Source organism: Brassica napus, chromosome C7, assembly GCF_020379485.1.
Source record: "Brassica napus cultivar Da-Ae chromosome C7, Da-Ae, whole genome shotgun sequence".
Classification (NCBI taxonomy): domain Eukaryota; kingdom Viridiplantae; phylum Streptophyta; class Magnoliopsida; order Brassicales; family Brassicaceae; genus Brassica; species Brassica napus.
The window spans coordinates 12,702,230-12,774,318 of record NC_063450.1 but is presented as its reverse complement, the minus strand read 5'-3'; the positions used below and the strand labels follow the sequence as shown (position 1 = coordinate 12,774,318).

At 33.9% G+C, this 72,089-nt stretch overlaps 3 protein-coding genes and 1 long non-coding RNA gene across 6 annotated transcripts; 2 read left to right on the top strand and 2 right to left on the bottom strand.

Moving 5' to 3' along the window:
* Positions 1–2,719: 2,719 nt before the first annotated feature.
* Positions 2,720–5,360, bottom strand: LOC106410018. Its single transcript, XR_002660064.2, has 4 exons — positions 3,691–5,360; positions 3,506–3,618; positions 3,235–3,288; positions 2,720–3,005 (listed from the first exon to the last, which is right to left on the bottom strand). It is a non-coding gene; the product is annotated as an uncharacterized LOC106410018 (long non-coding RNA).
* Positions 5,361–22,199: 16,839 nt separating this feature from the next.
* LOC106411042 (serine/threonine-protein kinase RIPK-like) lies at positions 22,200–24,191 on the bottom strand. Its single transcript, XM_013851714.3, has 4 exons — positions 23,643–24,191; positions 23,413–23,548; positions 23,180–23,316; positions 22,200–23,061 (listed from the first exon to the last, which is right to left on the bottom strand). The coding sequence occupies exons 1-4, from the start codon at positions 24,048–24,050 to the stop codon at positions 22,369–22,371; spliced, it is 1,374 nt and encodes a 457-aa protein (XP_013707168.2). The 5' UTR covers positions 24,051–24,191; the 3' UTR covers positions 22,200–22,368.
* A 17,074-nt stretch (positions 24,192–41,265) lies between these two features.
* On the top strand, positions 41,266–42,373 carry LOC106407642. The gene is made up of 4 exons (XM_048763489.1): positions 41,266–41,411; positions 41,486–41,600; positions 41,671–41,820; positions 41,930–42,373. The coding sequence occupies exons 2-4, from the start codon at positions 41,493–41,495 to the stop codon at positions 42,182–42,184; spliced, it is 513 nt and encodes a 170-aa protein (XP_048619446.1). The 5' UTR covers positions 41,266–41,411; positions 41,486–41,492; the 3' UTR covers positions 42,185–42,373.
* A 14,920-nt stretch (positions 42,374–57,293) lies between these two features.
* LOC106411242 (enoyl-[acyl-carrier-protein] reductase [NADH], chloroplastic) lies at positions 57,294–60,172 on the top strand. Of its 3 annotated transcripts, NM_001316251.1 has the most exons (12): positions 57,500–57,534; positions 57,952–58,248; positions 58,332–58,441; positions 58,519–58,574; positions 58,665–58,749; positions 58,824–58,871; positions 59,015–59,089; positions 59,169–59,280; positions 59,366–59,417; positions 59,499–59,608; positions 59,687–59,785; positions 59,881–60,134. In NM_001316251.1, exons 2-12 carry the CDS (start codon positions 57,975–57,977, stop codon positions 60,015–60,017), a joined length of 1,158 nt encoding a protein of 385 aa, NP_001303180.1. In that variant the 5' UTR covers positions 57,500–57,534; positions 57,952–57,974; the 3' UTR covers positions 60,018–60,134. The 3 variants fall into 3 exon arrangements, with proteins under 3 accessions (XP_048617800.1, XP_048617799.1, NP_001303180.1); XM_048761843.1 differs by having other exon boundaries at positions 57,294–57,534; positions 58,665–58,737; positions 59,499–59,785; positions 59,881–60,172; XM_048761842.1 differs by having other exon boundaries at positions 57,295–57,534; positions 59,499–59,785; positions 59,881–60,172.
* Positions 60,173–72,089: the final 11,917 nt, after the last annotated feature.

Genomic DNA, 72,089 nt, shown 5'->3' with positions numbered 1-72,089 from the left:
GCCCTCAAGTCAATCTTAGAATAAACCATTGATCCTCCCAGCTCATCCATTAGACCTTCAGTGAATGGTATTGGAAATCTATCCTTAATAGTCAACTCATTAAGACCTCTATAGTCCACACACAACCTCCAAGAACCATCTTTCTTCTTTACTAAGACTACCGGAGAAGCATAAGGGCTACAGCTCGGTTGTATTGTACCACTCTTCAACATCTCTTGAACCATTTTATCAATCTCATTCTTTTGATAAAGAGCATAGCGATATGGCCTCTGATTCACCGGATTTTCACCTTCAAGCAAGGGAATTTTGTGATTGTGGTTCACCCTGAATAGAGGAAGTTTTGTTGGTTCCACAAAGATATCCGCAAACTTTGTTAAGAGTTGTTGAATTGCCGGTTCCATTACCTTCTTATCACTTCCCATCTCCAACAGACAAAGCTCAGCCTTTTCTTCAAGAGGTACTTCATAAGCATATATCATCGACAGTTGAGGCTCAGACTCTTTGATCTTGTTAATTTTCGATGCCTTAGCTTCTCGTATTGAGCCTGGTGTAATACCATTCAACGTTACTCTCTTCTGTCCAAACATAAACTTCATCACCAATTTGTCAAAATCCCATGTAATAGGACCCAACGTTCTCAGCCATTGAACTCCCAATACCATATCACAGTTTCCCAAAGCAATCACCATGCACTATAGGAAATGTGGGTATTAATAGCATTGTAGCATAGCGTTTTTGGCATTTCTGCTATTGTATACCAACACTTACTTTTTTTTATAGCTTTTGTCAATTTAAAACGCTATATTTGTTATCAGCGGGAAAATAAAAAATTTTGGCCGCCTAAAATCCTTTTTTCTTCATTTTTCTCACAAAATCCCAATAGTTCTTTGGAATTAAGTTTCAATAAGGTTATCTTCATTGTCTACTTTCAGTAATTTTTCGTAATGTGAACCAGTGTTGCTAACGTGATTTGGGTTCTTCTCATATTGAGATTGAAGAGTATTAGTGGAGGAGGAGGAGGAGACGAAGCTGCAGTGACGGTAACGCCGTCGCTCGTCACCACCACTACCATCGTAATCTCTCCAATCCACCATCGCTCGTCACCACCTCCACCACCATCGCTTTTCACATCCGTCTTCGCCGGTCTCCGTCTTCACCGGAGTCGCGACCACCACTATCTGAAGCCCTATTCCGATCCAACAACATCGGAAAATGAAGCTCGCTCACACTGACACTAACTCATTTCCATCCTTTGTCACTTCCTGATTCATCTCCCCTCAAATTAGTCGTCATCCGTAGCAGGTGTTACATCAGTCTCTATCTCTAACAACATATTCTCGATTTGAAAGTTGAAATCTTTATCATCTCAATTTGCAGAGCTTTTACTCAGAAGAAGCTCAAAGATCTTTACAGGAATTAAACAAATATATCTCTAGATTGCTGAAGTTTTGCTTTGTAATATATCTAATTTACCATCCTTGTGTGAAACCTTTTCTTATGAATTTTGTCTCTGTGTTTGCAAAAAAAAAGGTGTTTTTTATTTGTCTATGAAGACTATAGATAGAGCCCACATGCCTAAGAACTTGTGGGAGAGGGTGAAGCTGCCTAGAAACTACGAGAAAGCCCTTGAAACCATTGACAATAACTTGGTAAGTGAGTTCACCGTGTACATATATTGATGCAACAAGAGTGGAGGTCTTATTATGTTTCTTTTGGTTGTGGGTGTGTGGTAGTTGTATTTGCCTAAGTTATTACAACACAAGATCAAACAAAGACTGACTAAAATGACTCAGATGCGTTGAAAACTTGCTCTTAAGACAAGGTTGGTCTTCTTTCGGAGCTGTTTGGTACTAGTTACTATTATTCTGTTGGGTCTGAATGTTTGGTGGTCTTGGTTTTGTTCACAGGGAGATGATAAATACACCTAGGAGGGACATCAAGAGAGAATCAAGAAGAGAGGAGAAGGTTGTTAAAGCCGCGGTCTTGGATAAGGTCACACCATGAGTCCATGAGTCCATGAGTCGGAGATGCAGCGGCATTGATACAGGTACATGACGGAGTTAGAAGCAGAACACGAGGCAGAGGAGCTCGTAAAAATTTAAATGGTGAAGCTCATTATTGAGGATGATGGTCCTTATGAGTGATCTGAGTTTTAATGTTGAAGAAGATGATAAGCTTGGTTGGAGAAAATGACATGAGAGCAGAGATTAGAGTTTGAGATTGAATGTTAACGTATACAGCTCTTAAGAAGTTGAATGTAGAGTTAGCCATCAAAAAATGTACTTAGAAATATTGTCATACTAGTTATCTCAAATCCTTGTTTGTTTTGGACCTTTAATGAAAAACATATGGTATTTTATTATTTATTTCTGTTTTATTAGAGTGTAAACTCCAAACCTCAAAGACTAAAAGTCTAATCTTTTAAAATTTTATCCTCAAATTTCATTATAAATCTCTAGGGGTGTCAAAATGGGTAAACCAACCCAAACCAATCCATACCCAAATGGATTGAGTAGTTTATGGATCATGAGTTTATCCAACCCATTAACTAAATTGATTGGGTTAAACCATAACCCATATAAATTAATGAGTTATTGGTTTTAATGGGTTGACCCATCAATAATACTTTTAATAAGCATTATTTAAAAATATTTATTATATTACAATAAAACTATTATTGACTTACAAATATTTAAAAACAAAAAATGCTACTCAGAAATTAACAAATTATATAATATAACTCATCAAAATATTGAACAAAATATATTTAATACAATAATTCAAACTCCAAAAATCAAAACTCTTAGTTTATTAATAATACTGCAACATAATCCAAAACTCTTTAAATGAAAGGTTCTACGAAACAACAAGTTTTGAAATAAGCACAAACATATGACCATAATGAAATAAGCACAAACGAACGGTCCTTAGCAAAGTTCAGACACTTGCGGGATTGTGATGTCCACTGGCTCAGTTGGTTTGTCTGTACTCGCAAAGACTGATTGCTGAAAGAAGCCAAATACAAAGACGAGGTCAATCTTTATTAATCACAAAATGCTAGCGTCAAGGGAGAAACTGATAAGAAAGAGCCACACAAAATAATCATTCTTTTCCTAGACTTTTAACATAGCCATTGGGTTAAATGAATAGAGACAAAGTGGTCATAAAGAACAACATGAAAGGAAAAGAAAAGAAAATCAAAACAGAGCTAGATGCATATCAGGAATGGTGTACCTTAGAGTAGAGTGCTTAAGCTAATTCTTTACCATTGGGGAGCTCGAGGTAAACCTGAAACAACAATATGAATTCAAAGCCTATTAATATCCCATAGAGGGACAATTACAAACAGGAACTTAACCAGGTCACAAGAACGGTTCTTGCAGTCATCATAGTAATCAAGGCTAAGAATCTATTTCTCACACTCATCAACAAAAATACTAAGCTAAAGGAACCAAAACCAAGAACTTATCTAATCTATTGAGAATTTACTAAACAGAAAGGCAACCTGTTAGAGATCAAGAACAATAAATGAGACTTATTCTGGTGGATGCGTGATCACGTCTTCAACATCAGTTGGCCTCGATCTAATTACAACAGTCTCACCTTCGCCATTATCATCTACAATTTCACAAGACAATAGTCTAACACTTTTATACACAAGATCAGTTTATAAGACAAAAGAATGTATACCTTCATCATCAAGCATATAACCATATATCCAAGACCGAGTACACAATAGATCTTGGACATTACTAGGCAACAGTCGGATACTAAACATGAATAGCTTCAATCATTACTCAAGAAGGACAAAGGTCACTTTCAAACCCAGAAAAATTCACTTCAAAATCGATCCCAAATCAGCAAAATCAGTGACCCACAAGATCAAATTGAAGAAAAATAGAGTTTGATTCACCCAAAATCAGTGAACCATAAGGTCAAATCGGAAGATGAGTTGATGTGTTGTGATCGATAACCCAAAAGCAATGACCCAAAAGGATTGATCGATGTCGTGATCGATGATGGTCTCGTGAGATCGAGAAAGAGAGATCAAGTCTCGTGAGAGAAGAAAAAAGAGAGAAAGACGAAGAGGAGAGATACTAAAAAATTATGTGAGAAAAAGTGGGTTGGATTGGATAATCCATAAACCCATTTTGATCTAAACCAACATTAATCCAACTCACTAAACTCATTAACCCATAAAAACCATTTATCCATTAACATCCAAATCGTTAACCCATTAGAACCATGGATTGGTTTGGTTTGGGTCAACCCATTAATTTCAACCCATTTTGACACCCCTATAAATCTCAAACCCTAAAAGAATGATATATATATATATATATATATATACACACAATTATAGGGTTTAAACCCGTAAACATAAATTTTAAAAACTTTAATCTTAAACTTAAACACAAAATTTAATAATCTATAAATTTAATCTCAAATTTCTATTTTAAACCTCAAACACTAAATTTTAAATCTATACCCTAAATCTAATACTTTAAACCCCAAACTTAAACCCTACATACTAAGTCATAAATCTAATCTTTTCAAACTTATAATATAATTTTTAAACTTAAACTCCAAGTCTATTCTAAAACTCAAACCATATACACAACTCTAAATCTAAACCCAAAACACTATGTTCCAAACCCTAAACTCACTTAATTTTATTATTCTTACATCATTACTTTTACTTAATTTAAAATTTATCTACAAAGTGAAAGCTAATAATGTTATTAATCTTATATCATTATTTTTATAAATTTAAATGTATAACTTAATTTCTTAATGAAATAAAAGTTTTAGTTAATCTTCTAGATATTGAACCATTCAACATTTTAAACCATTTATCTTTAAACTTAAATCTTAATTTTAACACTATTCATCTTAACCCCGAATACTATTTTCAAACATTTAATATCATATATACATAAATTTTCCACATACATAATATAAATTTCAAACTTTCAATAATTTTATAATAATTATACATACACAAAAGACAATTTTATTCTGTTTTTCGTTTGAGCCATTCATTGATTCAGAATCAAAGGCCCAAAATCAATCTTTTATCTATCCTCACCTTTTTTTTCTATTGGTTTGGCATGGATCATCATTTTGCACCCTTGGATGATAATGAATCAACGACTGATATTAATTTTTCATTAATTTTTTTAAAATTATTTTCCGAGATTTGAGCATATCTCGTGTTTGAGAGAGAGAGAGAGAAAGTAAGCGATGCATATCGACTCCTTCCCGAAAGTAAAGATCTCGTCTTCTCTATGACACTACAAGAAAACATATTTTTTACTAGGGCAGTATTCGTTGTAAATTCGTCGTAAACGGGGTGTTACGACGAATTAACGTCGAAAGACGTTTCGTTGTTAAACGTCCGTCGTAACGGAGGTTTCGTCGTAAACGACTCGTTACATTTACGACGAAATATATTCCTCGTAAAGCGCAAGGAAAGGATTCGTCGTAAACGCCACGTAAGACTTCGTCGTAAAGCCCACGTAACTGTTTCGATGTAAAGCACACGTAAATACTTTCGTTGTAAATCACTCGTAAACATTTCGATGTAAAATCCTCGTAAATATTTCGATGTTAATCACTCGTAAACATTCGATGTAAACTCCATGTAATGTTTACGAGGAGTTTACATAGTTTCTTATTATATTATTATTAATTAATATATAATAGATTTTAATTTATATTTAATATTCAGAATTTAAAATAATTTAAATTTTAAAACAAAATATGAAATTGGAAAACATATTTTTAAAAAGTCATACAATAATATTTAAATTCATAATACAAACAGAAAAAAAAAACTACATATTGTCGAAGTAGTTGGTGGGGTTGCTCGGCTGTTGACGGGTTGGATCGGACTCTTGGGGATCTCGTGGTGGCATTCCAAGAGCGGCTCGTCTCTCACTCAACATTCTCTGCATAACCGGGTTTCCCACGGCCATCACGTCTAGTAAATCCTCAAGAGAGTCTAAACGAACCTGCTGGCTATCCATTTGAGCCTTCCGGCTATCCATTTGAGCCTTCATCTGAGCAGTCTCTTCATCCCGTCTCGAAGTGTATGACGAAGTTGCCCTTGCAACTTCGTTAACAGAGCCTATACCGACTATCCGTCCCTTCTTTTTAGGAGCCACCTATAAAATCAAAACATATATTAATATAGTTAATTATGTTAAAATATTTAAAATAATGTAAACTAAAATTTTAAGTTACCTCTTCGAAGATTCTGTCGACCTCTTGGGTGGACAATGTGACTGGTAATCCATCGGGAGACTCCTGGGTTAGTTGCGTCTCCCGTTCTTCAATCCGACCAGCCACTGTTCGGAAGAGTTTCTCAGATGCAGGATCCACAAAAACTCCGTCGGATGTGGCGTGAGTCATCTTGAATTGGTCAGACAGAGAAGGTAGGACTCCCGTCTTCTCGAACTACAAAAAAAATTAAATTAAATATTATAAATTATATTAATTGAATATTTTAAAATATATATTTAAAACAAAACTTACAGCTTCTAGACGGACTCCTGCATGAGGTTTTTGTCCGGTTCTGTGAAGCATGGGCAAATGACCATCTTTATCCTTCGTCCTTCGAGAAGCCGAGCACGAATTGGCCTTTCTGATCGAAGAGGGGTGCTCCCAATAGGCGATGAGGCCATCCCACACATCCGTCGTGAGCTCAGTGGGCTTTCCCTCATACCCGTAGATCTCCCACTTGTCCTTCCAATCAGAGACTGTGTTGCAGAGGCGTATCTTTGCCTTTGCAACAAATTCCGCCTTCGCAACAAATTCCGCCTTCACCCTCTCGGTGATTCCCAAAGACCAATGCCACTTTTGCTGAAACATAAAAATTTTGAAAAAATTACAATTAATAATAAATATTAAAAATATATATATATATTTAAAAGTGAAAATTTAATTAAATTTAAAAATCTTACCGCAAAACATTTAAACCACGTGATCTTAACGTGATTTGGTGTCTTGCTCCAGTTCGGGTATGCCCCGTCGTAGTAACCCTTAATCGTCGCCGAAACGCTCCGGCTAACACGGTTGTTAGCCCCAAACCTGAAAAAAAAACAATTTAACCGTTACAAAATAAAAATTAATTAAATTTTAAAGTAATAAAAATTAATAACTTACCAATAAGTTCCTCGGGGTCTATCGGGGTCTAGAACATCCAAACCCTCCCGTCCAGGCTGGGCAAGCAAATCCTCCACCGTATATCTCGCGAAGGGAGCATATGAAGGCACACGCAAATCCGGATGAACTGCACCTTCTGGGACAGGCTCAGGTGCAGCCGCTGGAGGAGGAGGTGGAGGCATCTGCGGTGGAAGAGGAGGACTCGAAAAAACTCTCTGAGAAGTCTGAGAGTCTGGAACTGCATCGGAAGACGATGGACCGGAAGAAGATGTACCGGAGCCATCGCCAAACAACTGGGCATAAGTAGGTGCTGCTGGTTTCCGTCTAGGAGCCATCTAAAAAAAATTTAAATAAATTTAATCAATTATGACGACATAATTAAAAAATTATTCCGTTACCTAACTAATCACCTAAACTATAGGATTCCGTCATCTAACTAATCACCTAAACTAATTATCTAAATAATCACCTAAACTAATTACCTAACTAATTAATAACCTAAACTAACTTAAAAAAAAAAAAAAAAAAGGGAAGAGAATGTACCTTAGGGAGAGGAGAGGAGTTTAGGAGGAATGGACGAGGCAGCCTCGTCTCGGCGTCCCAATATATAAAAAAATTTTCGTCGTAAACGCGACGTAACATTACGACGAAGTTACCAGGCCCGCGTTTTCTCATTTACGACGAAGTTACCAGGCCCGCGTTTTTCGATTTACGACGAAATTACGTCGAAACATCGGTTTACGACGAATTTACAAGGCCCACGTTTACGACGAAGTTACCAGGCCCGCGTTTTTCCATTTACGACGAAATTACGTGGAAACATCGGTTTACGACGATTTTACAACGCTTAACCCTAAACACCGAGAATGAAATCCCTAAACCCCAAAGTCTCTTCTTCTCTACTACTTTGTGCTCTTTCTCCAACTTAAACTCTAAAACCCTAAAACTCCAAATAATTTTTTTAAAATTAACACAAATACATATTATATAAAACAACATTTGTTACACATACATTAGGATGGTAAAAAACAATATTTCTTTAAACATACGTTACAATAGAGAAATACAACATCAGAGACATATATTACATCACTCTAAATCGTTTTCGTTCTCATCAATATTACATCACTCTAAATCGTTTTCGTTCTCATCACTATCATTACAATCATCATCGTCGCTTCTCTCGAACTCGTCTTCACGTGCTTCATCTGTCGCATCTTCGGGAATATCTTCATATTGAAAGTTTTGCGGGTCGATCAAAAGGATTTCATCAGTTGGTTGTTCTGGTACCTCAACTTCATTGATAGCGTCTTCTTCTTGCAAGGGCGGTTCTTCTCCAGCGACAATGCGTCCACGAGGTGTAATTTTGATAGCAGCTAACCAGTTTATCCCGGAAGTTCGAAGCCGAGGATAAGGAAGGAAGCTTACTTGCTCGGCTTGTGAAGCTAAAATGAAAGGCTCAAATTTGTTGTATCTTCTCCCAAAATTGACATCCACAACACCAAATTTGTTATACCGAATCCCTCGGTTCACAACAGGATCGAACCATTCACATTTGAAGAGGACGCATTTTAGCTTCAATAACCCCGGAAATTCCACTTCAATAATCTCCTGCAAGATCCCGTAAAAGTCCGTTTCACCTTTCACACATATTCCGTAGTTACTCGTTGCCCGATGTCTCCCATACTCGTATGTGTGAAAGGTAAATCCTCGTGTGAAATACATAGGTGATGTGGTGACCTTTGCAACTGGACCTTGAACCAATTCGTGAAACCATACGGGATAATAAGGATCGTCATAATCAACCTGCCAAAAGCAGTTATTCTTAATTAATATTGAAGTATCAAAACACTTACTTAATTAATCAATGTATGAGATATATTACGTACCTGTGATTTTAACCACTTGACAAAGTGCTTATCTTTACGTGTGTCCACATCAGTTGCAGATATTCCTGGTATTGCTTCTTCAACTTGAGATACAAACATGCTGCAAATTAAACAAATAATCAAGTCATACATAATTAACTGCAATTCATATAATTAACATTCACAAAAATATTTACCTTTCAAAGTAACGGGTCACTGCATCCTCGCAGTTGAGCAGAATATAAGTGTGGGCACTATGTTTATCCTCTTCACATGACCACCATACTTCTTTCGTTTTACCACCAAACCGTGCAATTTCGCAGAAAATGTCAGGAACACCATCAATTGGATATGATGTCGGTACTCCACCATCATCATATCTTCTAGGAACTCTTTTCCTCGTACGAACAGTTGGAGCAAAGTAGTATGATGTGAAGTTAGATGTTTCGGCTGTCAAACTTCCCGCAACTATTGAACCTTCCACCTTTGCAAGATTTCTTGCTTTCCCCTTCAAATGTTTCATCTGTCGCTCATACGGATACATCCATCCGTTGTGAACAGGTCCACGAAGCAATGCTTCATACGGTAGGTGGACAACTAGATGCTCCATGACGTCAAAAAATGAAGGAGGAAATATCTTCTCCAGGTTGCACAATATGATCGGAATGTTATGATGAAGTTGTTCGATGACTTCTTCCTTGAACGTACGTGTGCTGAGATCTCTGAAAAAAGCGCCGATGGCTGTATATTGCAAAAGTAATCAAATTTATAACATTTCATAACATATGTATATATATTAACGTTTTATAATTACCTGCAAGTGCTTCATGGACATTTTCTGGAAGGAGCTCGGCAAAAGCAAATGGAAGTAGTCGTTGCATAAACACATGACAATCATGACTCTTCATTCCGGAGAACTTTTGACCTCGTTCAACACATCTTGACAGATTTGAAACATAACCATCAGGAAACTTAACTTCTGATGCAACCCAGTCAAACAAGGTTGTTTTGGCTTCTGATGACAACCGGAAGATGGGAACAGGAACGTTTCCATTGCTCTTGATATGTAACTCACTTCTTGAGCAAATATCAGGTAAGTCCATCCTTGACTTTTTGTTATCTTTTGTCTTCCCAGGGACGTTAAGTAATGTATTCATGATGTTCTCAAAAAAGTTCTTCTCAATATGCATGACATCCAGATTGTGGCGTAAGAGAAGATCCTTCCAATAGGGTAGCTCCCAAAATATACTCTTCTTATGCCAATTGTGAGACACACCATATCCATCAGGCATATTTCCAGGAACATGCCAATTTCCTCCAACTTTAACTGTTTCCTGAGCTCCGTAATAATCAATGTCTGCTTCGATCTGCTGGCCGGTGAGATATGGAGGAGGACCGTCTCTGACAATTTTTTTGTGCCGAAACAATGTCTTATTTCTTCTGTACGGATGGGCAAGTGGAAGAAAGCGACGATGACAGTCAAACCAACAACTCTTCCTACCATTCTTCAGTTGAAAAGCATCTGTCGATCCAAGACAATATGGACAAGATAATCTTCCATGTGTTGTCCAGCCAGACAACATCCCATAAGCAGGGAAATCACTTATCGTCCACAGCAGAACTGCTCGCATCGTAAAATTGTTTTTCAAGGAACAATCGTACGTCCTCACCCCTTCTGACCACAATTGCTTTAGCTCTTCTATCAACGGTTGAAGAAAAACATCAAGAGACCGTTTTGGATGCTTCGGCCCAAGGATTAATATGGTCAAAAATAGAAATTCTTGTTCCATGCACATATCCGGCGGTAAATTGTACGGCGTAAGAATGACTGGCCACAAAGAATATTGTCTACCAGACATTCCAAATGGACTAAATCCATCGGTGCATAACCCAAGATAGACATTCCGAATATTTGTAGCAAAATCTGCGTGTACCTTGTTGAAATGTTTCCACGCTCTTGCGTCTGATGGATGTGCAACCTCACCATCTCTCTGGACATGTTCCGCATGCCACCTCATCGATGCAGCAGTCCTCTCAGATTGATATAATCTTTTCAATCTGTCTGTAATTGGTAGGTACCACATCCTTTGGTACGGTACCCTATTCCTCCCACGGCCTTGCGGTTTGAATCGTGGTTTTTTGCAGAATCGACACTCTTCTAACTTGTCATCTTCTTTCCAGTAGATCATGCAGTTGTCGATGCAAACATCAATCATCTCCGAAGGCAACCCAAGACTATAAACCAATTTCTGAATCTCATAATAAGATTCAGCAGACACGTTGTCTTCTGGCAAATACTCTTTAAACAACTCCGCCCATGCATCCATGCAATTCTCAGGTAAATTATGATCCGTTTTAATATTCATCATCCTAGCTGCTAGAGACAATTTAGAGAGACCTTCTCTACAACCAGTGTAGATTGGTTGATTTGCAGCATCTAGCATTTCATAAAACCTTTTTGCATCCAAATTAGGTTCTTCTACATTTCCAGTTCCATCAGCTATTGTTGTAGTTGTTTCTAAAAATGCATCACTAATCATATCTTGAACCCTATCATGATCTACCATCTGCTCATGATCTTGATGATAATTATATTCATTATGCAAATGATTCGGTTCTTCACTATGATGACCATCCTCAAAATTATTATTACTACTACTAGCTTCATTTCCCCCATAACCCTCTCCATGTTGATACCAAATGTAGTACTGTGGTGTAAATCCTCTGTTTACTAAATGCTTCCATACAGTTTCACTACGTGCAAATTTTGAATTCTTGCATTTCCGACAGAGGCAGAACATCTTACCGCTTTCCTGTGTGATCGGTGTACAGCCCGCCTGGTGCATGAATGTCTCTAGCCCGCTCAGAAATGCGTTCGTCACCCTCCCGTCGGAATCTTTGTGCAAATACATCCAACTCCGTAACTCGTAAATACTACCGCCACCGGCCATTTTTTCTTAGATTTTTTTTTGAAATCTTTTTTTTCTGATTTTTTTTTTGGATTTTTTTTTCTCCCGTTTGTGTGTTGTGAGGAAGAGAGTTGTGGGAAATGACATATATATAGAGAAATTTTCGAGTTGGGTAGTTGAAATATAACAACGATTTTACAAGGAATATTTTACATGGATTTTACATGGTTTTAACATATTATTTACAACGACTTTACGACGAAATTAGGTAAGTTAAAGCCCATTGAATACACATTTTCACCTAAATATAACGGTAACATGCTTCGTTGTAACGAAACGCCTCTATAGCTACTCATTTCCCTACAGAGGAGGTTGACTATAGAATCGAAGAAGCAGTATTTGTATTCAACGGGGACGAATGTTAGGTTGGACAATAAAGAGATTCCCACCTTTCGCATGAGAAGTAGAGAGCTATGGAACAACAACAGTATAATCTTTAGTTTTAGGGTTGACTACAGATCCATCAATAGTAGTGGTGTATGTTTTAATAGGTGGTATATCATCTTTAGCCAAGCATGAGGGACATGGGAGAAATAAATCAACCATTTTAGTATCAAAAGTTTCTTTAACCATCAAGAAAGTAGTATCTTGAGCAACAGTAAATCAAGTAGAGGGAGAACCGGTTGCAACAGTTAATAAGGAAGGAAGTTATGAAGCTCCGGGATGGATCAGAAGAGTCCAGCAGCGGAGGTGGAGGGTGGAGCAGATTTCTAGTAGTGGTGGTTGATGGCGCAGAGAGGGAACCATCCTCTAGAAACCGCTTATTATTTTTCATTAGGAATTGCGGCAGAAAATTTTTTATTTTCGATGTGGTTCTTTGTTTTCGGTGTTGTGATAGTCGTTTTTCATTTTATACTATTTGTTTCTATGTAATTTCTCTCAAACAAAAAATCGTATAAAATTTAACATTTTACTCCAAAAAAAAAAATCCACGAGTTTTTGTAGTAAAAGCATAGTTGTATCATAAAAAGTAGAAGATACGACAACAGCTGCTGGTAATTGTAAACAGTGGAAAAAGATGTTTACAGAGAACCGCCACGGTGATATTACTCGCCGCCTTATGCAATTCAATTTTCAACACAGAAAAAAATTGTTCTACTGTATAACACTATTGATCACTTCCACCTCGCCGCGGTGAGTTCAGAGTATCTGATAAATGTTTGTTCGTCTATATATTCAGCTACGCGGGAGGGTTTTAGAATAAAAGAACTATCTAATCTAATTCGGATCCCCAGGCTACTTAATTAAAATTCTTCATTTGTACACATTTATACAATTTTTACATTTTTTTCTTACTTTAGCTGTATTTCTACAAAAAAAAAGGAAACAAAAAAAGCTGTATTTCTACGATTTTGCACATTATTATCGTAATTTTAAATTAGCAAGTGGATATAGTGGGAGATTAGTAGGTGCTTTGCAGGAAGTTAAGAGTTTTGACATTTAAAATCATTAGGTTATCTGTCATTTGACTCTTACAAACAATGAAGATCAATTTGGTCTCAGATATTTGTCGATCGGCCAATTTATATATATATATATATATATATATATATATATATAATATACAACTAGATTTTTCACCCGCACGGATGTGCGGGTAGATTTTCATTTTATAAATATATAATACCATCGTAAAACTTTAAAAGATATTTACATTTTAGTGTTATATATTGTGTAAATCTATAATGTTATTGGTTATATTTCTTATTCGATATTATTAAAGTATAATGATTTGTTTTATATATTTTACTTTATTATTAGTTTTTATTATATATTAATATATTTTCGAGTTTGGTAAAATAAATTCATAGTATGAAATAAAAAAATTGAGAATCTCCTTCATTTTTTCTAATTTTTACAGACTGAATACAATACATTTATAATTTTATTTAGTTATACCATAAAACTGATATTTTCTTAGCATAATTTATATTTATATGTTATTTATTTTAGTATATTATGGGATTTTATAAGTAAATACATTATCATAATACTATATTATTAATTATGAAATCAATCGCTGCATTAATTTAAAAATATTTTAAAATTTTATTAAGATTTTTTTAGGTTTTTTCAACATATTTTGTTATAAGTAAAAATAAAATTTAAATTTACAGTTAAAATTTATTTATTAATACCTATATAATTTATAAGATTTTTTAGAAATGTTATATATTAAATAGATTAACTTAAATAGTCAAATAGATGTAATTGATGAAATAAACCTAGTATGAATTTTTATGGTATTTATTTTAATAAAAAAGATATAGAATATAATTATAAAATTTGAAAAATAGCATACATTTTTATTTTATTTTGTTTTATAATAAAATTTTATTTAAATTAAAGTATAATAGTATATATTATTAATTACGAAATTAATCAATGGTATTAATTTAAATAAAATATTTTAAAATTTTAGAAAGATTTTGTTAGATTTTTTCTCAATATTTTGTTATAACTAAAAAGAAAATTTAAATTTACAGTTAAAATTGATTTATTATTAATATCTTTATATATTGAATAGATTAATATAAATAATTAAATAAATGTAATTAATGAAATGGACCTAATAAAGCTAGTATGACTTTTTTATGGTAGATAAAAATAGTACTTCTGTTTTAATAGAGAAGATTACTCATACATGCACGCCTAATTTAGATAGAAGAAAACCAAACGCGCAAGCTGTATCTAAATGATTCAAACTAGGTGACTATATTATATAACCCTAATCATCAATATTAGTATTGCGTATATACGTACACGTCATTCGAGCAAAACGCAAATTAAACATGCTTTGTGAAGACCAAAATATTATGGCCGAGTATATATAAAAATCCATGTAAATTCATGCCACTAAGCTTGATCCTAAATGGTTTGGGGTTTTTTCACGTCCACGGCAGATAATTAGTCGTCTTCATGATCTATAAAACAAGTCAGCTATGATGCAAAAGTTGGATTAAACTTTTCTTTTGTTTTTTTTAAGTTGGAGAAAACTTAATATCCACCACAGGTATGTTCGAATATTTAAGACGTTATGTACACATATCCCTTATATATTAATTGAGGAACATTTGAAAAGATGTAACCTCAATTTTGTATTAATTAAAAGAGGCCCCAATGCATAGGTGGCACTCAATTAGGTAGTCAATTACATTCAATTGAAAAATAAGTAGGTCCACATTCGATTTTTATATGTTGTTAGATACATAAGTTGGTCAAACTATATGATATAATGATATGATATGATATTTTCTTTCCTTAAATAAAACCTACGGAATTACCATAAATGACTAATATATATATGACAATTAATGAGTTTAATAATAAAGATTTGATAACAATGTATATCTCCTCCATCATTTTTTGTTTAATTTTATATTATTAAAATAAATTAAACAATCAAATTAGCTATAAAAATAAAATTTAGATTTTTTCGTATATGTTATATTTTGAATTTTTAAAAACGACAATAAATGACTAAAACTATTAAAATTATTATGTTAAAAATTAATGATCAATGGTTTAACATTTTTATTATAAGAAGATACACATGATTTTAAAACCATATGAGTAAAAAATATCATTTAATAATAAAATAAATAAATATATATATATATATATATATTAAACACTATATACCATAAGATTACATAAATATTTTAATATTAAAACTTTCAATGAATTTTCAAGAACATTTATAAATTATAAATTTATTAAAGATTTCAGATTGAAAATTTTGTTATCGATGATTTAAATATTTTGTTATAAAACGATATGAACGATCATAGAACCGTATGATTATAAATTCTTATTTAATAAATAACTATACAAAATATACTATTCCTAGAAAAATAGGTTGGTTCATCTTAACTTATATTACACTTTTTATTAAACTAACTATCGAATTGATAAATAACGTACCAAAAAATATTTTGCACTTTCCTTAAATAAAAGCTACGAAATTACCTAATATGATTAACGTATATGTGAAAATTAATTATAATGAATAATAAATATTTGATAACAATTTTTGTATCTTAGTTCTTTTTTAATTTTATATTATTAAAATATATTTAAAAATCACATTAAATATATAATAAAAACATTTATAATTTTTCTTATATGTTATATTATGAATTTTTCAAAACGTCTATAAATTATTAGAAATTTGAATATCCCCACTCTGAAAATTTTGTGATCAATAGATTATTTTTTTTGTCATAATAAGTTACAAATGATCATAAAATTGTATTAATATGAACTTTTATTTAATATTATAAGAAGATACACATTATTTTAAAACCATATGAGTAAAAAATATCATTTAATAATAAAACATATATATTTATATATATATATATAGATTATACTATATACCATAAGATTACATAAATATTTTAATATTAAAACTTTCAATGAATTTTCAAAAACATTTATAAATTATAAACTTATTAAAGATTTCACATTGAAATTTTGTTATCGATTATTTAAATATTCAGTTATAAAATGATATGAATGATCATAGAACTGTATGATTATAAATTCTCATTTAATAAATGACTATATAAAATATACTATTCTTAGAAAAATAGGTTGGTCCATCTTGACTTACATTATATTTTTTATTAAACTAACTATCTAATTGATAAATAATCTACCAAAATTTTTTTTGCACTTTCCTTAATTAGAAGCTACGAAATTACCTAATATGATTAACGTATATATGAAAATTAATTATTATGAATAATAAATATTTGATAACAATTTTGTGTCTTAGTTCTTTTTTTAATTTTATATTATTGAAAGATATTAAAAAATCACATTAAATATATAATAAAAACATTTATATTTTTTCTTATATGTTATATTTGAATTTTTCAAAATGTCTATATATTATTAGAAATTTGAATATTCCCACTCTGAAAATTTTGTGATCAATAGATTATTTTTTTGTTATAATAAGTTACAAATGATCATAAAATATAACGCATATGAATTTTTATTTAATAAATATTCAAACTAAATAATATATATATATAAACACTAATGATTTAAAGCAACAAGATTGGCTGATCAATTTAGTCGTCCAGTTGAAATCTTTCAAAAGTATGTGAAAGACTAAAGTCAAAGTAAATATTGATTTAGAATAGTAGTTATATTTTACTAACCAAATACCGAAAAAAACCGAACCGAACCGAAACTAACCCGATATCCGGGTTGAACACCCGTAATCCAAATGAAGCCAAAGTATTGTTTCATTCTCCAAAATATAATAAAAATAATAACTTAATCCCGCGCAAGGCGCGGGTCTTATCCTAGTTATATATATGAGATTGATCAAACTTAGTGGTAAGAATAGAAGACACAAAACTTTTAATTTTTCCCTAACAAAACTTTGAATACTAAGAAAGAAGAACTTCCACTGATTTTTTTCTGTCGGAAGTTTACAGTTGCTTCCACTGATGCCTTAATTAGTTTCAACGAGTCGAACTGAATCATATATCCATTTATCGTTTTATATCCACATTTTATAATTAAGAAATGACGAAATGAAAAATATTTGTATTGTATTTGTTTTGATCATGATGTGTCTTCGTGGTAGTTATAAATTTTCAAAGAAAAAAATAGTATAATTATGATAGTTTTTTGGGAAAATTGTCTAAACGAAACAAAAATTTAGGATGATTGTCTCTTTGGTATAAAACTTTTTTTGTCTATTTTGTCTCCATTTTACCTTTTATATTTCTAAAAATTAAAGAAATAAATAGTTTTATAAATCAAAAAATGATTAAAAATATAAAAAATTAATAAAACACCCATATACAAAAACACATATTTTTTTGGTTGAAAAAATTTGATAAATAATTTTTTTAAATTATATTCTACTAAACGTAGAATTCGACTTCTACGAAAAATGAGTTAGTAGAAAACGAATTCCATTATAAACAAGTCAATCTACTTTTTTTAGAACGAAAAATTTACTTTTAATTAAAACTAGAGTTTTTACCCGCGCACTTGTGCATATTATTTTTTGTTAGAGCTATATTTTATATTGACATGAAAAGAAGTATGATGTTGTGTTACATATTGCAAATGCAAAATAGTTTAATTTATTTTGGTGCTTATAAACATTATGGAGCTACAAAAATAGTTATTAATAAAGAAATTAAAATTGTATACTGTAGTATTTATGACTGAGGGAATTATATAAATAGTGTTGATATCAATGTTGGTGTAAATTATATATTTCAGAAACAATGTATATAATATACGTAAATCTTGTTAGGAGATTGTAATTTTTATGTTTGTTACTGATTTTTAGGAACTAAAATAATTAATAGATTTATTTTGTCAAAATTATATAAACGTTAATATCATAGTAATTGGTTGATATCTACTATAAATTTATTTTATTATACTACTAATATAATGGTCCTATTATGACTTCTCAATAGTAGATAAAATTAGGACTCGAAATTAATAAGATAGATTATAAATATGGAGAATGTGAATTCTACTAAATGTAAAGATAGGTACTTTTCTCTCGAATGCAGTTTCTACTTTTACGAAGTATTCTAAAATTTCGGGAATGCGGAATCTAAACACAACAAGAACGTCTACATGAGGTATAAATTGCATTCAAGATTTTTGTCATGGTTCTACACATTATAGAATGTGCATTTTTACGGATAATAAAACATGTTTCTTCGAAAATTAAGGAAGTTTCAGTTAAGAAAATATTCTAACTTCCAAAAACGTGTTTTGGTCGATTTGCTTTGTCAAAATATCAAAAAAAAAAAAATTTGTCTTTTCTTCTTCATCAATCTATGATTTCTCTATAGTTTGTCTTGTGATTTTTACAAATTTTTTCTATGATGCATATCTATCTATACAACATGTGGTGTTTGAAAATTTGGTGCAAGAGGACGGACGAAGAGGTTACACCAAAAGGGAAGCTCGATTTAACCGGAAAAGACACAAAATCCCTTGTTCCTCTATCGACAAAGAGAGAGAGGCGGAGAAACCAAAAGAAATTAGGGTTACAAGATATTTTGTGTCTTTTGTTCTCTTTTTGTTTTATTTTTTTTTAATTTTTTACATTTCTTTTGCCTTTCTAAAACCTTTTATTTTTACTTTTTTCATTAAACTTTTAAAAATTAATTTTAATTTGTGTTTAAATTGATTAATGAAGGGTTAGTTTTGGGATTATAAAAGTATTATACTAAAAGGACAACTTAGTGATGGTATTATATTAAGGGGACAACCATCCTAAATTTTTGTTCCGTTTTGGCAATTTTCCCTAGTTTTTTTGGGTATAATTCTGATAGTTTTTCAAAGAAAATGTACCAAAAGCTATTAAATTGTTTTAATACTATAAAATGAGGGTTTGTTGGTAATCTTTGTCGTTGCGGTGAAGTTTTATCATTCATGTTGTTGTCAACCAATAAAATGGTAAACCGAAATCAGAACGAGAACAAAACAGAGTATAAAACGATGCTTTGTTTTTAGGGAAAATTACCCAATTATTTATTAGGCCAAAAAATTGATAACATTGTCCCTTTAGTCTAATTTTATATCGTTTATGTCTCATTAGACTAATTATTTCTAAAATGGCAATAATGTTCTTATATTTTTAATTTTTATTTCATAATTAAAAATTAATAAATCATCATAATGTATATATATATTTTTAATATTATAATAATTTAAAAAACATAAAACAAAAAAAGAAGTTCCCAATCATTATAATGTAATTCCAAATATTCTCTTCCCATATTTTCGGAACTGATCATCCTTATTCGTAGAATTCAGTAAATTTATAGAATTCGGTTTCTATAGATGTTTAGATTTATAGTAATGTGTATATTTCGATTTATACAGGTTTTAGATTTATAGTAACATGTAGATTCCGATTTCTACATATTTTAGCGCTATAGGTTAAATATTTTTAGAGTACTATTATTTTTGTAGATTACTTTTTATGAACATAGCAGATTCAATAGAAAACAAAGATTTCATTTTCTAATGCGTAGAATGTCAATTCTACTTTCTGTATAACCAAATCTGAAATTGTTATTTAAACATTTTTAGAACTGGAAAAAATATCACTAAGTTGATATAGGTATTTCATTAGTAGTTACTATTTTTCATATTTTTTTTGTTTGTAAAACTATTTATTTAATTTATTTTCAAAAATATTAAAGAACATTAAAAGCAAAAATGGTATAAAATAGAAATTAGTCTAAAGGAAGTAGGGAACAATGTAATCATTTTTGGCATAAAAACAATTTTCCCTTGTTTTATACTGACACTGTCATTAGGGCTGAGCACAATTATTCCTTACTTGGCACGTACTCGCTACTTGATCGATACTTGACTCGTAAAGTCGAGTACTCGGTTTGACCAAATTGAGTATCAAGTAATCTCTTTAAATTACTCGCAAGTACAAGACAAGTATCAAGTATTCAAATCAAAGTAACTACTTGGCGTTGTTTGGCTTGTTACTCGTTTTTGTTGGTGAACAAATATACATTTTTAAATCATAGTAAAATAACTTGTTTATATTTCTATTTCCATAAGTTAATCAAACATATGTGATATATTTTGACGTTTTTTTCTTTCTTAGATATTATATTTTTCGAATTGACTAAAATATAGAAAAACAATGAAATATTTTGTATGCATAATAGATTTACTTAGTTTTGAATTTCGACGAATTAGCAAAAAAAAAATACAAATAATTATTAAAAACTTGCAATTAAAATACCACAATTAAAATTTTAAGTTATTCTTTATCCATACTTATCAGATTTAATTAATTAACAAATCATTTATTTTGTTCCAAATATATGATTATTCTCTAATCGGATTATTATCTAACCAAATTAAAACTAAAATACCTTTTAAAATAATATTTCTTTCATTCTAATAATTACAATTTATATTACTATATTAATCACTATTAATAATTTAACCAGAAATAAATTGTTAGATTATTCTCTATCCATACATATCAAATTTTATTAATTAACAAATCATTATTTGTTAGATCCCTCTCTAACAAACATACCAAATATACAATAATTCTCTAATCTAATAGGTTTTGAAAACCAGACCGCCCGGTCGGACCGTGACTTGGTTCTAATCGGTTTCGGTTGTAAAAAATCAGATTTGAGTTAAACCGGTAAACCCGGTCAAAAACCACTAAACCCGGGGACCAAGTTTTCTCAAATTCAAGTTAAAAACATTAAAAACTGCAAATTAAAAAAAAAAGATTTCATAAAAATCATATTGAAAAAAATATCTGTCTATATAAATTATTTTCATTACATTTATATTATTTTAAACATTTCCATTTTATTTTCATATTATTTGTAGATTCTAACAATGATATAAAATTTTGTAAAACAGAATTTTATAATTATACATATATATATAGTTACTTAATCTAAAATTAAATTAAAATTTAAAACCCGGTTGAACCGGTTGGATCGGTCCGACCATTGATTTAAAATGTGACTATAAAATTCACACATATATATTTGAATTATAAGAATACAAAAAAAAATTATAATTTAATATTTTCTCAAAAATAAACAGAATTCGTTTGGCATATAAAAAACTTAGAAACATATATATCTATTATATTAAAACAAAAATATATATTTAATTTTGAAAATATAGATTTATTAATATACATAAACATAATAATTAGTGTATAAATTTATAAATAAATACATCAAAAATGGTTACTATAGTTAAAAAATATTAATTGACAAATATATTATATAAAATATTATTTCGATTGCTTTTGTATCTAACCACAATATGAGAAATCAACAAATTACACACGATTAAAAATCGTCAATCTATCATAAATCCTATATATTATAAATCGAACCATTGTCCATATAAATGCAGATTTGTGCAATCTATATATTTTTCTACTGAGAAAAGTTTAATATTCCTATTTTATTAAGACAAACATGAGTGTGAATGCACAGATGAAGCTCTAGTTTTCCTTAAAATCAGTGTATTGTCCTTTTAAGGAGGAAGTGCATAAAAGGTGGCCAAAGACGAAAGAAAAGAAGACGCAAAACGATGAATAACGCGTATTCTCTATAGACGAGATGGTCATAAAGAATATCACCATGTTGGACCGCTCTGCTTACTTTGATTTGATCAAACAAAAGAAACGACAAAAATATCTAAATCAAATTGATCCCCAAAGAAAAGACCATCTAACATTTTTCACAAAAAGATATATAAATTTTTCAGAGATGAAAAAACAACAAACTATTTAATTATTTACATTAGATTTTTTATAATAATAATTTGAAGAGTAGGTGAGACCAGAAAACTTAGTACCGTTCGCCACCAGCCTCATTTCTCATAGGCGAGTTCAATCCATTTCGCAAAGTTGTCCGGTGGTTTCCTCCGCCGGGCGACTTAGCTGTTGGAGACTTAGTCCTCGGAGAGTTAGCCGTTGGCGATGATCGATGATGATGACTCTTACGAGCCTTATTACTTTCCCTAACACGACCTTCGTCTTCTCTATTATCGGAAACTGACTTCTCGGGAGTATTCGGCACCGTGTAAGTGAAAGTCCCCATGGGAATATCATTATAGTCCTTAAGATCGTCGAGGATAGAGACGACTGTGCTCATACAAGGCCGGTTCTTGGGTCGATGGCTTAAGCATAGGTAAGCCAAAGCTGCTGCTTTCTTTGCTCCAGTCTCTGAGTATTGACCTTCAAGCCTAGGGTCCATGATCCTATCAAGTTTACGAGCGTCCTTGAGCATTGGACGAGCCCAATCCACGAGATTTTGTTCCCTTGAAGATCTTTTCTTGTCTACCGATCTCCTACCGGTCAAAAGCTCGAGTAGAACAACTCCGAAGCTGTACACGTCACTCCTCGCTGTTAGATGACCGGTCATGATGTATTCAGGTGCTGCGTAGCCTTGCGTGCCCATCACGCGCGTTGAAACGTGCGTGTCGTCTCCTTCTGGTCCGTCTTTGGCTAATCCAAAGTCAGAGAGTTTAGCTGTGTAATCCTGAAAATAAAACAATTTGAGATTAGTTTGACCAAAAAAAAAAAAAAAACAATTTGAGATTAGAACTTTTAAAGAGAGATTGAAACTCAGAAGTTATAAAATGAAACTTATTGCTTACCGAATCTAACAAGATATTGGAAGCTTTGAAATCCCGATATATTACAGGATTTTCTGCTTCGTGAAGAAACTGAAGACCCGTTGCAGCTCCATGAGCGATCTTCATCCTCGTTGACCATGGAAGCGACGCTGAATATCCTGTAAATTTGGATTTAAAAAAATCATCTCAATTTAGAAACTTTCTTGTCTGAATTTGGTCGTCAATAAACAAGAAACATAGAGAAAGAAACTCACTTCTGAAAAGTTGATTCTCTAAGCTTCCACGAGGCATAAACTCGTAAACAAGAGTCCTATGTTCTTCCTCGCAGCAATAGCCAATCAGTTTCACAAGATTTTTGTGTTTTAGTTGTCCGAGAAACATGACTTCTGTCTGAAAACCATAAAAAAAAAGAAGAAGATTTAGAGCCAGAACGATTAAGAAGATTAATTAATAGGGGAAACTGAAATAGAATGAAATTACGAACCAGCCATTCACGGTGACCTTGAAGACCTTCAAGGTCGAGCAATTTAACAGCGACAGGCTGAGCTTTAAGACCAGGACGAAGCTTATCATCGACGAATCCTTTATGAACAGGACCAAACCCTCCTTCACCGAGGAAGTTGGTTGAGGAAAAACATTGTGTAATGATTTTAAGCTCGCCGAGCGTGAATTTGTGAAGATCTGATCCAGCGAGAGAAATCGATAGGTCTTCTGATAAAGTGTTGGAACTCGGGTTGCTCAAATCAAGAACCGATAGTCTCTGAAACGAGCTCTGTTTCTTGATGACGTCATCTTTTCTCTTGGGTTTCTGAGGAGGAGCCATTATGATATCTGGATCTCCTAAACAGCTAGCGACTAGTGATCTCCATGAGATTTTCTTCTTCACCACCATTGTTGATTGTTTTGTTTTTCTTTTCGTGTTGTCTTGTCTGTCTTGTTTTGGGTGTGGAATATTGGAGGAGGTTTTTAAAGGTCACGAGGAGAGAGAAAAAGAAAGACTTTAGGTTAATTATTAGATTAAAATGTTCGATTCAAATCCATCAACAACTACTACTACTCTTTTTCAATTTTTAGGGGTCGCTTTATATTTTACTAACCGCGGTTTGACATTGTAAATGTATATCATACGCTGTCAAAACCAAAAGTTCATTGCTTACGCGCAAGTGTTCCTTTTATAATTGGGAAAATTGCCAAAATATAATAAAAAAACACACTCTTTGTCCTATTAATATAATACCAACCTTAGTTTGTCCCTTTGGTATAAGTTTTTTCATAATTCCAAAATTAGCATGTGATTAATCAAATAAAATATGATTTAAACTACTTTAAATATTAAAAAACGTAGTAAAAAATAAAAGAAAATAATAATTAAAAAAGCTCATTTCTTCGTAACCCTAGATCTAATTGTTTTCTCAGTCTCTCTCTCGATAAACTGAGACGGCTACAGATGTGGATCCCTTCGAGAAGAAGTAGATCGTTCGGAGAAGAGAAGACGGAGAGACGATGGCTGTAAACGACGCTCTCAAGCCTGTTGTTGCTACCAAGGAAGTGAAACCTAATTCTGTAGAGCATCTAATTGGACCAGGTGACGATGCGGTAGAAAGAGAGATCGTAGACGGAGATGTTGACGAATCGGGCAAATCCACAGTTCATGAATCGCATCCCTTGGAGCATTTGTGGACTTTCCACAGTTCCTCTTTTCATTCGTTGATTTTCTAACGAAAAGATGACTTGGGGAAGCTCCTTAGATCCGCGTTCACGTTCTACACTGTCGAGGAGTTCTGGAGGTTGGTGCTTTAAAACAATCTTTTCGTTCTTACAATAATTCTACAATCTGGGTTTTGGTTTGGATTTCGATTTCTCGAGGAAAGTTATGTTCTTTGTTGATGGGTTAGATCATATGAAGTCATCGTTCTTATCTGTTTCTGAAGAATTGCTTGTTTGATGTTTGAATTTGTAGCTACAAGCTTATATGTTAAGTTTTTGAAAAGATAGCTAAGATATTATGTTCGATGTAAATCAATGTTTTACACCTTAGTATTTTTGTTGGTAAGAGAAGATGAACAAAGAGTTATTTGGTTAGTGTTGGATGCTATTGTATTTATGTGCACTCGGGTGTACATATACTTTCTTGTATTCTCCTTTCTTGAGAACCTTTCTCTCAATGAGAATAATGAACTTGTGGTTCGTTCTATTGGGAGACAATAGAAGGAGTTCCTGAATTACAACAGCTGCATTGGTTTCATCATCCATGTGGGAGAGAGTGATTGTCTTGATGCTAATTCAAAAGGCTTTTCTTTTGCATTTCTCAATGTTTGTTTTTTGTCTGTATTGGTTTGTTTTCCATTCGGGAGGATGCGAAGAAGATGAACAGGTACAACCATACTATTATCGATCAACAATTTGAGTTTTAAGGCTGACGGGCTGACCAGATTCAATGCTTCAGATCCGACACTGAGCGCATGCCTGTTCGATATCACATTTTCACTTTGGTATATTTGTTACAAACTTAGTTATTTTCCATGTCAATATCAAGTTAGGCTTGTTCCTATACTCAAGCTTGATTTCTTTTCCATGTTTAAAGTTGTATTATATTGTACCAGATGCAAATTGAATGTCTTGGTGTAGTTTAAAGACAGTTATTATAGAAACGTTCCTTCCAATTTTTCAAACTCACATCTCAAATTTAACCAATTCAACACTGCACGCACCCATCTAGTGATATTTGACCCGTATCCTTGTTTATGACCAAAGATAAGTTTCTCCTAAATGAGACCCTAAACAAACCTAAATGAGACCCTAAACAAACCCTGAACGATACCCTATATAAATCACAACTGTAGTGGTAAACTAAAACTTTAGAATACACAACAAATAGACCCTAAGACAGTGCTACTAATTCCTTAATTAGAATCGTCCCAAAAGTAGTCTAGAGACAAAGTTATCAAAACAATTTGCGTAATTCTCTTCCACGAGTTCATATCATGACTGAAATACAACACTCTTGACTATGTTTCTCATAAACCCGACATTAGGATCCAGCTCAGTCATAAAACCCGACCCGACTGAGATCCACAATTAACCTATTACCCAACATATGTAAGAACAAAAACTCAAACTTTTCTCATTTTTTGTTAGGTGAACCATCGTTGTATATTAACAGATTTACTATGAAAGCAACTGTACTGCTCATCCTAGTGGTTTGGCATATTGGTCATTATAGTAAAGGTCGGGTGTTCGAGGTGAAACTGTATTATTATAATTTTTAATCCAAAACACGAACAAAAAAAATTCAAATTTGACGTTCGAGCTCGGGTCCGTTAACCCCTAAAAGTCTTTCCTTCACCAACTGAGCCAGCTACATATACAGTACCTTTGATGCAAATAGATCATCTAATTAAATCTCCTACTACAAATATACGCGGAAGTTAGAATATTATAAATGGATAGGGGCAGGGATGTAGTCGATCGATCAGTAACCACACGTCAATGAACGTGGAGATCAAGTGAACTCGTGATCAAACCGAGAGAGGTCGACGATGAACAGATCGGCTTTGATGCCGTGGGAAATACTCCAGATAAGAGCGATCGAGAGAATATTATAAATATTCTTAGAATATTTTTTAACTGAAACTTCCATAAATGCCAAAATCAGGTTTTTTTATCCGTAGAAGTTACTTTCTACACTGGGTAGAACCAAGACAAAAATCCTATAAGCAGATTCTACCTCATGTAGACGTTTGAGTATTGTCTAGATTTCGCATTCCGAAAATTTTAGAATACCTCATAAAAATAGAAACTGCATTCTGAGAAAAAGTAGCTAACTTTACAATTAGTAGAATTCACATTCCATATATTTAGAAGTTTAATTAAAAGTAGATTGTTCGTTCTAAAAAAAGTAGATGAACTTGTTTAATCTGGAATTTAATTTCTACTAACCTATTTCCCGTAGAAGACGAAATCTATTTTTTGTAGAACGTAAATTAAAAATTTTATTTATCAAGTTTTTCAACAAAAAAATATATCAGTTTGTATATATGGGTATTTTATCAATTGTTTCTATTTTTTATAATTTTTTGATTCATAAAACTATTTATTTCATTAAGTTTTAGAAATGGAAAGGGTAAAAAAGAGAAAAAATGGACAAAAAATGTTTTATACCAAAGGGACAACTATGCTGTTTTTTTGTTCCGTTTTGGCAATTTTCCCTTTATAATTTCCTGTTTTGTAAATCAATGAAAAACAATTTTCTTTTCTGATGGTTGATGTCTGAGTTTAATAACCTTGAATACTTACTTTCAAACCCCACTAAGCCACAATATTGCCATCTAAGAAAAAAATTACATACAAATCATTTTTTCAATACTGTATAATTATGATATTTGAAAAATATTTAAAGACCACGTTGAAAATTCTAAATAAAAATCAAGTTATTTTTATTAATAAAATTAATACAATTAAAGACTATTACTGAAAATTTGTAGGTTACAATAATAATTTCTTTATAAAACTCCCCAACGTTATTCAACTTTAGAACATTCGTTCCCTATGGTTTTTATTGCATGGCGCTCCGGTTCGCACAATAAAACCTTACATGCATCACAACATGAAGCATGATCATACAAAAAATTCTTAGTGTGGATGCTTAAAACCGTCCATATGCAACCTGACAACCAATGCATTCGAATTTACACATTATAGCAATCCGTTAGGGGCCTAGGGTAAGAAAAAAAGTTATTTGTGAGAAAATGCTAGGAAGTTCAGAGTCTTTGAATACTTGAGATCAGGGCCGGCTCAACATATATTATTAGCACAAACCAGGTATATTATATATTCTATTTGAATTTATACTCTAAATATCTTAGATATTCTAGCGAAAAACATATATCATTTAATGTAACATCTCAAAATCCAAATCCAAACTCTCCTTTTATTTTAAAGGGAATCTTTCTAGGTAAAAGACCCGTTAGGATTAAACATAGAGTACGTTGTCCTTTTTTTATGAAAAATATCTTCTCTTCACTATTTTCTTATCAGAAAAAATCTAACGAAACCTTGTAGATATCTTGAGGTGTCAAGCACCCGAGCCCGAGCCATAACTACTGATCGCCCCTGTGGCCCTGTCCCATATCCGCCACCGACGCCTTGCCTCCGCTGTTGTTGTTGCTCACCAACCAGCAACTGTTGCTCCTTTCGTCTCGTTCATTGTCGTAGTTTCCCGACGCTGATACCGACTGGTCGTTGTTCGTTGTCCGTCGTTTGTCGTCTCGTTCTTCATATGTGTTCTATAGATATTCATGTCCTGCTGATCTACATCTCGTTCATCTTTGATCCAGGTGGGGATGTTCTCTTCTCTTGCTTTTCTATATTTTTTATGTTGGATCATATGATTGGTTAGCTTTGTTGATTGATGTTAGGTAGTTAGATCAATATTGAGTGGTGCATAAGAACACTTGTATTGTTAAAACAATAAAATGAGTTATTGTGTTAATGTGATTGATTTTTTGATGATACTGAATTGTGATTATGAACAAACTAGGATTGATAAATGAATGGTATAAACTTAATAACGATAATGAATGTTGTTAAGCATGAAACTATGTGTTGTATCTGATTGGTGAGGTCCGAAGATTAATATGAGATGCAGAATCAGGACATATGTGACTATGGACAGTAGGGTAATGCCAGATGAGCCAAATGGCCACGAACGGGTGGTCATGTAGGAAACTGAATGGTGGTCATTGTTGGTTGGGCAGTAGGGCCGTAGGGCCATTAGCAAAATGTTTAGAGAGACGTAGTTATACACATGTTTGGTGATAATGTGTAATGAAATGAGGATGTCACGGAATGATGATTCATTATTTAACTGTTGTATGTAGATAGTTAGGTATCATTCTGCATTGAGTCGTATAATGGCTCATGTAGGAATATAGTTTAAACTATCTCATTTGATAATCTAATTACTTACCTCCTCTTTTCTATTGTTTTTTTTACTTGACTATATTGTAGAGTTGGTAAATTTAAAAAATACACACGTCCAAAATTCTTCGAACTAATGAAAGACATAATGGTTTACCTTCGAAAGTAGACATGTGTTCTAACACGCTGTTTCCCAGCTTGACAGAGAAGCTGATGTTACCCTTAATTAACTTACCCATGAATCATCTGTCAAGGTATACAAATAAATAAAGTTATAACCTCCCAACTGTCCATGGCTAATGGACTCTCACTCCTGCTATGTGGTTTCCATTATGTGTGATGGACGGTGTGTTAATTTTTTTGGAGGCTTGAAAGTCTTGTTTAGTGACCCTGCAACCACCACATGAATTTTTCTGTGTTTTGGCCTCACTCACACGAAACTGCCAGTGACTTCTCGGTAGGTCACCCATCTTTCCATTATACCTTCTCAAGCACGCTTAATCCTGAAGTTCTAAACGGATATGTGACCAAAAAGGTAAGTGCATTTTGGTGATATAGGTAGTCAAATCAATTCTTTTAAGCCCTTCCACATATACCACAAACCGGGATGTCACAATTCACCCACTCTCAAAGAAAGTAACGTTTTCAATGTGCCCAAGATCGATACCCATGTTAGTGTGAGTCCACATAAGGGCTCCACACTCGTCTTGGTTCGGCTCTGACACCACATATAACACCTGACCGTCAGCGGCTAATGGGCCTTCCACGCCCACTCACTCGGCCCGTGAGCTTCATTTCGTGCAACGGGCAGGGCATTAATTTTTTGGAGGCTCAGAAGTCTTGTTTACTGACCCTGTAATCACCATATGATATTTTTCTATGTTTTGGCCTCACTTATATGATATCGCGAATGACTTTTCGGTAGGTCACACATCCTTCCACTATTCTAGTTCAAACACACTTAACTTTAAAGTTATAAACGGATGTGTGACTAAAAAAGTAAGTATACTTTGGCGATATACAAAGTCAAATCAATTTTTTTTTTCATATATTATAACCGGGATGTCACAAAAGTGTTTGAAAATGCTACTGCTTTTTAATTAACTTTCAATTTTCGGAGGTTGATGTATATATTTTTTTCTTTGGGCAAAGGTTGCTGTATATTTCTAACCCAACTTTGACATTGTAAATGTTAATTACACATGCACGCGTTCACCGCGTGTGTACTTACTTTGTTTAGTTTTAATTTATGTTTTCTAAATAATTCAGCAACAAGTTGATCAGTCAGTAGTGGGTGCTACCAATTCTAGTCTTCTAGATGATGATAGGTTTTTCCCTTTTCTCTAACTAAATTACAGATACGTGTTATCATAACTTCTTCCATTGGACCCCGACAGCTTTAAAACATGTGATTCACAAAATACGACGGCAAAAAAATGCCAGAAGCAATGATAATTCGGAATATTGTAGATATTTTGGAAGATTGAGCATAAATTCGAAACACCGAAATAAAGCTACTGTAACTTGTTTCTGTTATCGCTAGCAATGTTATGGGAGTTTTTCACCACAAAATTGTGTACTGCCGGGTTTGTATTCTAAAGTTGTATCTCTCCTATGTATCCCACCAAGTATGAAAAAAAAATTATTTCTTTCTCATCATTTCTAGTAGCTACAAGCTGGATAGAGTGGTCTACTCGGGTAAAATTTAAATTACTAGTTTGGTAATAACCAATATCGTTTCAGTAAAGTTTTAAGAAAAAAATTGTGTAAATGAGAAATATTGAAAATTTAATTGTTCCAATAGACATTTAGAGACACTTGTTATAATTTAACTAAGTTATTTTATCTAAATCTCAACAAAGAAAAGCATTCAAATGTAAAAGAAATCAAAATATAATATTATTACCCGATTCAATCCTAACTTTTGCTATATCATCTACTTTGGTAAGAGTATGTGTTTACACCTTTTGCTATAAATTTTAGACACTTAGCTTCTATCCTAACTTTTTCTATATCATCTACTTTGGTAAGAGTATGTGTTTTGCATTGTTCTAGACCGTTCATATATGATCTATCTAGTTTACATTGATGTTTTCACTTATTTATATTTTTCTACCGCTTTTCAAAATGTATGTTTGCCTGTGTTTTCAGTTATTATTTTCCCAAAAAATCTGAAAATCTAAGAGTTACAATCATAACACAGATGAATATTCTCGGATCTAATTTCAATCTATTATATTTCATTTTCTCTTTCTTTGTTTCTTTCTTTTTTTTTCCTCTTCTTTGCACTATTATTTTAGTGTATATACCTAAAATCAATTGAAATTACCATTAATATACTGTTATGAATATTAATGTGGATGTCCATCTAAAGTTAGACATGTTAGCTTCGATTTCCAAGTGATTTGAAGTCATTTTGTCCTATGGTCACCAAGATATCCAAGTTTCAGTGAGGAATATCAGATCAATCAAGAGAAGTGAACCGGTCCAAGCCCAAGACAAAAGAGTTAATTCATCACACTGGATTGTCTCCTATCAAATATCTCAAGTTATGTTCTCATCAGGGGGAGTAGATGTGCGCTGCACTCTTTTTCCCTTAACCATGGTTTTTCTCACTGAGTTTTTCTGGTAAAGTTTTTAACGAGGCAATATCATACGTGCTTTAAGACTTATTTTGTATAATGGACATCCAAGGGGGAGTGTTATGAATATTAATGTGGATGTCCATCATAGGCCCATAAGCCTATATTATAGAAGGTTCTAAACCCTAACTTTGTATTCCTATATAAGTTACCGTCGTCTACGAACTAATAATAAGAATAACCGATTTCTTCTTTCTCTCTATTCACAACATATACCAAATACAAATATCATCACTTAGCCAGTCTAGGTTTTGGTTTCGATCCAAATGGTTTACATGGTGGATCGTAACAGATGATCAGTTCACCCCCTGTAGTTAGTTAGAAGGTATTCCAAACTTGGATCAGACAGTGTGATAGTCAGTCCACTCTGTAGCACTGAGTGTATTCCTCCCGGGACAGACCGGATCAGCCGATAGTGTTTATCAAAAAAATATATCAAATACAATATTTTGATGAGAGCTATCAAAATATGGTATTAACGTCCAAAAATTTGTTTAGAAAATCTTGAAACAGTCTAAGTTTAGCGGTTCAAAACTGAAATCAATCCAATAAAAAAATTAAATCGCTTACTCAAATTAATCAACTTAATTATGCGGTCTCAGAATATCAAGAACCAGCCTAGCTAAAACATCATCAATCTAATAAAAATTCTTACAGTTGAAAACTTACATATGAAATTTTTGTTGATTCCAGCGAATAAAAATATGAACGATCAAAAGCGTTGAATGAATGAGAGAAGAGGAGATTCTAAAGAATTATATGTTTTACTGTAACTTTGCCTATAACAAAAACATTTATTGACAAACTCAAGTTTTCTTCAATGAAAGAACAACTTCAAATAATCGATTATTTGGAAAAAAATGAATTTACATAAAATGCAAATCTTAATTCCCCAATTTAATAAACAAAGGTTTAGTAGAACAATTGAGTTATCAATTTTTATATTTTAACCAAATGTCTCAAAATTTAATATATTTGTCAAAAACACTATACATCTTTTAGTTTATTTGTCTTTGATCGTTCAAAGTAAATGAGTATATAATTTTTTTAATAATTTTACAAAATAAAATTTTGAGTATAGAAGGAGTGACTGAAAGTTATTCTCTTCTGTCAAACTGTTATTAGAATTACATATAGTTTCTCAAATTTTTTTGGTTTCACTTTATAATCATTTTTCGAAGTATGAAAGTTATTTAATAGTACTTTCTGAAAATCCATTTTATTTTTACGTTTTTTTAATAATAGTTCATGTTTAGTTATAAAATTTCTTTCTAAACTAACCTTTAAAATAGCCGTTTGATTTAAGAGACTACTAGATTTTCACCCGCGCTAAAGCACAGAATAATTTTTTGGTAATTTTTTTTATATAATCGCATTTTCTCTTCATTTAAAGTAGACATGTGCATAAAATTCGTAACTCAAAGTCCATACCTAAGTCAAACCAAAAAACCTGATCCGTGTCCATTCCGAAATATAAGAAATTTCAAAATAAGTCTAGTGTGGTACACCACATATCCGAACTCGAAGTGTTATTAGCCGAACCCGAACGGGCAACTCGAAAAACCAAAAAAATCCCCAAGAAATCCAAAAAACTAATCCAAAAATCCAAATTAATCGCAAATACAAATTATTTGAAACATAAATATGTACTTAAAATATTCAATTCTATATTTATTTTGAAACTATATATTAAAATAAGTATTTAAATCTTCAATAAGTACTTTAAATATCCAATCCTATACAAAAAAGTTTATTTCTTATGTTTTTCTTTTCAATTTTGGATTTAATTTCGGATATATCTTAACCGAACCCATATAACCTGAATCATAACAATATATGGTTACTTTATGGATTTTAGATGTGATATAAATTAGAAACAAAACCGAAGTGTTATATCTGAACCCGATCCGTACTTACAAATTTATCAGAATAAGACTTAGGATGTGATATAAATTAAAACTGAAATTCCAAATATGCAACCTGTATCGCAACAGGTACCTGAATGCTCAAGCCTAACTTAAAATATATGTTATGTTTTGTTCAATGAGCTTTATATTTGATAAATATTTTATATGTGTTGGAATAACATATATTCATTAAAAAAATATCAATAATAATAACATGTTCAAGCATATCATTAAATATTAATGACTATTATTATTTATTTTATCATATATATGTATCTCTAGTTTTAATACTTTATCTATAAGATATATTATTATGTATTTGGTGAAGATTTTAAAGAATTTGTTTCTTACATTTGAATTAAAGTACAGTTGTATATATGAATTAGTAGGTATATATATTTTTTATATTAATAAATAAAATATAATTGATTATTTACGTAAAATTAGTGTTAATATAAATTGAACTCATAATTTAAAATAAGAGATTAGTTATTTAGTTACTTAATTTTAAGTTATGATATATATTTAATAATAACTAAGTTAGGTATAAGTAGAAATAATATGAAAGTGAGTTAAATGTAATGGTTCAACTTAGACTATTTATAAGTAGATAAAAAATAGGATTTTTTAATTAAATAGATTAGATTTGTTTGTTTGTTTTAGTGTTTCTTCTCAGTTTTTAAAGTAGGCATGACTATAGTGTTCTCATATATGGCTTTAATTTTTAATGAAGTCATAATCAGTGGTTAAATACAATTTCATCAAATCACTCGAAAATTGAGTTACAAACAAATAACAAAACATTTTTCCATCTCTATTCTATGAGGTCAAGCCAACTGATCCCATCTTTATGAATAATATTCATTTTGACTTTTATTTTTATGATAAATTAATTAAAAAAATTTACCAGAACTAGCCTTATTTAGGTTATGACTGGTAAAAACCAGAGTAAATAAGCAGAAATAAAGTTGTCTAATTGAGTGAAAAAGTTGGAAAGGAAAAGTTACATTAAAAATAAATAAAAAGTTGAACTCAGCGCAACCACGTTTCTCTTGACAAATTTTGATGAACAAAAAGTCCAATAAAGTAAACAGTAATGGAGTAAAAGAATAAAAAACTATTAAATTATTTTTCGCTTGATTGGTGAATTTGCTGGCTGAAACCAGAGTATTGAAATGTGGTTGAAATATTATCGCTAATGGTTCCATCCAGTCGCACTTTTAGTAAATAGATGTTGCGATAAAAGAAATAATTTCTAGAAAGATGCGATCATTTATGAACTTATGAGCAAATTCAACATTTTAGAGAAAAAGCACTTCCTCCATTCCACTAAAATTGTAGTTTTAGAGATTTCACACACTTTAAAAATAAAGTTGCAATATCAACGATAATCCTAGTTTAATACATAATAGTTTATAATAAAAATATTGCATGTAGTAATTGTCTTAAATAGTGTGGACAAAATGGATAAAAACTATATAAAGTTACGTTGAAACCCCAAAATTATTATCTTTGTGAAACAAATAAAATCTAAAAACTACAATCTTCGTGACACAAGTAGGAAGACCTTAATATCAATAAGTTGACTAATGATTTGGTCAAAATTACCAAATGGTTTGGTAATTTAAAACGATTCTAGAAGGATAACACTCTCTCTTGTCCTTCTTTTCCAAGCATTACCAACATAGTCAACAAATAGTTTGGTCAAAATTACCAAAACAAATGAGAAATGTAGAAACTACATTTCAACAAACACTCAAAAAGAAAGATTAAAAAGAGTTGGTTATCAAAAAAAGGAACGATGATAAAGAGAGTTTGGTAGAAATGCAATATATTATAGATAATAGAGGTTATACAAATGCGTCAAGCTTCTAGAACACATCTTATTTAGATTCCAAAAATAATCAGACGAAGAAAAATTAATGAGAACAAGCTGAAGAAGATCTGAACCGCGTTGTCTGAAGACGGCGACTTATTCGTCATTGAACTTTTTTTTTTTTTGATCAATTTCGTCATTGAACTAAAATTATATATTTTGAGAGATTCGCTTTGTTTCTGTTTGAGTTGACATTTACTTGGTCCATAGAGTGGGTCCCGCCTAATCATCTTTGAATTACTCGATTTAATTTTTTAATGTTATATCATTTTCAGTTTATTTCGAAGCAACGATTCTTCTGTGTTTTCGCCATCGACAAGAAGACAAACATATATACAGCCTCCTTTTTTTTGTTAAATGTATTAAGAAATTAGCGTATATGTAGATTCTTCCCGACCAATTTTTCTTTCTTTAGGAGATTTCTATATTTTATTTTTGTTTAATGGTGATTGGAACGACACAATTCAATAACAAACCACATTTAATACACCAAGAATTGATAATTTTACAAAAAATTCCTTTCTCAAAAAAAAATTACATAAATTTCTTTCATTTGTTAAAAGGAATTGTAAGAGAACACGCTTAAATAAATACATAATAATTTGATTAAACCAAGTTGTTTTGGCCTAGTGATAAATGAGTCTCAGCTCGAGTTTACACCTTGGATTTGATTCACCTTGACCAACTATATGTGCCATATTTACTTTACCACTTGATAAGCTAGAGCTCCTTTACCAATGGAGCTCCTTTACCATTAGTTCCTTAACCAATTTTTAAAATTCACTTGGCAATATGACATGTATTGATGAGTCATATGTGACTTAATGACACCTAGGATTAGCCTCTCTAAACTTGGTGACATAGCTAATGCGGAGATTATCTTCCCTAAACTGTTATTAATTACCGTTTTCTCAATCTCGGTTTGTGTTAATCTATCCTCCGGTTATCCTAATCAAAATTCGCCAGACTGTCACCCTTTAATTCTGGTTTGGTTCCCTAACTCTTTTTAAAATCATATGGTATGGTTTTGAATCATATTATTGTAAAGCTTATCGTATATACAAAAGTGACGTATTCTATGATTCCAAACATATGGTATGGCTTAAGTAACATATGTATGGTATGGCACAAGTAATATGTGATTCCATTGTAAAATGACACTAGATTTTGATCCGAGCAACCGCGCGGGTGTTTTTTTAAAATTAAATTGAGGAAATTGTAAGCTATGTCGGTTGAATATTTCGGTTTTGCATGGTGAAACAATCAAATTGATATGTTAGACAAGTAACTTGTAATTTGATAATTTTATACAAAGTAGAAAATTTTCTAGTGTTTTTGTTTGTAGAACATATTCACTTTTTTTAGAACATCTTCACTTTGTTTTTTATATATGACGTTTTAGAGAATTCTTTTGACTTCAAATTAGAGGACATTTTCAATTTTCAATGCAAGTTTATTCGTTTTTCCTTTTATATAACTTTTTATATTCTCTAGTTAGTGTTTTTATTGGTTGAATTATGATTAGGTGAATAGTTAATGATGTTTTTGGTTAGATAAAATAGAAACTAATTTTTTTCTTTAATTTGTGTGAACAAAGCTAAATTTCAAAGTAAGAAAAATGGAAATAGTGTCATTTGGTTGATTATATATATTAGTACATCTATATTTGTAAATACATTTGTTTCACAGACAAAATATGCTATATTTCTTTCTATTATATAGATTACAATTTATTTTATATGTCAAATGATTTTTCAATTTAGATTTAACGTTTGAACATCATTCTTGAGAATGGTATTAAATATATATTATTAAATATATTTAAATTTAGTTATATTATTATAAAAGAATTCCATTATATGTTTTTAGAATGGTATTAATTTGATAAAAAATGTTAATAATATTAAAGAACAATCACATGTTGTGATACTTTTTGACATCATCAAAATAATAACATTAATTATATGTTATGGTTGCATCACATAATATTAAAAATAATATACACGATCATATGTATATAATCATATATTATGATTGCATAACATATGAATTTTTTTTGTTAATGATGTGACCTACAAAATAGTTAATAGCCTACAAAATAATTATATATGCTGTTAACAGTTATTAGATTAATAGGTTATAATTTTTTTATTAAATCAGTTGGTATATTTAATTATATTTATTTTATTGGTTTTGAATACAGATTTTTAAATTTAGCATATATAAAGAGTAAAAAAATTTGAGATTCTCCTTAAAAATACTATATTGTTGATTTTATTAAGATATATATTTGTGATTATATCTATTATAAAACTAAATGATAGAATAACTAAATGTGATGATTTTTCTAAGAGATGGTCCAAAATAAAATATCACACATAAAAAAAAGTCATGACTTCTTTTTTAATAAATAAGATGTTCTATGATTTATGATTTATGTTTGCAGACATTTAGGGTATAGTTTGGGGTTTAGGGTATAAGTTTCAAGACCAAATTAATATATCATACAGTATATACTTTATATATGATAAATCATATGGTATGGTTTAAGTAACATATGTCGTTCGGATACACAAAATTTGATTGTTTCCAGTAATATGTGATTAATTCCATTGAAAAAGAGACATGTTTTATGCTTTATGGTTTATGGTTTATATTCGCAGAACTTTAGGGTTTATTTAGAGTTTAATGTATAGGTTTGAAGACCAAATTACCGTATAGGTTGCTATTTAATCACATGAGTAAAGCTTTTTCAAAAATAGAATACAAAAGAAATATATTCCTTTAAGGAATGCTATACACAAATATTCTTTTAATATATTTGAAATTTAGTTTAATATTATGTTTAAATTATCAAATCTATCTTCTCATGGAAAGTTCATCTTCTCAATATTTTCTATGTAATGAATCGGGATCCCTTATTAACTACTCGGATGTAAAACTTCCAAACGTCTGATGTATATTTTTATGTTCTTGATTTCTTAATATTACCTAAAATTCTCACACAATTTGCCTCTTCATTTCTTTATTCTATCATTCTTGTACTAATCATTCGTATCAAATGCAGATTAATGTTAACTACACTGAATACTAAACAATTAAGAAGACAATTGATAATAAAGTGAATACTCTTGCCGTCTAACATATTTCTCTTGATATTGATCATATTTTTGTGACCATGTTTTTTTTATTTGACATCTACGTTACCATGCTTTTAGTTGTCATTTTTACAGCTTTATATTTACCTATATTGTTATTTTCTAAGGTCTTTAAATTTCAATTATATACTCATGTATATTTTTAGTTATTATGTATATTTTTCTAATATATTTTCATATTAAATATGACTATCGGTATATTTATAATTTATACAGTTCCTTAATTTGGTAGAATATTTTCTAACAAATATTGGAAATCGAGTTGCTAAGATATTATTTACAATATTTAGTTTTCATTTTCCATTTGCCATAATTTTTTCAGGTATATAAGGTTGTTATTCATTCACTGATTACACATTTATCATGGAAGTTTTTTTTTCTTGAAGGGCTGAAATCCCAATCTTTGAATGTTTCACTAAGAGTCCAAATAGTACAAAAATGGACCGTGAAGAATAAAATGTTCGGTTATGATTGTCAAATCATACAGATGGATGAAAATGTGAGTATTGATCATGTAAGTGCAACAAATCTATAATCTATATTATTAAAACTGAATTACATTTGGGGATTGTTTGGCGACAGAAATAGCAATATAAATGAGAATTGTTTGGAAACATGAATAACAGTATAAAAAAAAGTATAGTGTCTTTTTATTAATTTAATCAATTATATTACCTTATCAATACATCACATCATTAATTTTGTTTTAGGCATCTCACATCATTAATTATATTTACCTTAACAATACATCAAATAATTAATTATATTACCTTAAAAGTAATAGTGTTGATTTTTATTTATTAGTTAATCAACATTAAATTTGTGCAAATTATAAAAATCAAAAATAGAAAATATCCGGGTTTTGCATATGGTTAATAGTTCGGTTTAACCTGTTTTGCTAAAACTTTTTTTAAATCTTAATCCAATCGGTTAAAAATTACGTAGCTAAATACAAAATTCAAAGGCATAGTTTATGTGAATAAAATAATAACTTAAATTTAAATCTATCTATTTATATAAAAGAGAGTTTGCTTTCTCCTGGTGAAGTCACCTCAGCATCCAGGTCACAAAGTTGAGCCTTAAGGAGCCGACACGTGTCAAATGATACAGTGCGTTTTGTTAATCGTGTGTGTGATTCGTATGGGCTTTAATTATATTTGGGCTTTGGATTAATTTTTGCGAGTACAGCCCGCTTATCATCTCCCCCTAGATGAAACGACATGTTTTCGTTTAGGGTTAAACCCGTGTTCTTCTGTCTCTCCAGAGCTCAAACGACAATAGAGATTCTTCCTGAATAGTAATTCTAGGGTTCCTCCTCTTTTCGAAGAACCGACTATGTTACCAACAATGGCGGTTCTGAAAAGAAGTGTGACTCGACGCTTTGTTAGTAATCTTCGCTTGGAGTATGTTCATGTCGTTTCAGTCTCGATCCTTCACCTCTGAAACCGTTACAAATCACCTTGATTCAACTTCATTGACCAATTAACTCTTCCTGCCCACTCCGACCAAGATCTCACATTCAATGAATCTTATTCATCTTTCACCTATAAAAAAATAAGCTCTCATCCTTTGAAAATCATCTTCACAATTCCAATAGCTTTCAATATTTCATTCTCATTATAATGGTTAAGCAGTTTGTTCTACTTGCTAACTTGATGTCTGGCCGATGTTCTTGCTCAGATTTTGGGAAGGAAGCCACAAATATAGAGGCGTGGAAATATTTGCTTGATATATAGTTTCAAGTCGATTTGATTTTGATTTTGATCTTTTGTAGGATGTTGGAAAAGCTGTGTATAAGAGCTATTCAAGAGGACTGATCATATTCTCTATGTAGACAAAACCATGAGAGGTATTGAATAAGTTATAGGTTTTTGACTATACTTCTACGTTTCTTCTTTTCCTTATGTTCTCATCAGATTTTTTTTGAAATGACAAACTTTGAAAAATGTATTCAGTTTCTTTTTCTCTTCATAAGCCAGGGGTTCATCCAGAAGGAATGAAACAACGATCCAAGCTTCTTTGCTCCTTTGGTTTCTCACTTTCCAGAGATCTCTCATGATCATAAAAACAACTATGCAACAGTAGATTCATTGGGCTCGAAGATTGCCCCTGTTGCTGTTGCCTGCCTTTACTCATTCACTTATTCTAATCTATCATTACTCTCTTGATTAAACGTGACTACATAATAGCTTCTTGAACACCCATTAATTTTTTTCCTTTCAGGCCGCCGGTTCTTAAATGCCACGTCGGGGACACATATATTTTTTGACAAAGAGACTAATGCAGGGGTGATTTTGTTTCTGAGTAAGTATTTGATGACTCTTAAGTTATTTCAACCACATTCAGTTTCTCATGTTCTTTATCCATAACATGCTCACACAATTATTTATCACTTAAGGCTGGTCTGGAGAAACACTGGAAACAACCCAGATCCTTCATTGCTGAGAGGATATGCCAAGGTTGAACCAATGAGCATATCTAAGCTGAATGAGTTCATCATCGCAGCAGAGCCTCAGGTTGTACAGAAATTTTTGTTTGTTCTACATTTTGATTGTCTAGATCATGAATGTGATTCTAACCATATTGCAATGTAGGAGATTGAATTTGTCCGCACAGGAAGGGTGACTGGAATCAAGATGGACAAAGGCTGGTGTTACGTTTCCTTCTCCAGGTGCGCAAGAAGCTCCAAAGAACTGACTCATCTTTTACTTGCGTGTCCTGCAACAACACAAGCGTTGTTGGAGTGCTCTGGTATATTGGATCATCTGTTCTTACCATTTTGAAAATTCCCACATACAATATGGTTTCATACAATTTGTTACAAGGTACCGGATGGAGATGAGCATTGCTGACGACACGGATGAGGGTCTATTTGTGGCTTTCGATGGAGAGATGAAGAAACTACATAACATGCACACCTATGAAGCTGGTCATTTAATGGTACGTAGCATCATCTAACCAGTTTCATATCTTATCACATATCTTTGCAACTAAAACGTTTAACTCATAGGCTGGAGAGGGAGTTAACGTAGAGGAGACTCAGCCACCTCCTTTTATTGCAGATATAGTTGGTAAGACATACAGATTTCAGGTCAGGGTAGACATGAACAACTTCACTGCCAACCATCAGACCTTCACTATCTCTCGCATGAACAAGCGTGTGACTGTCTGCCACTGACTGACTTTGTTGTCGACGTAAAATGCCACATTTAATTCATTCGGGTCCTTCCGTAGAATGCGAATAATTATATGTGTTTCTCTTTAATCAGGATGGTGACGATGATGACGGAGAAGACTTGCCTGGGAACACCTCATCCCTTCCTAATGTTGGCATCGAAGGTAACGAACGTGTGGAAACCTCATATGGAGGAACATCCTCCAGTGGTCCTGCCACCAAGAAGCCTCTCCTTTCAACAAGTGGTCAAGAAGGCACGAAAAGCTTAAGTGAACATGATGGAGTTTCTAGAGTCAGTTTTCCTCTTTCAATAATGCTTAGGCATCAATGTTGGTTTTTTAAAATTTGAATTCTCGAGTCAGATTTCCTCTTTGAATAATGCTTAGGCATCAATGTTTTTTTTTTTTTTTAATTTTCTCCTCATCTGGAGTTTGCTACGCTTTTTCTTAGCTATCGTGAAAATGGTTTTGAGTTGAAAGCATAACTCTGAGTTTAAAACCGAAGAATACAAATATATAAAACTCTGCGTTTGGTTGTAGATACATTTCATAATAAGCCAACAACGAGCAATAAAGCATAATTAAATAACCAATGCCACAAGATTGAAAAATACGCTTATTCGTTCTACAATTTATAAAGCCCTTCAAATACATATGTTGAGTTTAAGAACCCACCACAATACCCAAGTAATTACTACACAATCAGAAGACGACATGATTATTAAAACTTCCACTTCTTAGATTGGTTTTGAAATTAGGTCCACTTGGATATTATAAATTTATGTGCGGGGTTCGAGTTGGTTCCTCCTGGATTTGAATGATTTTGATTCTAATGTGTAGGAACATAAAAATATCCAAATAACCAATGCATCTGAAACGGGTTTGAATATTTATACCAAAAATAATATTATTACCCGATTCAATCCGGGTCTTTTGAATACAATTAGTTATATGGCGACACATCTAAAATATATACAACTAATCATGAAAAACGAATATCAATGTATAAGAACGTAGAAATCAATACCCGTGCGGGTGTGGGTCAAGCTCTAGTTTATATTATGTCTTATACTAATATGCTACTCATATGATTTGTTCTTATAAGGTCAGATGATTCAAGCAATTGTGAAAAATTCTTTAATGCCAAATTTCTATTGTATGTGTAATAAGCATTGCTGGATTAGAATATTTAATTTCAATGTAGTATTTTCTACTAGCATTACGAAAATAATTTGTCATAAACATCATATTGTTTTGCTGCTACTACTTGTGTTGAAGTCATATTTCCAGAGTAGATATCCGAGCTATTCTCATTCGTAAGATATGGTGAGTTAAACATGAGATTAATTCATCCCACATTTTTAGTCGGTTATATTTTGTTCAAACTATCACTTATATTCTGTTTCAATATACTGTTTTAGATTCTTACTCTTCATAAATTCCCTATAAAATATTTTAGGAGCTATTATATCAATCGAAAAGTTGGAGTGGGGATACAACCATAACAAAAGAGCTGAAAACCTCAAACCTGTCAGATCTATATCGTTAACCTTAGTTAATATTTAGTGTGTATGCCTTTTAATTATTATATTTATTATGATACTGATGATATTGCTTATTCATTTAAATACCCTAATTTCAGCATCGTCCGAGTGAGTTTTGTTGCGTATGAGAAAATAGCTGAATATGTCGATACTTGTCTTCTGTCCAGTGCCAAAAGAGTTTATGTATCCACTCTGATTTCCAGACCTCTGATTCTAAAAAACTGAACCACTAATGAAGTTCACATCCTCCTTTCCATCTATGTCACTGTCAACATCTACAGCTTCTACATCCTCTGCAAAGTTGACTTGCTTCTTGAGAAGCTTGTGAACACTATCCAGCTTAGTCTTAACATCGTCCGGTTGCTCCTTTCCTAGGGTAGTGGCCAATTTTTTTTCTCTCGAAATCAGTGTTATTGGTGCTGTTGCTGGACGCCAAGTTCTCAATAAGTCTCACAGCCTCTTCTGGATTCCTAGTGTTGAAGTTTCCATCACTAGCTGAGTCTAGAGCCATCAGATATGCCATCGCGATGCCTCTGAAGAAAGTGTTGAGCAGCTGCACTTCATTGAATCCATGGTATGGACAGTCTCTCTGATATGACTTGAATCTGATCCAGGAGCTTCTGAATGACTCTGTAGGCTCCTGTGTGAATGTAGCAATCTTGCTCCTCAAAACTTCAGCGTGTGCCTCATCAAAGAAATTTTATAGAAATGTGTTCTTGATGTCGGCCCAGGATATAAGAGATCCTCGCTGTAAATGCTTAAGCCAGTGCGAAGCTTCTTCAGCAAGTGAGTACTTGAAGAGCTTGCAAAAGAGGTAGTCCTAAAGGACTCCATTGGCTTTAATAGCATAAACTAGATCCTCGAACCTTGCCAGATGGTCTATAGGATGCTCGTGTGATAACCCACAGTAGGGTGTCTGTCCCACGAGTGTAAAATACAGAGGCTTCAACTCAAAGTCTTGCCTCTAAATGACTGGAGGACGGATGACAGATATGTTCTCATAGTACTGATCTAGCCTGTTGTAATCAGCTAATGACCTCGGTCTAGCAGCCTCGTCTACAACTTGAGCAGCTGTAATATCAACATCAGTATCATGGATTACAGCCCCCTGGTCATCTATCTTCTGACCTGCTGCATTACGCAGATGACCCTCCTGGTCCTGCATGTTTCCAGCCGCATCCTGAATTAGAACTATAGTCGAAACCATGTCTCGCGGCTCAGTGTCGATCGATGTCCGAGGTGGAATGTCGATCGATGTCGGGTGGGTATGGGCGGTCGAAGGAAGAGTAGTCTCGGTCGACGGGAAGGCAAGTGTCGGTCGACAAACTGGTGCGATTGTCAATCGATGCAGTGCGTTTTTCTCTGCGGATTGAGCGTTCTAAGTGTGCAGGATCTGAAAAGAGCAGTGTTTGTTTCTTGTTGCTTCTGGTACTGCTAGGCATGCACCTAAAAAGACGAAATTTTTTTATCAGCTTTTGCAAGTAACAAAAACCTATACTAAACCTAACTATATTTGATCTAATGGCTATCGAAGCTCCCCGGCAATGACGCTAAATGTGATATCACTCAAATTACCTTATAAGTGATTTGTACTCTCTCAAATAAGAGGTCGAGTTGCAGTACTTAGGGATCAAATTCACGGGGAGCTAAGGCACACAATAGATCTACTAGTTATGTGGTTAAGCTAGGCAAACTTGTTTAAATGTAAATAGCAAGGTTGCGAACAAGTAATTGTTTGATTGATTGATTGGGGTTTTAAGACATATATGGAAAGCGTTAGACTTAGGATTTTTATTTAGACAATTAGGATTATAGAGATATAGATACTAAGCATGTAATGGATATTCTAGAACTTGAACAATAAGAATATTCGATCAAATTCTGTATTTTTAGACTATCTATCGCATGATCTAGGACCTCAGTTGTTGCTTGTTAGTCCTCAGAAAGTGTCGATCGATTCCAACAACGGGGTCTCGATCGATACACCTTTCAGCCCGTCGATCGATACAACTAATGAGTTGTCGATCGATGAACCTTCCAGGGAGCGTTAACGCACGGGTTTGACGTGTTCACTAGGTTTAACTAAATCAGCTTCCACTTGTTTTTAGCAATCCTAGCACAATCTAAACTAATTCAGATAGAGAACCAAGCTTCAGCTTACGCTCTAATATCTATAGGCAAAGTCCTAGTTAGCTACTCTAGAACACAAGCGTTAAGAACAGTTTAATTGATGAATATCCTAATACTTAGAAATTCTATATTTTGGGCTAATCCCTCATGAATATCTGAACCCTAAATCTGACAAGGAGAACTACTCAGACATAGCTAAGCAATTCATCACAAAAAGATTTGAAAACCGTATAAATAGAATAGAATAGAAAACTGGAGTTCCAATCACAACTCTCTAAAGGATTTCTTGGATCTTTTCTCTAAACCTAAGACTCTAAGTATTTTTCTGTATGAAAGTAAGAAAGCGTGTGTTACCTAGAACAACGGCATAGCGCATAAATATAAGGTTAAAACTCCTCAGGGTAATCTGGTAATTCTTGTTGGACTTGGGCTTAAAGTCGGCTGGAACCAATCTGGCGTTTGCGCGCTTCGCCGCCGATCGACAACACAGAGTGTGTGTCGATCGATTATTATCCTCGATTGTCGATCGCTAGGCTGGTCGATGGTCAGCTACGGGTCTTTATCATTTTATCTTCAAAATGTACCAAACTCACCACTTTCTTCCAAATCACTCCAAAACCTGAAAACATACTAAAAAGACTCCAAAACAACAATAATGTATTTTAAAACACCTATATACCATGACTAAAAGTAGATAAAATCCATGGGATATCAGTAGGCGAGGAAGGCTTAAGAACCGAACAATATTCTTCGTTTTTTCTTTTATTAACAAAACAATTTTGAATATATGTGTCTCTTTGCTATTCATAAAAAAAATCAACACTTAAATAAATCATTACTTCCGATTTATGGCAAAAATATGCAATACTTAGGCTATAATATATAGCAAACTTTGATTTAAATTGCTATCCAAGTAATACGGAGTAATAATATATCTTACACTTTAAAAACAAATTATTATGTTGGATCACGATATAAATCAACCTTGAGCCATTTAAAGAAAGTCTCATTTAATGAGATCGTTAAGTATTAATTTAATGACTATCACTGAGTATTAAGTTTATCATATCATATACATTTTTGTTTGGGTGAATATAAGTTTTTCTAACAATTGTATTTTGGACTTACTAATTTTTTAATTGATTCTTATGCTGCCACGTAAGCCAAATTGACATCATAATTAAATGTCACCTAATCAATATTTTTTTAATTAATACAAACTTAATGTTACAATTTTAAAATGTTTCTATATTAATATATAGATGATATTTCTCTTTGCCTCATAAGATCTACAAATTTAATAATGAGCACACTTATCAAATTAGCGTACTTATTGGAATTTAACGAATTTTGGGCTTGCAGATTTTTTTTATCTAGCTAGCAGTTTACGTATTTAATCTAATACTAGATGTTTGCCCGCAATTTTGCATATTAGTTATATTATATAAATAAATATATATTATCTTTACACTGTTATAATTTTTGAATAATGATTTGAAATTTAAAATTTTAATTTTTAATTTCAAATATTTGGATAATCAAAAATTTCAGTATATATTTGAGAAGATATGTGAGATTTTGCAGAAAATAATATTAGAATTAATTCAGATAATTGGTTGTAGAATTACTTTATATTTTAGTTTAACACATGAAAAACCAGAAAATACTCTAGCTCTAAAGAAAGAAAAAAAAATGTGTTTTTTTGTGTAATTCCAATATGACCAATACAATGATCGGAGACTTTTATCATAAAAGATCTTTTGTAAACGGTTTTGTGTGGGCTTTAAAAATATAAAAGTTATAATAATTCCTTACCTAAAAATATAATTCTTTTATATAATAATATATAACCATTAAATTTATTTCTATAGAAATGATAAAGTATTTTATTTAATTATATATAACTAACTGGTAAAAATAAACAAAATGATAAAACATATATGTATTTTCTCTAATTCTACAATTAGTTACGATAAATCATTATTTGTAATATCATTTGTGTTATTTGGTAATTTGTATTAATTAATTCTATAATTACCTTTTATTTTTAGATCTGATTAAAATAATAACTAATAAATGTTAACAACCAATCAAATTATAACTATTTTTTTAAAACTTAACCTATTAAAGACACATAATTAAAAGTCAATTAAGTGGTTTCTCAATTAATATAAAGTAGGATTTATCTCTTTAAAACTAAGGATAATTTTTGTTAAGGGAAACATAAAAATATGTATTAGGAAAATGGTAGTTTAAGCAGTTTTTCTCATTTTTTTTTCCAAATCACACTTTCTCACTCATTTTTTTAATTTAGCGTTTAACATAAAACTCAAATGGATTAAACAAACAAATTCTTTCTTAAATTATCTCTGATCATCACCCTATTTTATCAAACACTAACTCATTCAATCAAATATTTTTAATTAAAACTAATCATAGTGTACATATCTTTTAAAATTATTGTTTTCGTTTATTTTAAATTAAATTAAAACATACGTATATTAATTAAATGGATTCTTTCAAAAATGACTCAAAATTTCAAGTCAAACACAAAAATAACCTATGTTTTTTTGAAACTTTGTTTTGTCCTATTCACCCTAGAAGTTCTAGTTATTCACGAAAATACCATTATTATTTTTTTCCGAAAATAATGCTTTTACGTTACCATCCTCATCTTCACCAAATATTTACAACTTTGCCATTAACATCAATACCTCAACCACCCTGAACTACCAAATTAAGAGTGTTAATGCCCTAAAGTTTCGATTTTTTCTCATCCTTTCTCATTTTCTATCCACACAAACCACATATTTTACTTTTGTCTCAAAGTTCATCAAAAAAACTGAAGATTTTGATTACAAATTATGTAAAGTTCATAAGCTCACATTCTTGGTGATTAACGAGTATGTAGCTGTTCTGGTGAAGTTCTGAGTGATTGGAGAAATCACGCAAGCCATCTCACGAGTTCAAGGTATGAAAGCGCGAACCACATTTTATTTTTCAGATCTGTTCGACAAAAAGTCTTCTAACTTTTCTTTGTAAACAAAAAATTTCGAAATTCCCAGAGAAGACTTCTCGAATAAACAGGTTACTTTTAAATTTGACCGAAGTTGGTCAGAAATTTTAATTTTTGTAGAAGACTTCTAAGGAAATCTTCCTGGAGAAAACTTTTACAGAAATCTTCTGAAAGTCTCCCTAAATCTTCTCAATGCCGGAAGATGTCTGCACGGTTTACTTTTGCAATTGAAAAATAATAGTAAAACATTTAATATTAATGAGAAGACTTCTAGAGAAGTCATCTGACGGAAGACTTCTAGAGAAGTCATCTGACGGAAGACTTCTAGAGAAGTCATCTGACGGAAGACTTCTAAAGAGGTATTTTCTCGAAAAGTCAAATATAGTCAATTACAAAAGTAACCCAGCAGACTTCTTGCGACATAGAGAAGACTTCCGGAAAACTTAGAGAAGACTTCTTTTGAAGTCACTTTTGGCAAATCCCCCTTAATTAAATCTGATTAACTAATAAGAAAAAAATAATATATCAATTTTTAAATAACCAAATGTCGTTATTTTAGGCATGTATACTTAATATTAATGTGAGATACAATATTATATGAAATAAAATGTTTTTATTTGTATAATTTTTGCTAATATTTTATTATCGTACATTTTAAAAGTTTATTATAGTGTAAAAAATACATCTCATTAATTTTTAAATAATTTTTCTTAATTTACATTATATTTTTCATCTTTGACTATAACAATTGTAGAGATGGTCATTTTTATTGAACTTCCTTACTAAATTTATCTTAACATTTTAAAAACACATAAAACTAATTAGTTCACATTTATAGTAACACAAAAAGTACATGTACCTCGACAAACAAATAAAAATTAAATATTTAAGAATATAAAAATACCAAGAACACAACAAACATATTTTATTATTCTTCCCTCTTGTTCTTTTATTTATGTTTGATTTTTTTCCTATTAAAAATAAGCATGCTAATTTTATTATAATCTAAGTTATATGAGTTATATTAATAGAGTATTAACTCTAGAAAAATCCTGTGAAATATACTTTGATTAATATAATTAAATGACTTACCATATAATAAATTAAATGAATTACCAAATAATATAATTTTAAATGACTTACCATATAATAATGTTAATTTATCTGTTTATATTAATAGATAAATTAAATAAAAAATTTATTGATTAATATACGTTTAAATAACATACCATATAATTTTTATGTTTTAAAATATATGATAACGCATATATGATATCACATTGTTATTGGAAAATGATTGAAATTTTTTAGAATTATATATTTGACAGTTTTGCATTCATTTGACACATTTTATACTATATATATAGTGAATGAGTGAATTTAATTAATATTATTAAGTTTAGATTAATTATTTTTCTAAAATCTATGATTTATTTTATTCACTACTAATATAAACATAATAAAAACCGTTTTTATAATTGTTTCTATAGTATCATATATAATTATATTTAATCAATTTATATAATGTAATCTAGATATTTAATTATTTCTATAAACAAATTATGTTAATTCATCTATATTTAAGATGCTTAATTGTATGTTTGAAAATATAGATTAGATTAGGTAATTCTATGAATAGTTTCTTTTTAAAAACTTTAATTAAATAAATGAAAAATGAAAAACCATCAACCAATCAAATTATAACAATTAATTGGAGAACTTTTCTGTGAGCGACACGTCAGCATAGATCACTAAAGTGATTTCTCAATTAATATATAGGAGGATAAATGGATATATTTTGGGTATTAACTATATTTTGCCCAAGGCTACAAGTGAAGCCCAACATTAAAAATGATATATTTGAGTATTTATAATGGGGAATTTTTTTCTATAGAATTCTCAAATTGTAGATACCTAAAAAAAACGGAAAATCTAATTCAAAATATCTTAAATATAATTGAGTGTACAACAGAATTTTGAAAGAAATTTCCTTCAATTTTAATAATGTTTAGAAATAAAAGGTATTTTAAATTCAATATAATTTTATAAAACTGATAAATAATAAAACAATTTATTTCTTATTTTGGCATTATAATGAAAAATTTAATAATTATTCAAATATTGGTTGGTCTGGATAACACTGACATTCAGTTTATTATTTTTGTTAAGAAACAAAAATTATTTTACCATGACAAAAAGATTTTTAAAATGTAATCATTTATATATTTATTTACCCTTTGAAGCCAAAATCTCAATATTTATTAATATGAAACCCGCGCGTTAAAAATTACCCGAGTGATATTAACCTTTTTTAACCTTTTCTTACTACCCTGTTTTTGTAAGTAGTTGCGAGATTTCTAAGGTTCTAGACTTTGATCCGCACAACTTCGAAGATGTTGGTTTTATTTTTTATGTTTCTGGTTGTTCATATGCAAGAAGAAGAATTCTAAGGTTCTCAAAGTTCTTTCTAAGAACTTGAACATGTTCTCAACAAGAAAATATCGGCAAGAGTTACTCAACGTTGAAAACTAATGATCTCTTATGTAACTTGACTATATTAAGTGGTGGATATTGATTGAATTTTGAATTAAGCAAACATAGATTCTGGTTAAGCAATTGGGTCAGCTGAAAGCAAAGAAGAAACTATTGTACAAACAGAGGAAATCAGAAAGACAAAATCTAAAGCCATGAAGATTGTGACTGAATGGGACTGAATCAAATGACAGTGATTGTGGCATAGGAAAAGTTGTTGACATGAGCTCTTTCGGATATAAGAATACACTGTTTCTTGAGTTTTTGCAGCCAGAATTTGGAGTAGAAACCCTTCCTAGAATCTAAGAGACTGATTTCTATTAAGATTGGAGAATATGCAAGATCTTCCAAGAACACCAATGAAACATTGAAGCTTGCTGCTGTCAGCTGCTGCATCGGCACCCTTTTGCTCAATTTGTTAAATCTGGCCAGATATTGAAGATTGTAAAAGCAGTTTCTATTGTTCGATTGCCATTGAAAAGAGTAGAAGTTTGTATTGGGAAAAAAGTGCAAGAAGTAAGGAAGATCTATGTTATTGGATAAGTTTAAAAGGCAATGACAATCAGTCATGGAAGGGTCTGCTGTGGGTTGCAAGTGCTTGGGGAAGTAATGAGATGGTCAAAACGTTAAAGTCCTAACTTCAAAACACATCATTCAATATACAGTCAATATCATAAACCAAATAATTATTTCAAAAGTTTCTACGCATTCGAAGCTTTCAATCTTCATTTTCATCGTTACAATGTTTCGTATACCTATTGTCATGTAGAAAAATATGCTTCCACGTTCACGTTATTATTGCCGAAGAATATATTTTTCTCCTTTTTCTTCTTTCTTTTTATCAGCCAATCTCTGACTTTATGGATACCTTTTCCTTTCCGCCTATTTATTTGCTTGGCATAGTATTTAGTCATTAATAAATCTTTTAGAAGCAATAAAAATAATACAAAAGGTTAGAGAGACGAGCAGTCGGAGAAATGGTTTCCAAATAGTTTCTCGCCTTCACCTCTTGATCCGTCGTCTACTGCTACTCTGTTAGTAATATGTAACTATTATTCTACTTCGCGTTGTAAGTTACTTATAATCGCAACACTGGACTGTTATGGGAAAGCGAAGTAAATACGCCTACAGAAGAACTGTGAGTTAGGTTTTTATTGGAAAAAAAAATCTTTTGTGCAAAAAAATGAAAATTACATAAAAGGTTCATATTTTTGTTGACACCAAAAGAAGATTAAATAAATAAGTGTCAAACATAGAATCAATGATTGAAAAAAGACTCCCAGGTTCATATCCTTGATGACATCCAGGAACATCAGTCTACTAAATTTTTTATCTCTTATAAAATTTTAAAAGTTTCATATGGGCTGTGATTTGCGATTAATAAATGGTTTGTCTTCACCCGAAATAAGATTTAAATTGTGAAATAAACACTACACAAAAAAAAAAACTTCTTTACCCCAAAAGTCTTACGCAAAAGAATACGCATCAAAAAAGGATGCTTTAGACTTATCTACTCTAATATTCTTTTTTGGGAAAAAACAAATGTTAATCTATTTATAGTACTTTTAAATAAATTTCACATCAGTTATATAAAACATAAAGTAAATACTAAAATGATATAATGCAGTAAATTGTGTGTTTTTAATAAATACTTTAGTTCTATTATTTCTTTCCAATCAAAATATGATTCATTTTGTATAACGATTATTCTTTTATGATTTTGTAGTTATCTATAACGACATAAAAATGGTATAAAAAACCACGTCATCTGTCACACATTTTACGTATTTGCAACAATTTTGAAGTACAAGCTCCTAAAATTTTATATAAAACGATTTTCACTTAAGTAATATTCTATCAAAATATATAATTAAACTATTATTTTTTTCTACTTAATCTCAATTAAAACCTATTTCTCCACTATTTATAAACCCTCACACAAAAAGATATAATGGTATTTGAAAACTCAATTTCATTATCTTTTAATGGATTTCGAGTGATTTATGTATTTTATAATGTTATAATACATATAGCACTATAAAAATCTGACAACTGATTAAATCAGCAACAATACTAAGAATTCTGTCATCTTTAATTATATAATTGGAATTTGGTGTAGCCAACATAATCATACTTATACTCAACTTAACATAAAAGAAAATTTACACAAAAATGTATTTTTTTATAAAAATCGATACATCAAATCATTCGCATAGCACAGACCTCCACTAGTTTTTTTTTTGGCAACAAACGGCTATTCTATTATTCAAGCTTGAGGTGGTCTGGGTAACCAGACCTGAATAGAACAACCAATAAAACAAAGAGATCTATGAAAATAATGAGCATTCTTAGCTAGCGAATCCGCAATTTCATTTTGCGTCTTAGGAAGTAGCTGATCTTGAAGTCCGAAAACACATCTGAAGAATTTGAATGACCTCCAGCTCAGTTGAGAATTTTGGCCAAGCTTGTGAGTTTGTTATCATTGCAATCAGGTCCTTGCAATCTGTCACAAATCTCTGACAGGTCGAATGCTGTAGCATGCTCTCCATTGCCCATTTTAGCGCTTCCAGATCCGAGTGTAATGCTTTCTCACGCCTCCTTAAGTTCCGTGTCCCCATAAGTTGGATCTTCCCCATGCTATCTTTCCAAACCCATCCAATTCCACTAAATTGATCCGTGGAGGTCCATGAACCATCCACCATACAAATATTACCCAAGCTTAAGGCATGTGTTTCTTCAACAGTATGTTCCTGTGGAGGAACAAGTATAGTATCCTTCGCATTGTACCAAGCTTGGCATTCACTCTCTGCATACATAACTAGTTCCAATGGGTCATTGTTTATACCTCTGAATAGCTTATCATTCCTAACCTTCCAAATATACCAGATTATCCAAGGATAAGAGTCTCTATCATTTCTGGCTTCATAATACTACTCTTCCTCCAAAAAGATAGTCCATATTGGCGTATATACTCGATATAGGGAATGTTTGAGAGCTTGACGGTGTTGATGATAATGCCCATGCTTGTAAAGCCGGTGGGCATTCGAAGATCGCATGAGTAACAGTTTCTTCTGGCTCTCCACATCTTGGACAATAGTTATCACATCACATATTGCGGCGTACCAGATTCTTTGTTACTGCTACATGTCCTGAAATTAATTGCCATATAAGATGACAAATCTTTTGTTGTGCATTCACTTTCCAAGCAAAGGCTTGAAATTTGGTTAAACTGGGCTGTAGAAACTTCTATTTCCTCGCCAGCTATCATCACATTTGTAGCAACCCAATATCTAGACTTGATTGTAGCTCCAGCAAAATATATCACGTCGATGAGTAGAGCTTATGGCCAAACTCTGAATCATTGGTATGTCCTCTTGATCTACATATTGTTCCAGTAGTCCACTCATTTGATTCAAAATTAATAAGACTGTTGACGGTCATCTTTGGATGTACTACTGGGGTCCGGGGGCGAGCCGGCCTTGCTAGCGTTGAGGGAATCCATGGATCCTGCCACACATTAATTTCATATACTGAATGCACTTTGTTTCTGATACCCAAAAAAGTAATAGCGTCCTCGCGGCTATAATACTCGTCGACACATAAGATGGGTATCCACTGTGCTAATTCGCAAAGGCGAACTCATGCGATAATATTTTCCCCGAAGAACTCTCGCCACTAATGTATCTGGAAATTGAATAAGACGGCAAAGCTGCTTCGCTAAAAGAGCTAGGTTGAATTCATGGATCATCTGGAAACCAATTCCTCCCTCCTCTCGAGCTGCGCACATTTTTTCCCATTAGCCCAATGAATTCTTCGTTTTGGTGGATTTGAGCTCCACCATAATTGTGCAATGGCACTTGCAAGGTTCTCACATATCTCCAAAGGAAGCAAGAAGCTGGACATGACATAAGTCGGAAGAGCTAGCAAGATAGATTTAACTAAAACTTCTTTTCCTTCCTTTGATAGCCATGTACCAGTCCAACCATTCACTCTGTGTAATATTTTTTCTTTTTAGAAAACAAATAGCTTACACTTGGATCCACTAATATCCTCTAGGATTCCTAAGTAGGAGCCCATTCCACCTTCGTTTTGTAAAAATAGATATGAGGCTAGAAACGTATTAATTGAAAATAAAATGGTATTAAAAGATTAAAAAGACTAAAAGAACGAGCGTCTAATTGATAAATTTTTCTAGAACTAAATCACCAGAAGTCCCTTATTTTAAAAGTACCAGAACCAATACAACCCTATACAAGGGGAATTCACCCCAATCAAACTCCACCGAAAAGGAATAACAGCTTGTGAAAACCTTAATAAAAAAAGGCCGCCAACCAACCAAGATGACCACAAGCAACATATGATTGAGGTAAATTCTCTTAGATAGCGCTTTTAGCAATCAAGAAGATAGGGAGGTTTGCCTTTCTAGCGATCAACTCTAACTTCCAAAGACCAAGAGAACTCAACTACCCGATGATCCTTCGAGAGATCCATCTAAACGATGGCCAAGCAGGAGGCCTAATAACTGCACCCAACAGATCCAATGCTTCCACTGTGAATATAACCTTATTCTTTCGCAAGCTACACATGCTCTCAATAGCCTAAATCCACCCAGATGTGTTAGCATCGATCCCTGATTGGACATTAGGAAAGGATGATCAACTATGTAAAAGCACCATTCCATTCCAATCTCTCAGTATCCAAGCCACACCAGCAATGAGGGAGTTTCTACACCAATGGATTTCAATATCACATTTTAACTGTTCCTCTGCATTTGATAGGTGATTAGTATCTTCACACGGGTTTGCCACCATTTGAGCCTGAACCAATCTCTCCGATCATCAAACGCTTTGTTCACCATATCGATGGCTTCATAAATCTTTCCTTCAAAAATAAAGCCATTTCTGTTTTTCCAAATTCTCCAAAGAATCCACGGGAAGGCCTTGTAGTTTTCATGTTCCACTCTTCTACCTTCCCCCAGCTTTAGGAGATGATTGATGTTTTGGAAGATGGATTTCGGGTGACAGCCTCCACACTGTAGAGGGACATTAGCTTCAGCCCAGACACGTCTAGCAAGATGACAAGAGAACAAGATGTGATTAGCAGTGTCCGGTTCCTCCCCACACAATTGGGACCTCTCATCAACCTTCATTCCTCACAATACCCTCTGCCACACGAAGAGCATTGGAGAGGCATTTCCACAAGAAAACCCTTTAGCTTCAGAGGGATTTTAAGAAACCAACACTTTTCCTTCAACGGATTCAGCGATAGGAGGGCTTCTGCCTCAGTCCTAACCAATGATTTGGCCGAAGAAGACCCTAACCAGTACCCTGATTTGGCTGAATAAGCTCTGCTCTTGTTGTACTTCCAGACACTGAAATCCTCTGACTCTTGAGCAACCTTCATCTTTAAAATCAGTGATACATCTTCTGGGTAGAAGAGCTCATTCAGGACCTCGGTGTCCCACTCTCCTGTCTGGTGATTTAACAAGGAGGAGACACGCATGTCGATGTCATTAAGTTGGTTCTTCATCAGTGGAGCTCTCAATCGCACACCATCGTCTATCTAAGTTGAGGCCCAAACAAATGTTTTCGTGCCATTGCTAATCATTTTCTTTAGACCTTTGTCCAGTAGTTCCCAAAGAGGATACTCCTCCATCCAAAAGATGGTCTTTGCCCAATTCTAGCATCTTCAAACTCCTTCTCCTCATAGTACCTATTTTTTTGGAACTTGGCCATGAGGCAGCTAGGGTCATTCAAAAGTCTCCACGCTTGTTTGGCTAACAAGGCTTGGTTAAAGATATGGATATGGATATCCTTGAAACTCACACCTCCCAATCGCTTCGGTAGGCACATCTGTTCCCAATTGACGCAATGAATTTTCTTTCTTTCCTCCACTGAGCTCCACTAGAAAAAAGACATCGCACTATTTAAGTTATCATTGGTTGTTTTTGATAGTTTAAAGCAACTCATAGCATGGACGGCTTTGCCCATCGCAACACAGTTTATAAGAACTTCCTTTCTTCTTTGTGTTAGCATCCTTGAGAACCAACTCGAGAATTTCACTTTCATTCTCTCCTTGACAAATTTCAACATGTCCACTTTGGACCCGCTGAAGCACTTAGGTAGACCAAGATAAGAGCTTGCACCACACACATTGCTGATTTCCAGTCTAGAATGAATCACCATCTTGATGTCCTCCTCAACATTCTCTCCAAAAGTATGAATGAAATGGTTCTTTAGTGCGAAGAAAGAAAAATCACCAGAAGTCCCATGCGCAATTGACAAAAAATGAAAAGATAGCAAACCGGTAACGGTTAACCATGCGGTTTTGAATCGGTTTTTTCTAAATAGGACGAAAAGTTGTCACTTAACTTGGGCAGACACACCTCGATCTCATCGAATCTCCTCTTACATATCACTTCACAGCTCACACCAAACAAACCTACTCCCCTCTTTCCTCTCTCTCTAGGCTCTCTCAGGTATCTCTTCCTTTCTCTCTCTCTCTCTCTCTCTTTTTGGTTCTCTGTCTGTTTTGATGAGTTTCTTTGGGAAAAATGTAGATGCGTTTAGGGGTTTTTGAGGAGGTTTATAATATCTCTATCGATTGGGTCATCTCTGTCGTTAGGCTGGGAAAAATCTGAACTTGTTGGGTTTTTTTTTGGTATGACTGGTTCGTGTATGTGTTTCTCAGGATTCATTTGATTCTTTTAACTATGTGAAAAAATGTGAGATTTTGTTTTGTGTATAATGAATCAAATCATTTGAAAAATGCAGATGCGCTTTTCCGTTTTGTAGATTGAGATTTATCGAATGTTCGTTTCTCTTTACACTGTGTTGAATTCGAAAATAAAACATTAGAAATAAAGCTCATTTTTTTGCACATTTTTTTGGCACAGAAAACATTAGAAAGGTCGTGAGAATGGCGGCGACAGCAGCTTCAAGCTTGCAATTTGCTACAATAAGGCCAAGCATCTCTAGCAAAGTTGTTAAAGCAGGGACCTACATTGTCGGTGCCAATCCCAGGAACGCATCATGGGACAAACTTGCCTGCACTCGCCATCTATCGAAACACGGATGTTTGAGAAACAACAGTTCTCTTCCAACTTCTAAAAAGAGTTTTTCCTTTTCAACAAAGGCCATGTCTGAATCCAGCGAGAACAAGGCTTCTTCTGGACTTCCTATTGATTTGAGAGGTTGGCTTATCTTCCTTTACCAAGATTGCTGTTAGAGGGACGTGAGCTGTTTGAGTTAAATCAACTGTGTTCAATGGTTACAGGGAAAAGGGCTTTCATTGCTGGTATAGCTGATGATAATGGATATGGTTGGGCCATAGCCAAATCTCTTGCTGCTGCTGGTGCTGAAATATTGGTTGGGACATGGGTTCCTGTAAGTAAAGTCTTTTATCTTCTTTTAGTTTTTGTCATTGCTCATTATGTACTGACGACCTTTGAGTGGTCTACTAGGCACTTAACATTTTCGAGACGAGCCTGAGACGTGGAAAATTTGACCAGTCACGCGTGTAAGGACTTGTGAAGTCTCGTTTCTTTATCTGATCATGTATGTCTCTTATTATGGGACGTTAATTTTTCATCCATCTATCTATATTCAGGCTGCCTGACGGGTCATTGATGGAGATTAAAAAGGTTTATCCTTTGGATGCTGTGTTTGACAGTCCTGAAGATGTGCCTGAAGATGTAAGGAAATTTTAATTGTATAGCTTTCTCATCATATCCAAATTGCTTTCTCAACTGTATGATACATTTTTCAGGTGAAAGCGAATAAGCGATATGCTGGATCATCAAACTGGACAGTACAGGTATAGTCTTATAGATGAAAGAGATGTTTTATATTTTGAAATGTGTGATAACATCTAAAGCTAGAGAAGTGTGTGTGTTTTTGCTTGATGCTTGCGACTTTCTTAACTCATCTTTTTTTTTTCTTTGTTATTGATTAAATCAGGAAGCTGCTGAATGTGTTAGAAAAGATTTTGGAACCATTGACATTCTTGTCCACTCACTTGCAAATGGGCCCGAGGTAGAGAACTCATAGTGTTCTTATCTTAATACTGTTTACAAGAAGTGTATTGTCCTGATGATTGCACTTGAGATTTTAGGTTAGCAAACCTCTTCTGGAGACATCAAGAAAAGGCTACCTCGCTGCTATCTCTGCTTCGAGTTACTCTTTTGTTTCCCTCCTCAGGCATTTCCTGCCAATTATGAACCCAGGCATGTAACAAAACTTCACATGTGTCTTATTAATTATGTTTTCCTAATTTGTTTCTCTATAATAATAATAATAATAATAATTCAGGAGGTGCTTCTATATCTCTTACTTACATTGCTTCTGAAAGGATCATTCCTGGGTAAGTGTCATACTGGCTTTATCTTGTACACAGAGTTTTGTTCCTCAAAAGATTTATATGCATCTCTTTCTTTCTGTGCAGGTATGGTGGGGGTATGAGTTCTGCCAAAGCCGCACTAGAGAGTGATACACGGGTGCTTGCATTTGAAGCTGGAAGGAAACAAAAAATTAGGGTCAACACCATCTCTGCAGGTTATTCATCTATCACTCTTACGACCCTACTATCAAGGCTTTTTGATGATAAAAGACTACAACTGTTTTGGTTTTTAGGTCCTTTGGGAAGCCGAGCAGCGAAAGCAATTGGCTTCATAGACACCATGATTGAGTATTCATACAATAATGCGCCTGTTCAGAAAACATTGACCGCAGGTTCGTTTTCCTTGCTACAAATCATTGTAGTGTGCTTTAGATTTGTTTGTGTTTTCTTGATATCTTACGGTTTATGGAAAATGGAAACGATGCAGATGAAGTTGGGAATGCAGCAGCCTTCTTGGTATCTCCATTGGCCTCTGCCATAACCGGTGCAACCATCTATGTTGACAATGGCTTGAATTCAATGGGTGTTGCCATCGACAGTCCAGTTTTCAAAGACCTCAAATAGAGCCTTTTAAGTAACTGTAGTAACTCACTTTTTCTTGTGCTGCATTTTTTTCAACTGAGTGGATGCTGTTTTTCAAACTACTTTGTTTTCTAGAACAAAATAAAATATTTAAAACAATCAGAATAAATTCCAGTCAAATATTTATTGGATTTGAATTGGATTTGTTGTAAGAAAAAGGAAATCTTATCAACAATCTTGATCATTTTAATAATTCTGTTCTAAAACTCCAGTAGACCGATTATACTCTTATGTATGCGCTAGGTCGTGGTCATCCAATTAGTTTCCTACCATGTCCGAACTTTTCAAACATTTTACTATTTAACTTATCGTATTAGACATTTCACTAAAATTAATCTATAAAATCTAATAAAATATATTATAATAATTAAAATTGTATAAATTAGTTAATTTGGTCTAAGAATAAGTCCAAAAATATAAAAATCAAAGTTATACAATAATATTATATTTATAAAACTAAATTAAATTAAAAAATATCAAATAAGCCAAAAACTAGGCTACAATTAATCTCCGTTTAATCTCTGATTTTCTAGTTACGCGTTAGATCCAACCTCACTGCTCGACTAGCACCTAACAAGTTCTTAACCTTGATTTTATAGAATTAGCAATAATTTTGAATGGAAAGAGAAAAATTAAGATGGTTGGACATCATAATTAGCGATCTCATCCCACTATATAAAAGGGACTAATTTTGGATGTTATAAAGGATGCCACATAGGCAAAATATTCTCAGCCATTCATTCTGCCACGTCACTGGCAACCCAGACCAACAAATCGTAATTGCAGCCCAGCCCATTAACCGTTTTCGCTTACGAAATTGCTGTATCAGTCACTTTGCTGTTGGGCCAGATAAAAAAATAATAATAACAGGCGGTGAAAATGGGAATGGAACACGCATGGGAAGCAAAAGATCTGGCCGTTGAATATTATGGAAGGAGGCCTGTGTCCGTCCATCATGAGGTTCTCTGACCGAAATCATCACTCTTCCGTACAACTCACGTTAATTATTTACCCTCTTATTAAAAAAAAGTAATTTTCTTTTGCAAAAAAGAACATGGAGTAATAAACATCTTCAAAATAAATTATATGAACGTTTATGCACCTTTAAAAAGTATATGAGTTTTCTTAACATTCCCAAGCTTAATAAAGTTTTGCAAAAAAAAAAGTAATTTTCTTTTGCAAAATAGAACATGGAGTAATAAACATCTTCAAAATAAATTATATGAATGTTTATGCACCTTCAAAAAGTATACGAGTTTTCTTAACATTCTCAAGCTTTATAAAGTTTGTTCCTCATATTTTATATATGTCGAATATTTAAGTCAGGAGAAAACATAATTTCTGGGAGAGTGAGAAAAGAAGAGTGCAAAGCGGAGTTTATATATTTCAGTATTTAATATTACATGTACTTAAAACATGTGTGGCTGTTGGGCCAGAAAAAAAAATATCTCCCAGCCCATCCCATAACCCGTTATCGCCGTATTGGTAAAACGACGGCTTAAGCTTTGTGATCCTCTCAGCAACCCTAAACGCCGTCTTCCCAATTTCACTTTTTCGCATGGCGATTCTCTTCGTCTCCCACAAATCTCCCCGCAAAACGCCTCTGATGAAAAGGCTTGAACTTCAATGTTCTCCCTTAAAGCCTCCATTCAAGATCCCTACGGCCCTTCCACATCCCCCCTTCGCCTTATATCTATCTTCCCATTTATACCCTTATCTCTCTTACCTCAGATCATACCTTCCAATCTCCTGCCTCAGATCGTTAGCTCTATACCCTAATCATGTCGAAAGAGATCGCAATCCGCACCGGCGTATCTTCTCCTCCCCTCCTCTTCCGACAAGTTTCACCCGGACCCAGAGATTCCACCCTGCAGTTTCGGCTTCTTCATTTCTGGGATGCTCGCAAGAATGTCAAAGGAGGACCAGGGATCCTTCTTGGGATCGAGATGCTGATGATCGATACGGAGGTATGTCTTCATTTTTAATTAGATTGGCGTCCATTAGGTTGAGATGTTAGCGTATATTGGAAAACAAAAGCTTGATAGATTAAAATATAAACTTGATCGATTCGTTAAACACATGATTGATAAAAATAAAAACTTGATCTATTTTTGGGAAATTTTTTTATTGATTCGTTTGATGTTTCCGTATGTGGGAAAACAAAAACTTGGTTGTTAAGATAAAAAAGTTGATTGATTCGTAAGAAAATTGATTGATTAAAATTAAAAACTTGATCTCTTTTTGGAAAAAAACTTGATTGATTCGTTTTATGTTAGCGTATGTTGGTAAACAAAAACTGGAATGATTAAAATAACAACTTGATTGATACGTAAAAAACTTGATTGATTAAATAAAAACTTGATTTTTTTTTGTGAGAAAAAAAATGATTGATCCGTTTGAATTATATTACCGTATCTTCGATTCATTAGTGGGATTTGTTACTGTTGCTATAAACACTTATAATTTTAATCATTCTGAAAAACACTTGATTTAGCTTATCTTTGATTGGTTTTCCTCTTTCATTATTCACTTGAGAATTGTTTGATAGAGATCAGATTATTATAGAACATGGGTTCGTGTAATACCATACATGTAAAGTTTGTTTTTGTTTGCGCTTATAATATTAATCACTCTGGAAAAAAATGATTGATTAGTTTGAATTGGAGATTTTCTTTGTTGCTTTAGACGCTTATAATCTTAATATTTCTGAAAAAAATACTATAAGTGTCATACACATAACAACTTATCTTTGAGTGGTTTTCCTCTTTTATTATTCACTTGGGAGTGAACGCTTTCAACTGACTTAATATGGTATCTATGTTCTGTAGGGTACTTTGGCTCAGGGGTTCATCGGTCAGAACCGTCGCAACCAGTACGAGAAGGAGCTCCATCGTGGGAGCATCTACACGCTGACAAACTACTATGCATCCAACAGAAAGGTGATGTACCATGTTGCTGATCAGAGGCTGGTAATTTGCATCTCACACGCTTCTGCCATGTCGAAGGATGAAGAAGACATTGATGACATTTTGAGAGAGCGCTTCAGGGTCCGGTCGTTTTCTGAATTTGAAGCGAACTGCGATCTCAGAGGCGATCTTCACGGTACGGTTGAAACCGTTTCTTAACATGTTTAACCATTCCTATCTATTAACTTTGTATTGCGTGTAACTGTTTTTTGTAGATGTTGTTGGCCACCTTAAGCTGGTTGATGGCCAGGCTCTCCATCAGCGTCCGGTTTTGTGCACTAATGATGACTCAGCTTCTCGGAAAGTGATGGTCCATTTGCAGCTTAAAGAGTAAGCTATTGTAGTTCTACCAATATAAAAATTTCATTTTCTAATTTATGCTTCTTACCTAAATTAAACATCAAATCTTTGTTAACTGCAGCGGTCCAGTGATGAACGTCTATTTATGGGACGAGGCCGCTGAAAGTTTCCGCCTCAAGTTTGACGGAAGTGCAGCCACTCCAACTGTTCTATTGGTCACAACGATCAATCCTAAGAGGCTCGGTGGTAATCTCTCACACTCAAAATACGAATTCCTCATCACTCACAGGCAGGAAAGCAACAAAGTTGATCGATGCTTATGTTCAGGTAATGGTTGTTTTGATTATAAATGAAAATTTCTATAATTTTCACACTTATGTTAATCATAGCGTCTACGAAGTTGATGAATGTGTTTTGTTATATTAGGAAAATGGTGGAGATGCGGCTGAGATTGAAGTTCCACTGCCACAGTGTTTCATTGATGCAATAGGCCAGACAAAGAAACTCAGGATCAAGGTAGCTCACTACAACTTCACTTCTACCAGACTGTCCTTAACTGCTACCAAGGTAGTCTCAGCAGCAGAGTTACCACCAAAGAATTCTCCACTCAAGACGACACCAGTAACTGAAGTGGAGAACACAGAGTTGGCTGAGAGTAGTGGTGGTGGTGCTTCAGCTATTGACGATCAGAAGAAAGCAAAGCGTGCCAAGCGTAGTGGCTAGATCACATGCATAATGGTCACTCCATCAGTGGCTGGTACAGACTGCCAGTCAGGATGATTCTCTAATAACAGTCTACTTATCTCTCTTTAAACAGTTTGTTTTTGCTTCTTGCTAAGACAGTTTAGTATTGGAAACACGTTATGGTTTGGTTTTTTATTTGAATTGTTTGGTTTTTATTCAAGAAGTTTAAGAATGATCAGCTTTATTATATTAAAGTGGTTTGATTTTCATTCCTAACTTATTTAAGTTGTTTGATCAGCATACATTTTTGCATACGTATACGTACTTAAGAACGTAATGCATGCATGGATTGTTTAATGTCCATATTAAATAGTTATACTCATATTCTTCTACGTGGTCAACTTTTTATTCAATTTAGGCTACTGTAATATTAGCTGACATATTATTTTTATTATAGTGATCAGATTTGAGAATTATTTATCAATAACAATTTCCTTGACAGCAACCGTAATACTGTCAATTTATATACGTATGGTCATATTTTGAATGTCAATTATGAGTCAAATAGTATCTACTGAATTTATTGAGAATTAAATTTAATATATTCTGCCATTAAGTCAAATGAATGACGACATTAAACATATTATATGCAAAATAACATCAACAATTCTATATTCTCAAAAACACAAGTCCATCGCCCCTTTGCAGAAATTCACGCCACCAAGCAAGAGGAATAAACGCCACCAATCAACTTTTAAAACATTTTCGTTACCACTTCCTACGTCAATTAAATAGTCACACACAAATACTATTTTCTCATACGAATATTGAATTCGTCAAAAAAATTTATTATTCATACTTACTGTTGTTTTTAAAAAAAAAATGATCACCGCTTCCAACATCTCCCCATTATTAAAAAAAACGCTACACTTATCCCTTTTAGAAACTTCAAAACACACAATTTTAATTGATCTGACTTTTATTAAACATGTAATCCGCGCAAAGCGCGGACCCGACTCTAGTTTATATAAAAAAGATTACTTTCGATGCTTCTGAACCTATCCACATTAGTAATTTAATTATACCAAGCAAACACAGGTACAATGCCATGTCATTATTGATGTGACCACAACCGAAGATGGAGAAGTGGAAGAAGAAGACGACGCTAATGTTGAAGAAGATATAATTCAGGAACCGAACCGGAGGACTTCAACGAGAACCAACATTCCAAACCAAAGTATTTTTAATTAAGTTGCAATTATTTATTTTCTATTTTGTTGTTTAAGTGCAAGATAAGAGAGAATTGGTCTTTCTTGAGTTGAGGAAACCACCTCTCCACATTTTCCATTTTCGTTGTAGAAGGAGTGGAGACTCCGTAAGTGTTTTCTTCTTCGCTATTTAAACTAATGAAATAATCCAGAAAAGGTAGACTTATAACTACCACCAAATTACTTCTGTTCTTTTCTAGGGACCAACATTTGGTATTAGAGCACTCAAGTGTTCAACAAATTCATTCCAATCTTGTTGCCGTGACTTGAAGGGTTATTAGAGTCATGGCAAGCAACAAAGAAAGATTGTCGGACCTGGAAACATGCCTCGGCATGTTGCAAGATGAGATAGTGCAGATCAATGAGGTGATTTGTGGCTTGGAACAATCCTTTCGTCAGATGCTGGCAGAGGCTGTGGCGGGTCTGCAAGAAGGAGGCTCCACTGCGCCGAAACAAGTCGACGTACGGAGGAAAACAACCATCAGGGATCCGTGCAACGGGAGATTACCAATCCAATGACGCAGGCCATGATCCCACGACATGTCAAGCTCCAGTTTCTTAAATTCACTTAAGGAGATCCTACTGCTTGGATCAGTAAACTGAAACAATACTTCGCTTACCAAAACATTCCACCATACCAGCGTGTGAGCTTTGCCTCGTACTATTTGGAAGACGAGGCAAACGAGTGGTGGCAGGCTACTGCAAAGGCTCTCGAAGAAGAAGCCACTCTGATTACTTGGGAAGTATTTGAAGAGGAGCCCTGGGCACGTTTTGGACAAACAACAGCTGAGGACTTTGACGAAGCTCTCTCAAAGATCCAGCAGACAGGGTCTCTGCGTGATTATCAACGTGAGTTCGAGAAGCTCCAAAACAAAGTCACAGGTTGGACTCAAAAGGCCCTCATTGGTACATACATAGGAGGTTTTAAGGATACAATTTTAGACAGCATCTGAATGTTCCAACCCAAGACCTTGAAGGCAACAATTGAGTTAGCTCGGATGAGGGATGAACAGCTACAGCGTAACCGGACGATAACCCTTCAACAATCGCAATAACCGACCACCACCCGGAAGTGCAAAAACAGAGAGCCAGTCACAGTCACAACGAGCAACGCCGAACATGACTCCAAAAAGATTGAGTTGGGATGAGATGAAACGAAAGAGATGTGTCGGCCTTTGTTTCAGCTGCGACGAGCGCTACACACCAGACCATCGGTGTCAAAAGTCACAACTCTTACTCATTGAAGGCTTGGAGGAAGAAGATGATGACTCTGAGCAACGACATGATACCGAAGAAGCGGAAATTACGCTACAAGCTCTTACGAGATCGGATTCTCCCAAAATGATCCATACTATTGCGGAGACTCACTGCCAGAAGCTTATCACCTTGATCGATAGTGGCGCAACCCATAACTTCATCAATGAAAAAACTGCTCACCTCCTGAACCTGCAACTAACACCGACAAAACCATTCAAAGTGCGTGTTGCCGACGGATTTCCATTGCAGTGCGCCTGCGTCTACAGGAAGGTGACAATGATGATCGGTGGCGTGCCCTTTCAGATCGATATCTTTCCATTGCCTCTCACGTGGTTTGACATGGTGTTGGGGATGCAGTGGCTATTCCAACTTGGGCTGACACTTTGTGACTGGAGGCCCAAACCCTGCAATTTTCATGGGCCGGCGACACAAAGATTATCAGTTGGCTTCAAACTCCTTCCATCACGCAGGCCCAATCCGAAGATAGTGACAAGGAGATTAGATTGGGCCAATCTTGTTTCGCCGTAAGTATCTGCCAGGAAGGGAACAATCTTGACATTTCAATTCCTAACGAGATATAGCAACTCCTCAACCAATACGAGGATATCTTTCGAACTCCGACATCGCTGCCACCACCACGACAAATTGATCACCGGATTGTTTTGAAAGAGGGCATCGATCCGATAAACGTGCACCCATACCGCTACGCCCACTTCCAGAAGGAAGAGATCGAAAAGCAGGTCCGAGAAATGATGGAGTCAGACTTTGTGCGAGCCAGTTCCAGTCCCTTTTCATCACCGGTCCTCTTGGTTAAGAAAAAGGATGGCTCCTGGAGATTCTGTACCAAATATAGAGCCTTGAATGCAGCCCCCGTCAAAGATTGATTCCCAATCCCCACCGTCAACAACATGCTTGATGAGCTCCACGACGCAATCATATTCACTAAGCTCGACCTAACGGCCAGATACCACCAGGTTCGAATGCATCCAGCAGACGTCCACAAAACCGCTTTCCGGATACATAATGGGCACTACGAATACCTCGTTATGCCTTTTGTATTGTGCAACGCTCCCTCAACGTTTCAAGCCCTCATGAACTCGGTACTCCTGTTGCTGGCTGTTTCGGTATAGAAGGACAGAGATGTGAATTAGATATAAACCTTCTCATCACTAAATCGATCAAGTACTTACCTGAGAGCGAGAGTGTACCTTTGCAAATTTGTTCTTGTATTTTTTAACAATATATTGGTCTACAGTCGCCCTTGGGCAGAACACTTGGAGCATGTCAAAGTGGTCTTCGAGATTCTCCGCAACAGAAGATGTTTGTTAAACACAAGAAGTGCGAGTTTGGTCAAGACGAGTTGGAGTACTTGGGTCATATCACATCGGGATCAGGCGTGAAGGTGGACAGAGCAAAAATTCAGTCTATGCTAGATTGGCCACGCCCGACAACAATCACTGAGCTCCGCGGTTTTCTCGGGTTAACCGGCTATTACCAAAAGTTTGTTAAAGACTATTGACTCATTGCTTGACCACTGACCAATCTTCTAAAGAAAGACAAGTTTGTTTGGTGTTCTTTGGCAGATGTAGTCTTCGCTAGATTACAGACCGCAATGACTACGACCCCAACCTTAGCATTACCAGATTTCACAAAACCATTTGTGATTCAAACCGATGCTTCTGGGGAAGGAATCAGAGCAATACTATCGCAGGATGGTAGGCTGATCGCTTACATGAGCCATTCATTGGGGGTGACTAAACAGAACTGGTCTACTTGTGCTCGGGAGATGCTCGCCATCGTTATCGCATTTCGTGGGTGGAGACGTACCTTCTTGGTCGCCGCTTCACTTTCCAGACATACCAACGCAGCCTACGCTTCCTCCTTGAGCAACACATCCTGACTCCAGAGCAGCAAAAATGGATGGGGAAGCTCGTTGGTTACGAATACGAGATAACCTACAAGCCAGGAACAGCGAACGCTGCAGCAGATGCGCTCCCATGTCGTGCAGACAGCCTCTGTTTACATGCCATCTTTACTCAACATACTGATTTCTGGGAGGAGCTCAGACGCATGACTACTACAGACCCGTACCTACTCAAAATCTGCTAGCTAGCCGACATGAATCCTGGAAAGCCATACACCAAGTGCAACAACATGATCTACTTCATCAATAGGCTGGTAATCCCATCTGACTCACACTTTATTCGTGACTTACTCAGGGAATTTCATGATACACCCATTGGTTAACATTCAGGAGTTCTGCGAACACTCAAGCGCCTTTCACAAAAGTTCTATTGGCCGTCTATGCACAAGACAGTGCATAAGTATGTGACAGAATGCGACACATGCCAGAGAGCAAAATCTGAGAGCTTGGCGCCTAAAGGATTACTCCAACCATTACCGATACCACAAAGGTTATGGGAAGATGTCTCGATGGACTTCATAGATGGCCTACCACGTTTAGATCGCCATACTTCGATTCTGGTTATTCTTGACCGCTTGTCAAAAGCAACTCACTTGGTCCCTCTTTCACATTCGTACACTGCCAAATCTGTTGTTTCCATGTTCATTGATGCAGTGGTCAAGCATCATGGAATCCCAAGGTCAATCATTAGTGATCATGATCCGGTATTTGTTAGCACCTTTTGGCAGGAACTTTTGGCAGGAATACCAAACTGTGGATGTCATCATCATACCAGCCACAAACCGACGGCCAAACAGAAGTAGTCGATCGTTGTATTGAACAATATCTTCACTGCTTTGTTCATACCAAGCCAACACAGTTGAGTTACTTACTTCCATGGGCCGAGTACTGGTATAACACCACCTATCATGCTTCAACAGGTATGTCTCCCTACAAGGCTCTTTATGGACAAGATCCACCACCACTCATTGGGTATGAAAGCCACTCCACGCCTGTCGAAGAACTAGACGAGCAGCTTCTCAATTAATCGAATGAAGCAAGCAGCGGACCGGAAACGTTGAGATGTCACATTTACAGAAGGTGATTGGGTATTCTTACGTCTTCAACCATACCGTCAGCATACTATTTTTAGGCGGATATCACATAAGCTTTCCACTCGATACTTTGGGCCTTTTCAGATAGAGTCCCGCATTGGTAGTGTCGCTTACCGCCTGAAACTTCCTGAGGGTACTCGTCTGCACCATGTTTTCCATGTCTCTCTCTTGAAGAAGCGCTTGGGAGATGATACACCAAGATCAGGTACATTGCCTCCCTTACGCACTAACGGTCTCCTCAAACTGAATCCGGAAAGTGTTTTGGAGTACCGTGAGCTGGACGCAGCAGGAAACCGTGTGAAAGAAGCACTCGTTAAGTGTCGTGATTTGCCAGAAGAAGAGTCCATTTGGGAGTGTGTTGAGCAGCTTCGTATGTCTTTTCCTACACTAAATCTTGAGGACAAGATTATTTTCGGGGGGAGGTGTAATGATGCGACCACAGCTGGAGATGGAGAAGTGGAAGAAGAAGAAGCTAATGTTGAAGAAGATATAATTCAGGAACCGAACCGGAGGACTTCAACGAGAACCAAGATTCTAAACTGAAAGTATTTTTAATTAAGTTGAAATTATATATTTTCTATTTTGTTGTTTAAGTGCACGATAAGAGAGAATTGGTCTTCCTTGATTTGAGGAAACCACCTCTCCACATTTCTCATTTTCGTTGTAGAAGGAGTGGAGACTCCGTAAGTGTTTTCTTCTTCGCTATTTAAGCTAATGAAATAATCTAGAAAAGGTAGACTTATAACTACCAACAAATTACTTGTGTTTTTTTCTATTGTGCTTTGACTGGGACCAACAATTATACTCGTCAATTTTTTTTCAAAATCAATCCTTCTTCGACATACTTTTTTTTAAATGTTTCATGATATGCTGCTAATTCGATCTTTAAATAAGTTCATCTTCAAATCAATCTCCAAATTGATCTTTATTCCCGTTTACACGAATGAAGATTATTTTTCGTTTCCACGTACGACTTTCAAATTGTTACGATCTTTCTGTAGATAAATGATGCAGCGCATCTTCACATCGTCAAAATTACAATCTCAATCTCAAAGGCTTCTGTTTTCCTAAAATATTTACCCTTGTAAACTCTAGCCAGGAGAGAAGTAGGCTCCTTAATGTCTCCATGTCTGTTTTGAAATCACTGCAAGATTGAAGTCTATTAGGTCTCTAATGCCTAGTTTTCCTTCACTCTTTGGTTGTGTGATCTTGTTCCATGCTATCCAAAGGATCTTGTGGCGTTCTTTTGATGCAGACCACCAGAAGTTACGCATTGCCTTAGTTATATTCTGAAGGATTCCTTTAGGAAGCATAAAACAAGACTTCATATTGGTAGGCAAAGAGGTTGTAACAGACTTCAATAGAATTCTCTTTTCTAGCTGAAGATAGCAACTTAGTATACCAACTATCCACCTTATTTTGAATTATCTGCTGTATATAATCAAAGACTTCTTTTCTTTTCCTAACAATGTGTTCTAGTAATCCTGGGTACTGTTGTGGAAAAATACTCAGGTATTGAATTCATCCAGACCCCTGGTAGGACACCGGCCTCTGGATCCCCGGTTCCCAGGATCTCCGCTAAAAGGAACCCCGGTTCCCCGCAATGGAGTCTTCCGGGTCCGGTCCCAGGATCACCCCCTTCCCCCGAGAAATGGAAAACTTCCGATAAGGAGAACCTTCCATATTTCCGAATATGGAAGAGTTTAACCTACTCCAACTGACTAAGGCCTGCCTTAGGAAGACTATATAAAAGGAACCTAAACCCTAAAGCAAGGGATCGACACTTGGAAACTTAGAGATTAGAGCTAGGCGGCTAGAACTAGAGTTCTTACTCAAACTGTTGTAGTTCCAGCTCTTTGATCTAATAAAACGTCTCTTTCCACCTTCTTCTTTATAAACATTCACGAAATCTATACAAATACCAGCCTTGTCCATCGTTCTGTAGTACTCACAAAGATCCTTCACAAAAATCCCCTAACAGTTTGGCGCTAGAAGGAGGGGAGTAATCTAAACTACCTGATAATGGCGGTGGATGAGCACGACGAGCTACCCGAAGCTACCCAGAGAGAAGCCGAACTCCAGAGGCAAATCGACGATCTGCATGGTCAAGTAACCGAGTTGCATCGAACTCGAGAAGAGACCAATCCCGAGCTTTCCTCGGAGTTCCAGATCCTGAAGGAAAAGCTCAACGAACACTCCAAGCAACTGGAGCAGAGCACCGAGAAGCTCAGCCAGCTCGAATCGGAGAATCTCACCCTGCGAGACGAAAACCAAGCCCTTAACGTCGGGTTCACCCTATGTCGACTCTGGAAACACCCAACTCCGAGACAGGCGCGAACCCCCCAACTACAGCGCCAGGAGGAGACGCATCTACGCGAGAAAAGGCCAAGGATGCTCAGGCCTACGACGTGGAGGACAGCGACTCGGAGCTCGAGCCTGATAAGGAAACATCAGACGGAGCAGCGAGAACGGAGTCTCCTATGATCGCTCACCTTCACCAAATGTTCTCCGATAGGCTCGACGCCATACAGTCCATGGTAGAGAGACTACCGGGGGTAGCT

Coding starts and splice junctions, on each gene's coding strand:
- LOC106411042 (XM_013851714.3), bottom strand. CDS start 24,050: ATGGTGGTGAAGAAGAAAATCTCATGGAGATCACTAGTCGCTAGCTGT. Junction 23,549..23,642: donor AAGGTCACCGTGAATGGCTG/GTTCGTAATTTC, acceptor TATGGTTTTCAG/ACAGAAGTCATGTTTCTCGG. Junction 23,062..23,179: donor CCAATATCTTGTTAGATTCG/GTAAGCAATAAG, acceptor TTTTATTTTCAG/GATTACACAGCTAAACTCTC.
- LOC106407642 (XM_048763489.1), top strand. CDS start 41,493: ATGGAGATGAGCATTGCTGACGACACGGATGAGGGTCTATTTGTGGCT. Junction 41,601..41,670: donor ATGAAGCTGGTCATTTAATG/GTACGTAGCATC, acceptor TTTAACTCATAG/GCTGGAGAGGGAGTTAACGT. Junction 41,821..41,929: donor TCTCTCGCATGAACAAGCGT/GTGACTGTCTGC, acceptor CTCTTTAATCAG/GATGGTGACGATGATGACGG.
- LOC106411242 (XM_048761842.1), top strand. CDS start 57,975: ATGGCGGCGACAGCAGCTTCAAGCTTGCAATTTGCTACAATAAGGCCA. Junction 58,575..58,664: donor AAATTTGACCAGTCACGCGT/GTAAGGACTTGT, acceptor ATCTATATTCAG/GCTGCCTGACGGGTCATTGA. Junction 59,786..59,880: donor TCAGAAAACATTGACCGCAG/GTTCGTTTTCCT, acceptor GAAACGATGCAG/ATGAAGTTGGGAATGCAGCA.